Genomic DNA, 72,089 nt, shown 5'->3' on the forward strand with positions numbered 1-72,089 from the left:
ATTCATCACAGTAGTTAAAGTACAACTAAATTAACATTTGACAAATCCTCCCGCTCACCTGTTTAACTTAATGACCCTGTGAAATATCCAGGGGAGCAGATACTCAGTGTGCTCTCAGCCCGTTCAACACTACCACGTACAAGACCACAAATGCTGGATCTGCACAAACCATGGAATAGCATTTCCAACAGAGCAAGGATAATTTACATCCGCTGAGGATCTGGTTCAATTATTCTGACCAAAAATGATTTGCAGTTGGGAGCACAGAAATTCCCAGGATGGAATTAAGCCAAACTTCTCATTTCCAGCAGTTACTTGCAGAGCAGACTTTTAAAGGGAGTGATGTGAAACTCCACTGATAGACAGGTGGGATAATCTGCTTCTGACAGCAAATTTCATGCTATTCCTAGAAGATGGAGATTGGTTTAAATGCAGTGAGAGGGAACTCCCCCTCCTCCCTCAATTATAAGCAATCCAGCTGTTTTAATTAACCACCAAAGCATGCAATTGGTAACACTGGTTCTGGCTCCAGTCACTATTTGACAGTTCCACAGGCTCACTACAAATGACACGGAAGAATATATTTTTCTCTCAGCCTTTCAGTTGCATTGAATTTCTCCCATTCTGCAGAGGCACAAGGGAAGGGTGCACCTTAGAAAAGCCTTTACAGACAAACCCACACCTTCTGTTCTCTGAGAACAAAGAGGTTTTCAGAGGCACTTTGGAGAAGAGGTTTGCGTGCCTCAGCCTTTACCATTTCTGTTGCTCTTCTCAACCCTCTCTAGTTCTGCAATATCATTTTCACAAATACCACGTAAGATTCCCATCAAAGTGATACCATTGATTTCAAATGTTTTGTGAAATTGCCCTTGAATGTCTTTCTCACAGCCCTTTTCTACACCAATGTCTTGCTGCAGGTCTTTTTACTGCACCGAGCAGAGATTTTCCCTCCAGTAGATTTACAGTTAGGTCCTATAACTCAAACAGTAACATTATGGCATCCTTAAATACCACAGACTATTAAAGTTTTACATCAGCTCACACTTCAGCCTCACAACCTCCCAGTGTTTACATCTCTCTGAGGTCCCATCCATCTCTTCTTGACGTGGCTACCTGAGGACAGGGGGTGAAAAACAAAAACAACAACAAAACCCACCACCTTTCTCAGTGCTCTGGGAAGGATTACAAATTTAAAGTGATTAAAAATTGATTAGAAAACTGACTGAAACTGATAGAAATGCAAACCCCTTGGTGCAGAACTTTGTGGCTTCTCCTGGCCATGATGAGCATGAGATTGTTGTTCTCAGTCCTTTCATTAGCCCTTCCCTTTTGACAGCTCCTCAGAAGAGGTGGCCAGCAGACCTACACAACCAGAGAGACAAGGTCCCATTTAGCCCTCTCTGCTCCTGTTCCTTTTTCTTCTAAGCTCCAAACTTCAGTGCACTGGGTTCCTCTGTGCTTTGTGGCTTCCATAGCTTATGTTTTCTTTACATCCACAGCTGGGAAAATGTCGGCCCTTATCTCACTACTGCAATAGGAACTACCAGAAAGTCACTGTTATTTCCCTGCATCTTTTCCACTTCTGCAATCAATTGTGAACTTGCACAAAGTTCACACAAGGAGCAGCCCATCAGGAATTGCAGAGCACATGGAAGTCACATCTGGCACAGAAATTCTATGAGCTCAGAAGCGCTGGAGACAAGAAGAGCTATTGGGGTAAAGCACTGAGTTTAGCTAAGGACTCAGGTTTATTTTTCATGTCCCACTCCAGGCACTCATTTACGGTCACTGCTGGAGACAGGAATATTGAGGCAAATGAATCTCTGAACTTGCCCACTAGACCCATTTCTGTGTTAAACGGTGTTCTGCTTCCTTAAGTGATAAATTCAGGACAGATACATTTCACCGTGTTTTATAACATTTCTTAGCAAGCCAACATTATACTGGCAATTTTTGAGGAGCAACGCTACAGCTTCTTTTTTATAACAATACTGTCTTGAGGCGAGTTATTTCTGCCTATTAGCATCAACATGTATGTTGTTTCTTATTAACAAAGAAACGTAGGTCAGATCAGCCAGTTTTGGAAGCAAAGATATATATATTTATTTGTAATGAACCATATCCTGCTCAGTTAAATCTGTCTTTCCCTAATGCAAACTGTGAAATACTCATTTCTTAATAGCAGATTCAGCTCTATTCAATTCCAATGTAGTGCTATGCTTTTTTTCTTCTGCAAACATCATGGAAAGGAACTACAATGTTATATGGTAAAAACTTCGGGATGTTTGAAATATGAGAATATTATAATTGTCGTTTAGTATGCTAATGGGAACTTGGAAGAATTGAAGTAATTTGCCCATATATTACAAAATCCTCTGTGAGAGGGTAATATGGGAATTTGGAGATCATTATTAATTGGAAACACTGCACTGAATTTATTGGATATAACCATTAAGTGGAAACATTTATTGAGGTTGAATATAACATGAACTCCAAAAACTGGCTTTATCTTCTAACACTGTTTCTTAAAAACTATTTCAATCCTACATAAGAAAAAAATCCCAAAATACCATTACTCAAAGCCAGACTCTATTAGGTATTTTGAATCCTTCAAGGTGAAAGAGATGGAAATCAGAGCATCAATATTACTTGCTGAAATGTACTGTATATACTCACACATTACTAGGTGCATATTTAGACAGGAGGGAACGTCCTTCAGAACAGTTTCATCCAACCCTACCACATTCTCTTCCCACAAGCCCATAATGTGAAGCAGAGTGCCTAATCCCTCTGCATTAATGTCTAGAGCTTCTCAATTTATTAAGTGCCAGTACTTTAATTTAAGGGATGTTTTTAGAACCAATTTTGCTAAGCCACTGCAAGACACCATGCAGATAATCCTTTATTAGCTTAACCCAAATGTTGCATTTAGCTTCTGTCGATCAGGAAGGGGTTTAAGTAAAATGTCACTGGCCATTCTTAAAATGAAGCAAGTTTGCCTACAAAAAGTTAATTGGTGATATTGTCAAACTGATGTCCTCTGCCCTGTGGGCAAGCAGATCTTAGCTTGTGAGCCATTTGCTGAGCTCATATTTCAGTATTTTTCCTCAATATCCATTCACCACTTCATCTTGTGCTAACTGAGAGCCTCTCTTGGCCAACTCCAAACCCATTATCTCTTGCCACAGCTATTTATTGCCTGCTTACCAGTTGCAGAGTTTAAATACCAAAGAGGCTCTGGAAGCATCTTTCTGCTGTATAACATTTCTCTGCACTCTTCTAGGAAGTAAAATCTAATTCTTGTTACGTGGGTACATCAGCTTTATGTGAAATGCATCTTTGCCTGACACTCAATTCTGAGTCACCACTTGGTGAGCTGCCTTGATGATGGCACATTGTAGACAATCAGGCTCAGCAGATGTACAGGGCCTCTTATCTACATCACAGTTCTCCTATGGTCACAGCTAGCAAGAACACATACAATCCTGGTCCTGGAAGCAGAAGTAGGAGAGAAGTATTTTCAGGCTTTGCTGAGCTGAGATTCCCTAAAACATTCTGAAATGACCAACTGATCTCAAATAGCCTTAAAAGTGTGGAATATTCCTGCAGTGTTTGGATTGGTTCAATCCAAACTGGCTTGACTATTGACTGGCTTAAAAGAAACAAAAAAAAAGTAAGTTAGAAATGGAAAGCCTGCTATGTTCCAAAGAGGGGCAAGCAGTATTGCCTTCCTGTTTCAAAGGGGCAGAAATGCAAGGGAAGCTTTAAGTGCCAGTGTGCTTGGATGAGGCACAAAACCAAGCGGGTTCAGGAAGCCAAGGCATAGCTAATGTGCTGCGCCCCTGAGGTGGGAGGAAGAAGAGCATCCAGTTCCATTGCACCCACCTGACTTCTTTCCCCATTGCCTTGTTGCTGCAGGGACAACCGCAGGTTTTCTGCTTCTGTCCTTGATATTTCTGCTGTTTGCACTGATGTTGCAGTGGAAATAAGCTATTTCTGATCTTTCCTGGTAAGCCCCTAATCAATTAATGATGCAAAGCAAGCCCATCGCAATTTCTCATCTCCTCTTACCCAACATGGGCCAGCCCAAGGAGAGGAACAAGTAGAACCATGGTTGCTGGAAGAGCAGAATTAACCCCCTCCTTACAGGGTTTTCTGGGCTACACTTCTTGATTAGCATATTCCTGGGTTATTAGAGAAAATAAAAAGGATCCAGGCATAATTCAGATCCATGACCAATCAGTCAAAGCACATGGCTGCATGATTCTGAGCATGAAATGAACACACAGATGTATTCAGCAAGTGAGCCAACACACAGACAGACCCAACATTCTGGTGAAGACTGAACATTCAACCTTTTCTTTTTCAAGTTGGATTATCTCCACGTTAAAAGGGGAAACCATTTTCAGTGTAATCATGCACGGGTTCCTCTCCTTATTCAGAGAAACCAGAACAAAGACTATCTGCATTTCTCTTCTTGTCTAGGGATGCAAGATGCTTCCCTAAATTGCACTTCTGTCTCTGGAAAAAAAGCTTTTCTTTACAATCAATGTACAAAACAGGAATGCCAGAGCCAAAATTGCAGCTACTCAAGAGGGAGAAACTGAATGATGCGAGAAAGTATGAAATCCAGAAATGGTTCAGGAAGAACAGTCATGACTATACCTCCCAGAAATGAGTGCTGCCTTCTTACTTCTGGGTATGAATAAAATGAGCAATATTTTTCCTATAAACCACCAGGCATCAACACAGGTAAACGCATAAAACAACCCCAGACTTCGTAGGTACATAGGACCTCTGGGTAATTAACTGTGATATTTGCTACCCAAGCTAATGTCACATACTTGAATGCTTTTAAATGCTGCAATACCCACTTCTACTCTCATCCCTATTTAGCACTCTCCCATGCCTAAACACACAGCTCTCACCTCATCTCGTGCTTCAGATCACTGGAATGCATCTGCAAATTTAATGAGAAATTGAATCAACCCAAATTATCCTGAGAATTTTTCTGACAGACCCGCTGCTTACTCACGAGACACCCCAAGCACGCTCCAAAATGGAACAGCAATGGTGTTCTCACATCAGATGTTTGTTGAAGATTTTGCCTCTTGTACCTCAAGACCCTGATCAGCAGCTTTAACTAGAGGAATTGTAAAAGATGTTTCATATCTTAAGAGGATCAGAACTTGGTCTCGGTGTGTAATATGTGGCAAGAGCTGCAACTTCCACATGTCTGACTTGAATCATTCTCTGTTCTAATGTGTACACAACAGTTCCTGTTATGTCCACTGGCTCCCATTGAGAGAGCACCCTCTTGTCTCTCCAGGGTTTTCCTGCAAGCTTGAAGATGTCTGCAATCACTGAAGAGCAGTGTGGTCCTTTTTACCTCACAATGGCCCCAAAAGAGAAGAGAAAAGTCTGAAAACCCTGAAAACCAAGACCACCTGAGTGCAAAGAACTGAGTCTGAAGACTCAACCAAGATCAATTTCCATCCCAGTATAACACCCCAGACCCTGAAACAGGCTTCCTTTGTAAAAATGCTGTGTTCTGTCTCCAAAAAAAAACTATTTCTTTCTTTCATCACCGGGGGAAGAAAGAACGAGCTGACCAAGCTGGTTCTTTTCAAAGGATTTTGTTTCCTTTGTTTTATTGGTGATGTTACCATGAAACTCTTCTTGTTCTACTCAACACAGTGCAAGAGAAGCAAACGTAATTGAATTTGCTTACTTCGACACACAGGGTCAAACTCCTGCATGCAGTCAGCATATTCTTGCAGCAAGGTTTACTTGGCCTGAAAGTATTTAAAGACAAGTGCAAAAGAAGAATATTTTGAGTAGTTTTAAATACAGTGTTGTATATAGAAGGAAAGGTCTTCTTGGTAGGTATAGTTACCCTTGAAAGAGATTAAAAATTAGAAAATAACAAATAGATTGCAAATGTATTTTGATATTATAAGCTCTGTACTGCCTTTGAATAACGTGCTGAATGTATACAGGATATACAGCATAGGGGAAAAGTTTAAAGCAGTTCAACACAAACACTTTCTCTAGAGAACAAAACTCAGCCCCGTGGCTACACAAGGGCCATCTCACATAGACTGAGGACCCATCCAACCCACTCTACATGAAAACACACAGCTAAGCTGCTACGTGTGCTGGCCCACAAGGGAATTTCTGATGTCTTCAGCAGTTCCCAGTCTGTTCCCCCCTTGCAGATCTCATCAGAAAAAATCACCGTGCATTGGCTATGCAATGTTTCAGTTCAATGGCGCATTTGTTCCAAAAACCCTAAATTTGACCACCTGTAAATTGCTCTGCTGACACATCCCTGGTTCTCCTGGTAACAGTGTGCATCTTTCAAACTGGGACTGGCAAAACAGGAGAAAGGAAAATATCAAAAAGCAAACCTTCAAACTTGCCTGAGCCACAAAACACAAGCTGCTGACAGAGGTAACTGTTCAAAGGATGTAAAACCCAAGTCTCCATATGCAAAGACAAGGTGTGAAAAGCCCCGAGCAAAAACACAGCTCTGCCTCTGTCAGCAATTGCAAAGAGGCTCAGAGCTCTTGTAGGAAAGCCTTGGCCCCCCTGATAACACAGAACATTGTCCTCTCACTCAGGCGCATGCAGAGTTCTCTCCTTGTCAGCTTTGTGGGTACACTCAATAGCTGAAGTCAAATTCTCTGGCTCTCAGCACTCTGAAGGTTAAACCCCAGGCCAAATGTCTTACTTTCTAAACACATTTCACTCAACTCAGTAACCTTTCACAGCAAATAAGGTAGCAAAGGGTTCAACTGTCTGTCATGTCGTGGTCAATTAGAAAATGTGTCAGTACAGGGGAATGAACCAGCAGGTGAGGCTGTTTTAATACAGTACCCAAGACAGGAAATGCCCTGGGATTGAAAGGACACATAGGAAATGATGAGTGACCACAATACACCACAAAGGAAATCTATTTTCCAACACAGCTTTCCAAATTACAAAGCAGAGATGCAGGTCAGTTCTTCAGCTGACACAAACTGCTCTGATTCACAGCTCCAGTACTCACCAGAATATGCTGACTCCTCTTTTTCCTGGCTAGAAAGGTCTTGGATAGAGCATGACCAATGTCATTCACAGCCAGCCAACTAGACCTTCCTTTTTGCTGAGATGGAAGTGACTTGTGGTAAGGATATCAAGTAACCAGCTCCAGAAAAGTATGACTTACCAACCTGGTGAAGAGAGCACTCATCTTTCCCATCTTCTCCATGCTCCGCTCCGGAAAGCCAAACACAGAAAGCTTCCAGGATTATACAGCATCCTAAATGCCAGGTCAGTAGTCTGTATACCTGGAGATGAAACAAAGAGGCAGCGAAGATGACAATGCTGCTGGCAGAGTCTGTACAAATTCCAGGCCTTACATTAATACAGCCCCATCAGAACAAGGAGCTAAAGAAGAGAAAATTTAAGTACGAAGACTGGCAAGGGGGGGATGATTTCTAGCAAGACGGAGGGATGATTTACTTTGGAGCCTCAATCTCCAATTTAACTGTACAAGACCACAAAGGATGCAACTATGAGACACTCGCTAGAACTGAGAAGGGATATTCAAGCTACCTCTATTACAGAATCACAGAAATGCAGGAGTTGGAAGGGGCCTCAAGAGACCACAGAGTCCAATCCCCCTGCTAAAGCAGGTACCCTACAATATGTCACACAGCTGGCATCCAGACAAGACACATCCATAGAATGAAACTCCACAATCTCTCTGGACAGCCTGTTCCAGTTCTCCATCTTGACATATATGAAAGTTCTTTCGTATATGTTCTTTCAGTCCTTCTCTGCACAGCTTCTTCAGCAGGTCATCCCCTAACCTGTACTGATGCATGCAGTTACTCCTCCCCAGGTGCAAGCCTCTACACTTGCTCTTATATTAAGTTAGCTCAGATACTGGAAACAACACCACTGGGTTACCATGGCATTCCTCTCAGACAAGTGCTATTTCCCAGCAAGGCTATGTGACATAAACAAAATGCCACCTCAACATGCTGGAAATTCCCAAAGAGCCAGCTCAGTCAGACTGAGCTCTTGCCTGGCTGCTCAGCTCTGCACTGTACAAGCTCCTTTGATGGGATGGCTTCTCAGAGGCACCAGCACTGTGGTTGAGGGGATCCATCCCAACCTTACCTGGTTCTGCTCTACAAACCTCCTCAGGCAGCTGCAGCAAGATCACATAATCAAAACCAGAAACCCATTCCCAACTGTAACCAAAGAAAAAGATCCCTTTTATCATGTGGTGATCCACATCCACCTCAAAGCTTAAACTTCCAGAGCAGAGGAATGGAAATTCTAACTTTTCATGCTTTTTGGTAAGTATATATACTCATCCTTGCTGTTAGAAATACCTTTAACATGCACCTTACTCTGTTTGAGGTGCTCTACCTCACTGGACAGCTCTACAAGGACTCCTGCTTTGCATACAGTTATAAGTGAGCATAGACTGGAGTTTTCATGATGAATGTTACCACATCATTTAGTAAGAATGCTGGGACCTCACCAACAGGCCCTTGTCCATCAACACCCACTGGATGCTGTTGATGCAGCTTCCCTCTCTCACCAGCAACCACCTTGTTTGTGGGCTCTGTAACAGAAGATAGTCTGCAGATGAGGCACCCACGTAGCACATGGGTGGTCATTACTGAGGAGATCACATCACAGCAGAGTGGCTCATGTGAGGACAGGCTTTGAGGCCACACCAGAGACAAGCAGATGCCCTGGATGGGTCAGAACCACTGGATGGAGAAATGCTGTCTCACAAATGGGACCTAACCTCCATCAAGTTGATACAGGGTATAATGCATCACTGTCTCTCTGACATGGGCACCTACAAATGCCAAGAGCTGCCAGAAGGGTGAGACCTGTTCCAGTTTTGGGACATATTCTGCAAAGCAAAAGGGACAAACAGAATAGTCAGCTCAGATCTTCTTAAAGTAGGACTTTGCCTTTTATACTTCATATGTAAGACCCTTGTCCTATGCTCCTGAAATTACAAAGTGATGCACATAGACAAAGAATGCACTCTGAGAAGAAGAATATTTCAACAAACATTAAAACTAGACACAGTTTAGGTAGAAGTGGGGATGTCTTGCTATTTCTGAGATACAGTAAATATATGAGTATGAACTAAAGAGTCAAACCATTGAAAGTGCTACATCCAAAAACAAATTAGCATATGGATGGTTGCACTATCTATGGCAGTTAAAGTTAAGACCTTGATAAAAGTAAGACTCACACTTCAACATCTTATGAAAGTCTCAGTATAAGCAAAGCCACAAAGGGAAGTGAAATGCAGGCACTGAAGGGAAGGAACTGTGGATAGTAACTGACAGCTCAGTTAGAAGTGTGTTCAGCCACCAGGATTCAGCAATTTGGGAAACAGCAGAAGGTCAGCAGTGCACTGAGCCACCAGCACCAGGCAGATCACACTGAGTCACATGGGCGTAAAAACAAGTGCTTCCATCCTGCCTGCACAGCAGCACTGTGTGGCAGATGTCTGCACATAAGCAGCAGTGCTACCTGTGCCAGAAAGTCAGCAGTCAGCATCAACACTGACACCTTCTGACATGCAGACAGCAGTGAGCTAAAGCACAAGGATGGCACTGACACAGCACCGACACACATCCAGCAGTCTTGTGCAGGCACAGCAGCATGCAGAGCCTAGCCAAATCAGCAGGAAAGATGCTTTTCAACAGGTTATATGTTAGCAACCTCTGATCCAAGCAGATGGACTTCAGGATGTTGCTGCAATTCTATAATACCTTCCCCATGTCTCACGCTGGAAGTCAGGGACATCATTTGCTTGAGGGCTTTGACACAAAACTGGGCTGCCATGTCTCAGCTGCCATCCATCATCATTGCTGCAGAAGCTGCCCAGGTACGTGAGCTCAGCCCACAACTGTACAGGATGAAGGCACTTACATATTCTACACTGCAGGTAAGAGAGAAATAGCTTCTGGTATCTACTGCAGTTTGAGTCTGCAGATGGAAGTTGTAATGCTTTATTTTGCTGCAGCAACTAAATTCTATGTCTCAGGCCAAAGATACTGGTAATGGGAAGGGTTCAACTTGGGTGTTGATTTTGGTCAGCCAAGCTCTAACGTGAGCCAGATACCCACTGTGAACTCTTTGCAGACTAAATTTCTGCAGAGAAATAGAAACCAATAAACTGCCTGTATTGGTCTTGCACCGAAAAATGTAAAGCAGTCCCCTAGCATAGCCAGAGAGTACAGCGTAATAGGAGTGACCAAGAATGCACAGGCACAGGGAGTCAGCTGAAGAGCAATGTGCCAACACAGACTTATCTGGTCATACTATCTGTGGATTAAAAAAGTTTGATGCACACATTTGCAAAAACTGAGTGTCACATGTGTTATGTTTTATATTCCCTCAAACCACGGAAGCTGTATTTGGGGAAGATGAGTTTAAATTCACTGCAACACATTGTGCAAGGTTGGGTCTGAGCAGCTGAGTCAGGATATCTTTCTCCTGGGCTGAGGATAAAAAGCATTAATTTAAGGAGTCAACAAAAGGCCAAGTTAAAAGTATTAGCTTTGAGCCTAATCCACTGTCAGCATGATTAAAATAGCATGGATCTACAAGCAATTTCTTGCAGCAGATTCTTACTCAGGTTTCAGATGTACTCACTGCACGTGTTGTTATGCTGATCCCAATCTCCCCCTGCAAACAATTATTCTGAAGAATTCTCCTAATCAACAACTATTGTTTCTATCTGACATTCTTGCAGGACAGCATCCTGGATGCTCGTGGATACCATCACCAGATGGTAGAAGTATGTGAATGTCAACCCCATTGTATCGCTCTACCCATGAATTAGATCTTATCACAGGCGTTCACAGGCTCAGTATTTAGATGCTGTCATTTTCAGAAAGACTTCAATGATTTGATAGCAGCTTTAGCAACTTGACTCAGTGTCAAGACTCACCCTGAGTTCTCAACCCAATGCATTCAGTTGCCAAGAGCATTCAGGATGTTGTACAGAAACAAAACAAAACAGAACAAAAACGCCAGCAGTCCTGTATATGTTTTCCCCTTGGTTTGCAGATCAAAAGAAACAACCTTGCCTTTGAAAACTGAACGTAGACTTGGCCTTTTGAAATCCATCACCTTGGCAACCCAAGCCATGGACAACTGTAATTGCCCAATGCCTACCCTGCAGCGCAGACAGCACTGTCAGACCTCAGCATCACTGAAACCAAAAGTAAGCATGATGGGCAGCACCTTCAAAGAGCACACTCCTCTCATCTTGCAGAGCAATGCAGAAATACTCACACAGAAGGCTACATTCCCAGAGGTCTCACACAGGGGGCAGGATATATTGCAAGATAAGCAGTGCCCACACTCATGGGCTGTTTTGCAGGACTGCAGTGGGATTCATCTATACGAGTTTCCAGGGCTCACTGGTGTTTTCCAGATTCTCAGCACATAAGGAAAGGACCTGTAACTCTCTACATGTGCTCTTTGGAGAAGTTCTTAAGGATGAAGTATGCTTGCTGATAAGATGGAAATCAAAATATCTGGAGTGGTGAAAGAGAATGAGGCCTAACACAGAAGAAACAACAGCAATGTGAAAATTTGCAATCTGTCTGCTCTTCTCTTATGTAACAGACAGTATAGATGACTTTTTTCCCAGCTAAGCCTGATCTAGATATCACAAACATGGTTACTAATTACTGTGGCTTCTCTCTGTGCAGTGGGTAATGAGTTTCTCATTTCATACATAAAGTTTTTTCTCCAGGAAACTCAGTTTCCTTAGAAGAACCAAGGCAATTACAGACACTTTGGTTTGCTATTAGAGCAAAGCTCTGCAGCAGCTTGGAGATTCCATTTCAACAGTTTGTGGTGCTTTGAAATCAAACTAAATTCCTTCAGGCCAGGAGATACATCTTCTGTGATAATAATCCACATTAGAAAGAATCACAGAATCATAAAGGTTGGAAAAGATCGCTAAGATCCCCAGGTCCAACCTCAACCCATCCACATCATGCCCACTAAGCCATGTCTTTCAGTGCCACATCTACAAGTTCCTTGAACACTTCAAGAGACATACATACCTAAATAAATAGATAAATCCTGAGTTGTAGGTTAAAATCATTCACGTTGGCCAAAGGCATGCTTCATCAGTTCTTCTGGAGAATCTACCAATGTAATGTCCATGTTGCCACTTATTTTGCTAGTTGCTCCATGTCATATGTCTTCAGTGCCCTCCACACAGCCAGACAAATCCCTACAGAACAGCCATGTTCTTTCTTCTCTGTCCACTTTCATCCAGGTGGACTTGGGGATGCTGCAACTCATGGTGCAGGTCTTGGGATTCTCTTTGCTTCCCCGGGGCCAACATTTGGCCTCTCAGTCACTGGCTGGAGCAAAGTTTACACTCCTCCAAAAGATTCCTGCAGGGTAGCCACCATCTTTCTTTTTGCCCTAGCTGAATTACTTGCATCTCTGCTGTGTCTGCATTTTCCAGCACTCACAGGGCAGTTTCACTTGCCATTTTTCAGATGTAATGCAGTAGCAATAACCTCCTAACAGGACAGCAAGAAAAGTCTCCTGTAGCAGAGATGAAACACAATTTCTTGACAGATCATTGCCACTCAGGTGTGTGAAGCAGCAGTCAAAGCAAACTCTATTTAAAAGCCAACTGAATGTTCATGAATAATATTTCTGGCTGTTCATTGTGTTCTCCTCTGAGACCTCTCTCACAGCACTTTTCAGACAGAAGTCAAAGCATTTCTAATTTTTAACCTTGTTTGTTTCAAATCACTGTTGATACTCATTTTAATTTAATTAAGTTTTTTCTTTTGAACAAATGCAGTCCCAAAGGGCACAGCACTATGTGCAGACATTTGCAGGTAATCAGAACTGAACTTCATCTCTGTTCTGCTCATTTTCAAGCCTTTCAAAGATCAAAGGGTTATTTTTAACCGGGAGCTTTGTCATTATTAAAATGGCATTAATGACTAAAGATGGCTGTTTCCAAATGGTTGATTTTATATCATGGTTCTGTAATATCCTCATTGGAGGCAGTAGATGACTCAGAAAGCAGATGACTCTACAAGCGAAACCTCAAATTTACCTAGATGGACAGGAGAAAGCGATCTGCTGCTGCAGCAGGTGCCAATATCTATGGGCAGGCATTGTTTTGTTCTACCAAAACTTGCAGCCAGGAGCCACTGAGTACAGGCAGGGAGGAATCACAACACTCTTTAAGCAGACTCTCATCCCAAGTTCAGTTGGTAGCTAAGCAGCCAGCCACTCTTGTCCCAAAGGCAATAAGCTCACTATTGCTTTGCTTGTTTGCTTCAATGAAACTAAAAAAATAATTAGAAGATGAAGGGGCATCTGTAACCACAGCTCTGCTCTGCTCACACCATCCCCCAGGACAAATCTGAATTGTCAGGAGGAATTTTTCACAATGCCACATAGCTCCAAAAACAATCACTCATCAGTGTAGCTGCATTCTCACCCACATTCCTCCTGCAGTACCACAGTATCAGCTATTCACATCGCATCCTGACCCTAAACACGCAGACTGCTGACAGACTTTACTGAGGACATTCAGCACCACGAGCTATGGACAGCGCCTGAGAGCGCCATGCTTCTGAGCTTGGGTAGAAACACTACAGCTCTACTCAGAAACTTCTCGAGTCAGTGCCCCCCAACGGGGACTCACTCCTTTGTCACATGTGGGTTTTGTCTGCCCTGACACATATCCTCTACCCCTGTTGTCTGTATTATGCATCTGTTTATCTTCCGCTCGCATATTTATTCCCTCTTTCAAACACCATCGAGGAACTCGGATGGAGTTCTGATAAGGAACTTGCTGACGTGTGACTGCACAGATCGTCTCGAGGTAGTGATCAAGCACATCAGTCTGGCTTTTTCATCTGGGTACACTCACCCCTCCTCTTCTTTTAACAAAGCTACCCAGAAATTTTCAACTGAGAAAGTCTCTTCTTTTTATTTCCTCCAGACAGAAGCTGAAATTTTGCAGAAAGCATTTTCTTCCCTTTTAACTGAATATTTATTAAATCTTGTGTCAGCTTTTTTTTTTCAAAAATCATGGGCTGAGATAAGAGGAAATAACAGCTTCTCTTTTTCCAGCCTGTTCTTTTTTATGGTGCTGTGCACTGTGCGCACCCTGCAAGATGATGAATAAAATAAACAGATGTATCAGCTCCCTGCAAGCTGAGTATCGACCAAACGAAAGAGAAAATGAAACCTTCTGCTAAGATTTATTTGGGATAAACTACAGATTTCAGGAAAATAAGTACATTAAAGGTAGTGTTCATCCCTGTTGACTCTGTGCGAGTACAAAGCTTTTTTGTACAAGCAGCGTAGCCATGGATTTATTAAAGCCAATGTCCCATTAAGGATTACATGTCAGACAGTCAAAGAGGCAACAGTAACCTCCTCTATCTCGTCTCATGGCAAAAGAACAGGCTGAGGAGTATAAGGTTAGGCTCACTTTACAGGATGCAAGGCCTCAGTCTGTGATGATGAAGTGAGAGGCTTAGCTGACTCATCCATATTGGCCAGTGCAATTCCCTCCCGGAAAGTGCCTGGGAGGCCATGTAATCCATCCTGCCCAAGGCATCATGTCAGAACCATGAAAGAGCTTACGAAGCACCATGAGGAATTCTTTTTAAATTGTCAGGGAACTTTGTGCCCGAGTCTAACTTCCAGTATTTTATGGCCAACATTGCCTTTTTTACATGCAGCAGATGGGGAGTGCTCTGTAAACCACGGCAGCCACGAAGACTCAGATCTCAGCTTCTACAGCTATTAATCTTTGTGGGAAGAGCTGCCATTTCCCCAACATCATCCTCAGCCCTTCAGAGCTAGAGATGCAGATGAGATAACCACATGGATTGAGCTGACTTCCCAACCAGCGTGGGTCTGTGGCTCTGGGGCAGAAAAAATCATCCTGCACAATTTCTTATGCTGATGGAACCTGAGTAACTGAGAAAAACCTGTCAGCCGACTGTCTTTACAATTATGGGAGCAAATAGAAGACTACCAAGGGGCCATGCTTTACTCAATCTGTATTTGATACCTATCCTAAGGAATCACTCTTCAGAAATGGATGTTCTCCTCTACCACCTGGAGAAGGATGGAGACAACCAGCTTAGACTTAATGCTCAGTTTCTGCATATCTGCTGCAAGCTGAGAGTAATGACTCCCTTTGTGCCTATTCTTCGATGAGCTGCATGTGAAGAATTAAATATTTCAGCAAAAATCTTCCACTGACAAAATATTTAACTTTTTTGCCCTCCTTCATTCAACTACAGCACATTATGTAGGTCTCCAGCAAGCAAAACAGCAAAAATCTGGGGTTGGAAAATCACAGAACAGCTGAGGTAGGGGGCATTGACACTTCTGATGCGACAGTTTCTTCAAGGCACCAAAGCAGCCTGTAAAGCAGAGCAGCAAACTTGCCAGCTCTTGGTGATAGACTGCTTTTCAAAAAAAGCAGGTCTATTTTAATCAGAAGTTATTGGGCTCCGTGCAGGTAACATTGCTAATGACAGATGGCCAGCGAATAGAGGATATCAAATTGAATGTTGACATGACAGATCACTATCATGTTTTCTATTCCAGCCTGGGAGTACTTGTGTTGTTAAAGACGCATCTTCAGGATGCTGAGTTAATCAAAATCCCTATTTTTGCCTTGTTAGGACTCCTGCTTAGGCACTTCAAGAAAGACATGCTGCCTTGTGGGAGTGGGTTTAGCTTCAGTGAGAGAGTTTGCGGATCCACAGATTTTTATCTGGAGGAAAACTGAAGCAGATTAAGAGGTTGCATACACACAGACTTGGACTTGGTTATGGCTTACAAACACCCCATTAAAAACATATATTTAATAGAAAAACAAATAGCCTTGCTTTTAAAGTCACCCTGAAATCTAGCAATGGGGAACTGAGAACAAAGACATTCAAACCACAGAGATGATGTGCACTGTTAGCAGTGAGGTTAATCAAACACACAGGAAGATCATTCTCTACCCAAAGGGGCCATTTTTCCTGCAGACCTGCTGCATCAAAGCTCCAGATGGCAAAACCCCACCTGATCCCCAAGCCCTGAACAGACACCAGCCTGTCCAAGCTTCCCCACCACAGATCACAGGGGAACTGCTGCCTTTGGCAATAACACCAGGACACACTGCTGTACTCCATGGTCAGAACTCCCCAGAAACACTGAAGCAAGAGGAATACTAGGTTCAGTAACACCGAGCCAGATGAATTAGGTCCAGATCTGAACTTTCCAAGATTAGTTTCCAAAAAACATTTCCATACATTCTAACCCAAAGTTAACACGTATACACAACACTCATTATTCACAGCATATTTTATAGCTCCCAAATTTATAAGCAACTCACAGGCTGAAAGAAATTACATTCTGAGTAGGACAAGGGGCCTCAAAACCGATTTTAAGCCTGCTGATGCACTTCAAAAATAAGACTTCAGAAATACTTGGTTTAACAAATTGCTCTGGGGGAAAAGACACAATGCTTTCCTAATTTTCCAAGGGATTTGACTTTGTTTGGTTACATTTCCTCTTTGTAAGCACTGCAAAACACGGGGTGTTTTGTGAGCCCATGTTTTGCTGTAATTCACAAAACACAGGTGTAAATTAATGATGATCTAATGAACTAGACAAGGGAGAGACGCTCTGCTAGTGAATCACCTGCTAATGCTGTCTGCAGCTAGGGAAGAAAACCTGTTTGTTTATGTGCCTCACATTTCATTCTGCACCGAGTGGTATAATTTAAGAGATTTTATTTCAACTGTTTGCTTATCTCTAATTACCATATGCTGGGGTTGTGTATTATTTCAGCAACAAACCCTCTCAAACACCTAACCAGGAGCCATTTTGTCAGCAGGCTGTGGTACAGGCACGCTGCGTGCTCTCCTGTAATCACAGAGCAGCACATTGGAGTTTTTTGAAGGAAAAAAAAACAACCTTCTTCACATGCACCATCAGGTGATAACACCCCACAGTTCACTCCTCGTAGGGTCTCCAGCTTTAAGAAAGGAAACACAATGGGCACAAAAAGGAGGGTGAGTTCAGTAAGGCAGACCCTCAGGTACAAAGAGAATTCACAGAATCACATAAAGGCTTGGGTCAGAAGGGATCTCAAAGATCATCCAGCTCCAACCCCTGCCATGGGCTGTGTGCCCCCCAGCTCAGCTGCCCAGGGCCCATCCAGGCCTTGGGCACCCACCGCTCTGGGCAGTGCCTCACCACCCTCTGAGGAAAGAATCTCTGCTCTTTTTGTTTAAAGCCATTCCCATTTGTTCTATCAGGGTGTGTAAAAAGTCACTCTCCTCTTTGTAAGCTCCTTTAAGAGCTGGAAGGCCACTATGATGTCTCCCTGGGGCCTTGTCCTCTGCAGGCTGAACGCCCCCAGCTCTCAGCCTGTCTGCACAGGAGAGATGCTCCAACCTCCCGGTATCTCTGAGCCTGCAGCCTCTCAGGCAAGGGGAGCCCCTCTGCATGGGACAGGTATACCAGAGCAAGATAAGGGGTCTGAACCTTGCCCTGCAGTATCTGTTTTCTACTGCAGGTTTTAATCTGAGATAGATAAGAATCATTGCGCTCTTAGAAAACTAGACAAGTGCTGCAGGCAGACACCAACCAGAGGAGGAAAGGTAACTTGTTGCTGACTGCAACAACCCTAGATCACCCAAGAAGAGTGGGTCTGACCTGCACAAGTTTCTCTGCTTGTCAAATTAAGCCAGGAATATACTGCACAGAATTAAAAGGAAACAAACAAAAAAAGTAGGGAAAAGGAAGCAAAGCATGACAAGGGCACCTTCAAAAAGCCAACTGCTTTTTCTAAGCATGATGAATTATCACAGAAAACATTCTCAAAGTAATTGCGTGCTAAGATCAAAACCAGAGTAGCATGGTGGCACACTGGTAGGAGCAGAAGGGATCAAATTCCAACTCTAAGACACAGCCAGATCAAGTTTGCTCATTCAGCACACACGGATAATGTCAGCATCCAATACAGAATTGATTACTCCCATGGAAAATGCAGCAATCACCATTGCTTGGTTATGGATCAGCATCAATGTCTTCACTTACCATGAGCTGCATCCTCCCATGTCCCAGCTTGTACCTGGGAGCAGCGGTGGCTTCCACAGCCACTGCCTTCATTGCCCAGGCCACACAGTGCTCTGACCTTCCCACAGATGTAATTCGTTTGCTTTATAATGAAAAGACATCATTCTTCTTTCCAGGGAGTTCACACATTTTACTTCCAATACACCTAGCGCTGAAAAACAAATATTACAGCTGCTAGAAAGTGGGGTAAGGAAAGAGTCAACAGCAATTCATCTGATTTTCTTTCTGTAATAGTTTGAGTAACTTAATCTGTTATCATGTACAAAAACACAAAGAGACATCAAACTCCTCTCTGTTACCCCACTTCATTTTAGTTTATTGCACGCTTACCCATGCAGAAATCCAAACTTGTTAGTGCCGCGATCCACTGCAGCTCATTCTGCTTTGCTCCTACTTTCAGCCAATGCACAACAATTTGGAAACAGGCAGGTATTTCTTCCAGCAGCCTTCTTCTCAGCTGGGAACTGAATGTAGCACTTCACTTAAGACCCCACTTGCACAGCTGGAGTGCAATCAAAGAGCTGCTCTGCTTCCTCACATCTGCTGCCATCTCTCTCTCTGGTGGTGCCAGATGTACTCACAAAAGCTGACCCTGTTGTAAGCAAACACCACACATTAAAAGTAAAGATGTTTTTGGAAGCTAGGAAACCTTCCACCACCCAGCTGCACCAACAGTTCTTCTCAAGTCCCATTTCTTGATGTTCTCCTCCGTTTCTAACAACACAGGAACCACTATAAGGTGCGCTGAGGGTGGCACCTCATGCCAATGAAAGTGGAGCTTCATTTCCCAAGTGTCTGTCTGGGTCAGAGGAACATGGAACTGAACATGGTGTTTGTAAGTGGGGAAAAAAACACCTACAACCACCATAACTCAGGGACTGGAACTACTTTCCATTTACTTGTTTGTTATTAGTGAGGGTTTGGAGAGGACTTTAATGCAGTGGTTTCCTATACGATTCAGCTTTTTGCTTCCAGGCAGGTGGCAGCTGTCAGCCTATTCACAAGTACAGCTCCTGTGGATATTTTCCTGTCTTAAGCAACAAATAAAATATTTCTCCATTGGAAAGCAAATCTACCTGGGAAGAGCATCCAGTTCAGCCAGCTTTCAGGCCAGGCAGAGGGACCACCTATCTGAACTGCTTAATTGCAGACCTCAGATGATGCTTCAAGCTAGACATCAGCTGGGGCTTGGGAAACTACAGGCTGACTTTAGGAGTCTGCATACAAATGTGATGAAGACAACATATACTTGGTGGGAAAATAACGCTCAATGCATTAGTGAAAGTTCAAGACACAGAATTAGAGAGTGGTTTGGGTGGGAAGAAACCTTACAGATCATTTTGCTCCAAACCATCTGCAAAGACACTCAGCCAATAGTAAACTTGTTCAGGGAGGTAAAGACTCCAAAGTTTTGGGGATGGGAGTTGGAAAATCAAGCTGCTATTTCTCTCCTGGCCATCTCACACCCAGCCATATGTGTGCACTGCAGAGCACCATGCAGAGCTGTTCACTGAAGTCAATGGAACTAACCATGGGAGTGGGTCAGGGACACAGTGCAGTGGGGGAGGTCAGGCCCCTCAGTAATTTGCAGAGCTACTAACAAGGAGCCCTGCATCGCTGGGTGTCCCATCAGTCAGAAACATTCACATTATTTCCTGAAAGTCCTCTGGTCCCCAATGTTTTCTTTGCATCTTCTAAATTTCTGCCAACATTGGCTTTTGTTTTCTGCTCCTTAGCCAAAAGCCTGGTCCTTTTAAACTGATCAAGCACTAAGCAGAAAATCCCATGGAAGTGATTTACGAAGAATAGTTGGGATTTTCTTCTTAAAGTACATCCATATTTTTTCTGAAGTCCTACACAACAGATGGTGCCGCTTTACCTGGGCAGGACTTTGCTTTGCTCCAAAAACAAGTGATGCAGGGAACTGGAGAGCCTCATAGAGAGATCCCAGCAGGCACATTGTCCCTCCTCTGGCTGCTGTAATCCAGTTTGCTCCCCATATACTCCAAACAGAGCCTGACAAGTTTGCCAAACACTCTGGGCAATGACTTGCAGACCGTGCTGTTTCCAGACCTCTTCTTTCACTGCTTCTGAGGCATAGCCAGTTGCCAAAGCACTGGAAATTAGTCCCGCTCTTTTGCTGTGTAATATTTCTGAGCAGAAAAAAAAAACACAACAATTTACAGGCCTCAAACCACGGGTAAACAAATACTTCCAATTTAGAAAACACATCTTCAACATGCAGGTCACACAGGGCTCAAAAGCCTCAGCAAGAACACCCAGTGGCTGTGGAAGCACTCACAAATAATGGGGGGGGAAACAGCAGAACTTAATGCTATGCTTTTATTCCTGTAAACATTGCTGAATCCACGTTTCCATTATTCATGCAGTATGAGGTGACCAACTCACTAATGCTACATTAAGTAGGACACAGAGCAGGAATGTGCCCCTGCACTTATTGGAGTGACTTAAATATTTCAGGAACATGATGCTTTCGTGAAGCATCAGGCTGAGCCTGGTTAAAGCTGGCTTCTTCAAGGGCACATATGGACACACAGGGCACCCTCACAGCCACCCTTGGGAAGAAGACAGCTCACTTGTCCCCCTGCAGAATTAATCCTGGAGATGCATGTGTGAACATTAAACTGTCTTATTCATTTATTATCCTGGATGAAAAATTATTTTAATAGCCCTCATTATCCTATTCATTTATAATTCGGGCATGATCAGGAGTGAATAAGTGCTAAGCTTACCAAAATAGAACTCTGCACTTCCACTGTGCATGAAGGTAAGGAGTTGTCCCAGGAGCCTGACTCACAGAATCACAGAATGACCTGGATTGGAAGGGACCTCAAGGATCATGAAGCTCCAACCCCCTGCCTGGTAGGGCCACCAAACTTCCACAATTACTAGATCAGGTTGCCCAGGGCCCCGTCCAACCTGGCCTTGAACACCTCCAAGGACGGGGCATCCACAACCTCCCTGGGCAGCCTGTTCCAGGACCTCACCACTCTCCTAGTGAAGAACTTCCCTTTCACTCGCTCCGACCAAACACACGCACTCTGAATTTCTGCATCCGCCTGGTTGGTTTCATTGGTTTTGGTTCTTTCTCCTCCCCAAGGCAAGAAACAAACCAGGTTCAGATCTCTCCATGTGTAACAACCTCTCCTTTCAGTTAAAAGAAAATAACAGCAACGATCATTCTTTGAGCTTTCATCTCCAGTTGTGATGCGTGCAGAATGTAGCCCTGCAGAGAACGGAGCTGGGAAGATGAGGGGTCTTGTTTTGCTTAAACATCACCTGGCAATGAGTGGTGAGATTTCTTTCCTGTGGTTACTTTTTGTTTGAGTTTCCTATCACAAAAGTTCACCCCCCCCCCTCCTGGGAAAATTTACAAGGGAAAAAAGAAAAGGCTTTCAACGTTCTCCAGAGAAGAACAAAACCAAAGCAACAAATGGCATTTTTCAGGCAATTCTAATTGCAGGGTGTTATTCTCATTCTCATAATGCAGAAGGAAATTTGGTGTGGAATCATTCACATAAAAGGCTGTAAGTGAACCAAACAGCAGATATGCTGAGAACTGGGTCTTTGCAAGAGCAAACAGCAAAGCAAACAAGCTAGCATCTTCAAGCCCATTATAATACCCATAATAGTCCTTCCTATAACAGTGTAGTTATCTGTAGGGTAACAAAAGAAGTCTCAGAGTGGAGATGTTCGCCACTGGACCCAACATTTATCACTAAGAGCAGTCTCTGCTCCTGGATGGGTGATGTTTGGACTACCGAACCTCACAGCCGCTTTCTGTGTTTCCCAAAGCCAAGAGATTGCTCAGCTCCAGTCAGTGAGAGAGCATATGGAGAGACAAAAATAGAGAGCTCTAAAACTGGAAATTCACATAGAATACCAGGGGGAGACGGCAGGTTTCCATGATCCCATTTTAATTTTGCATGTCTGACAACTTTCAGCGTGAGCCAAATAAGAAAGGAAAAAGCTAAGAAGTAGGGCTGGGTCTCCAGCAGCCATGCAGGCAGACCGTTGTGATGTGAATAATACCAAGTGTGCCCTGACCCAAACTCAGCTTCTCCCAAATACGACCCAATGAAGAGTTTTAGTCTCTAAGATTCCAATCTGCTGCTTCCCTTTGATATGGAATTCACTGCTAAAAACTTAAGGAATGCGTTTATCTTTTCACAGTCTAATCCTTTGGGAGGCATAAAGCTGTCATAAAGACTGTGTGGGTTTTAAATGACACCTTAATGACTGTAGCAGAAGATAAGAATCAGTCCATTTCAAAAGACTTCCAACATTAAAAGAAAGATGGGGCTGAATTATTCAGCCTGCCTGCAGTGTTATTGGATAACTGATTGCAGGTTATCGAGTTTAAAAAATGCAGGTATTGCAATAATCATAATTAATCGCTGTACGGAACTTTAGTTTCAGCTCCTAGGGGCATTAAAACAGCTGATTACGTCTAATTCTTGTTTGTTAGCATGTTTTGGGGGCATTTCCTTTGAAATAACACCTATGAGTTTAGGGAACGTTAGCAGGATTCTTAAAGCGACTCAAGCTTTCTCTCCACACAGCTCATCTGCATTCATATTTTCCAAGCTCCCACTCAGATGTAAAAAGGACCTTGAAATAACTTAAGTAGCTTCTTCAAAGAACTGCTAACTCGTTACATCTTTTTAACAGTAACGAACAGCTTGTACTTTTTGTTGGGTACCAGGACAGGGGGGACATCATTTTTCAAGTGTTGCATTTTAAAATCAAAGCAGCAATTCAATATCACATCATGTCATTCTATTGCATCGTCACCTCACAAACATACAGATGCAGGGTGGCTGTTTCCATGATAAATATGGGAACAATTCCCTCTCTCTGTTTTTGGTGCTCATTATCTTTGGTGCTCAACATAGCGTTGCCACTGTGCCACCATCCCCCCTGCTGCTCACTGCTCCCCTCCAGGCAGGGATGAAGGCAATAGGGGGGAACCAGTCCAGCGTGACACTGCTGCATCCTCACCTGCTACTCCGTGCTCTAAGCCTGGTTTCTTCATACAAAAACCACTCCTACGAAAGCCCTGGAAAAGGGGAAATGTCAGACCTCCACACAGCACAATTAGAGCCTTTGTCTCCTGGAGACAAAACACATTCTGTATAATTAATTTAGGAAGAGGACTGATTACTCTCTGTCTCACTCCAGACACTTTGTTCTCAGGAGTGAAAGATGAGAGCTGAATTTGCACAGATACTTGATGACTGCTGTTTGGATTCGGATCTCTCTGCAAAAAAAGCAGTTAAACACTGACTACTCATTTCACACACCTGAACCCAGAATCGTTAAAAAGAGAAGAGAGAAAGAGGGAGCATCTCACCCATCTTCCATACACAGTTGCAAATTACTGAGCTGGAGGTCAGTCAGAGCCTCCTGCAGAGATGTTCTTGGATGAGAACATGAGAGATGGACTTGGGGATCTTGGAGGTCTTTTCCAACCTGAATGATTCCATTATTCTATCACGTTTTTCCTCCCTGCACAGATTGCCAGGTGAGCATCACAGCAAAATGCAGCCATGGATCAGCAAGTCCACTGGCAGGGCTGCCCCAGCAGCAAATCAGTTACAGTGATTCACTAAGTGATGCCTTATCCTATAACCTGGCCATGCTGTGGTGATGCAGCAGGCAGTGTAAGCCAGGACCTTCCACCCAGCCTGCTTCCTTGCTGCAAAATCAGCAATGAGATATCGAGGCATACCACCCAATCGGCAGCCAACTCCAGCACCAGCTCCTCTAGTCAGAAATTACCTCGCTATTTATTAATTTACCTTTGGCTGAAGATATCTCCAGCTATCAGAAGGTTATCTGAGTTACTCCAGACATCAGATGTTTGGCATTTGCTGCTACACTGCCACCTGTGTAGCTTTCTACCTGTGATAAACTGGCACTCAGTTGCTTCTGTAAGGAACCAGAACCACCTCAGGGCTTGCACTGCATTAGATGTAGATTTCAGTGACACCTCAGCACCAGCCTCACATTGCCCAGCTTTGCTAAGAGTTACCAAGAAATTATACTTAATTCTCATTAAGAACAGACGTGATGAACAGACCAATGAGAACAGTAAAGAATTCTGGGTGGGAGTTTGCCCTAAATGGGGAAAAAGAGCCTGGTTAGAAGCCCACAGAGAAATAGCTATAATCATCACAACCATCAGATCAGATTTAGGGGATTAATTCAAGCTTTTAGTTTCTTATACTGACAGGATCACATGATGCTGTGTCTACCTTCCACTACAAGTTAGAAGCTGGAAGAAAATAGCAAATAAAACTTAGAAGTTAGATAGAAAGAAAATATTCCTTGTGCTGTTCTATCAGATATGAATAGTATAGATGCATTTCCTTCTCGTTACAAATACAGTGGAATATTCATTGAGACTAAGAGACCATCCCAGAGGCTTTTGTATTGCTGACACCCAGCTAAGCATCTTAAAAATGCCCAGGACCCAAAAAGTCATTGACAAATCTTCTTTCCAGCAAGTTCCACATGAAAGGTAACTGTGCACAAAAAGACCTGCATACATTCTGTGTAGACAGAAGCGCTGAAGAAGGTAGAAAGGTGAACTGATGTAGAGGAAAACCTGCATTTTAGTCAATTTTATACCCACAATGGTTGGAGATGTTTCCCTTCACTTACAGTTCTTTGTTACATTTAAGTCAAACTAATGAAAGCTTTCTGGAATTTTCTGCTCTGACCTTATGTAAGGCTTCAAGTGCCAAAGAAGATGACATCGCTGCCCATAAAAGAAAACTAAGTATATTCATACAGTTTCTGAAGCAGCTTTTATTATCTGAGTTCCTTTTTATGCTGTATATATTAGAAAGTGTGTACACACAATGACTAGATCTTCAAATAACTTGTTTGTATAATATTAATAAAATTCTTCTATGCCAAATGTAAGCTGGAAAAATATGACAGCTTGTTCAAGAACCAGTCCACAAACATGATCATCCTTCTTACATCAGTGTCTCCTACAACAGTTTAGACTAAACACGATCAAAACCCAACACTTCAGACAGAGACAGAAGAAGGGGTTACTTCAGCCATTGGGAGAACCATGAAACAAACCTTCTCCATCCCATCCCAAATGGAAGACTTGAAACTACCTAAAGGAGCTGAGTAGCTTGAAAAACAAACAAGAAAGCCTCAGCGTGACCATTCTACATCTGCACAGTTTCTGGAACAGTGAGGATAAGGAAACATCCCCCAAGGAAAGCTTATTCCTTCCAGCTCTCATTTTCTTACAGTAGCGTAAACCTGAACTTTTGGAGGCAACCCACAGGAGACACACATAGCAGCTATCTGATACATTATCCAAACAGAAAAGATGGCTTAGTACGGCACAGCAAGGTCATTTGATGGCAGTACTCATTATTAATGTGAGGAGTCATTTAAGTGATTTAAGTGAAAAATTAATACTAAACTGGGAAATCAGTTATCTGGCAGCACTGTGAGCTACTTCCTCACCAGCCTTGGAAAGACAAGAGACACTTCTCCAGCAGTCATTAAAAAGAAAGGACGACGACTTCTTTATTGGCTCTTAAGTTACGAACTCTTTTAAGATTTAATTACATTTCAAAAGAGTGCTGCGAGACATAAAAGTGGGAGGGCTCTTTGGATTCATTTAAAACAGGATTTTGACGCCTAAGAAATTCTGATGAAATTAACTCAGCATCCCAGAAAATGAAATAAATAGCTTGAATGCTGACTTGAAGGATGTTCCAAGAAATCCCTGCCAAAAATAAAGAAAGAAATAAAGAACTGGGGGCAATTAGAAATGTGCTGCATGTGGATTAAAAGGACTTTCTGCTCCAGGTAGCTGAGAGGCTGGCAAGATAAATTCACAGAGATGTTGAGCAAGAAAAAAAGGATGACAGCAGCTAATTTCAAGCGTATCCAAGCATGGCAGCCTGGTGATTTTCTTCCTTTCAGGAAGTGAGGGAGAGAACAGAAGATATAATGCACCTGATCTGAGCAAACACACTTCCCTCCATTCTCAAGTTTCAGCTTTTATCACAGTTCACCCACATCGCTTACACACGCAGGCAACAATTAGGCCAGCAGCAAGCAAACAGCAACACGGCATCAAGGGGATAAAACTCTTCAAGTTCCTCCATCCCTACAGCTGTGGAGCAATGAAGCTGTCAAATCTCACCCAAATAGACTTGTATATGTCCCTAGGATCATTTTAATGGGCTGCTATAGTCCAAGCAGGGAACACTTCCAACTGCTGGAGATTATTTCCTGGGCAAGTTGTTTCAGAAACCACTTCATGATCCCCTAGAAAACTATCAAAGGATTCAAAAGAAACTCAAACACTGCAAGACTTTTTACATGGTCTGATAGTGATAGGACAAGGGGGAACATTTTTAAACTGAAAGAGGAGAGATTTAATTTAGATGTTAGGGGGAAATTCTTTACTTGGATGCCTTGGCACTTCTGCCCAGAGCTGTTTTTGCCCCATCCCTAGAGGTTCCCAAGGCCATGGATGGGGCCCTGGGCAGTCAGAGCTAGTGGGGAGCACCCAGCCCACGGCAGGGGTTGCGCTGGGGGGCTTTGAGATCCCTTCCAACAAATCTATTCTGTGATTCTATGACAGCACTAGAAACACTATGCTTGCTGGCTCTGCTCTTGGTTGCAAGAAGCAGCCACAGTTGCTCCTGGAAGCTCTCTGGCCACCCAAGGCCTACAAGCAGCTTGGGGTAGACCAGGGCTCCCAAATACTTTCCAGTGGAGTTTCCAGATAACATCACAATGTTCCAGTGATACAGAATGTCCTGCTGGAGAAAACAAGGGAGCCAATTTCGGGAAACAGAGGGCAATGGGGGGATTTCTTTCAGCTTTAGCATTCTTGATAGTCATTGATTTGTCTGCTTCAAGACAACTTGTGTGTCCTCTGGTAAGTAACTAGCTTAAGTGTTCCCCCCGGTTTCAGGAAGCTTTAGAGAAATTACCTGCCGCCAAACAGGATTCTCCAGCTCTTAAATGGAAACTTTTTCTCCCCTGTAAATTGGTTTTATCTTCAGCAATGTTTCACTAAGACAGGATTCACCAAGAACTTAGAGGAAAAGATGCCCCAAAGACAGACCTCCACTTAAAAGCATAATCTCTCTTAAAATTATACTTAGCGAGTCTTAGAGAAGGAGCCACAGACTGAAGCAAATGCTGCTTAATTCCTACCCATTGCTACTAACACTCTTTCCTTTCCCTACTGAGAACACAGAGTTCAAAGTCTTTGAGTTGGATTTTCCTCCACGCGTCCCCAAGCAACATGACAGACTGCAGCAGAGCAATGGTAGAAGTCCCAAGGACTTTTGGGATGCCCTGTATCTGGTCCCACCACAACAAAAAGGTCACTAAATAAGACTGCAAGGATATTTTTTCCTGTAGATGTTTCCAAATGGACTGGCAGTGATCTGGTAAATCAGCAGTTCTTCCCCTTGGTTCAACAGCTTACTCAATATGTGAAATAGGAGCCCTGAGGTGTCGTCTGAAACCAAAATAAAAAGTTAGGGAAAGGGACATAAAATACACAAACACTACGATTTCAAATGCAGTAGTTGGCTCAAGAACTTAGGTCTGTAATAAGGGCTTTCATTTGCTGGGAGGCTACTACAGTCTTGCCTGCTGATTTGGAAATGCGGGGTCACAGAGGCAGGAGTTTTGGGGCAGGTCTCACTCTCCTTTTTGTTTTATGAGGAGGGAGCTTCACTTGCATCAGATGCAGATGGACTAATCGGCCCAAGGTAGCGGCTCTCATCTAACGGCACCACCAAGACAAGGCTGAGGGCAACACCAATGTGGGTGCAGCTGCCAACACAACCATTCCTGGTGCTGAAGTGGTGTCTGAAGATGAAGTCAGCCATCCTTGGAGGACTTCTCTGGGATCTGACCACCAAATGCAATGCTGCATAATTCAGTTTGCTCACATGGGCAGACACTTCCTGGTGAAGCAATCATGAAGTATCTAACAATATTCTAATTTTCAGAGGAACTCCTCCAGTGTTTGAAAGTAAATACCTTTCCCCTTTGAAGTGTGCCCTATTTTTTATTGGCATGCACAGTGCCTGCTTTCACAGTTTCCCCTCATCTGGAAGTTTAACAGCTCACCTAAATGCAAGATAAAAGGTTTGGAAATTCAGAAATCGCTTTACAAAATGTTTCCTTTTATTCTGTAGTGAGGTTAGGGAATGGGAAGTTTTTGAACTGGTTGAGACATTAAAAGCAGCGCAGACAAACAAGGTAGAAGTCTGGACACTTTGCAAGGGTTCTTCCAACAGAAAACCCGGCTTCTAGGAATTTTCTTTGAGATCTGTCATCTCTACAGCAATGCAAGATGCTGCAGGTTCCAGGGACAGCAATCTCAGACAGAGCCCATCCACATGGGCATGGCATGCAGCCCTGGGCAGGAGCACAGAGCAGCCTTTTAATCTTGTCTGGACCACTGCCTTTGGTCCAGCAGGGCCCAAGGGAACCTTACATCTGCTTTTGCCCATCACCCAAAGCAGAATCTTTGGATCTTATACTGTAAGAATAAACAGCAGCTGAGCCCTAACAAACCTGGAAAGCACCATTCATCTTCCTGCCCACAGTCTGAGGGATAACGCTGGAAAATGCAAAAACAGACCCATAGAGATGACACCCAGAGTGCTGCAAGCGGCACAGAAAAGGGCATTTCAGCAGCTGGCAGGGCAGCACTGAGTGGGATAGTCAAGGGAGGATTTTAATCTCTGCTTGAAATGCCATGGGGGCATTTCATCTGTTCTCCAACAGCCTAACTAGGGATGTTTGCAATAGGAGCAATGAAAAGGCTGCTGACAGGAGCCAGGTGAGTGGGGAAGGAAGGAGGAACAGCAGGCACTGACCACATCCATCGTGACACCCCTGGACTGAGCAGGGCTGCTCTGTTACTCTTACAGCCAAGTAAATCACGTCACGTGTATGAACACAGCCATAACAGCAGATGAACGGAAAGCTAACCAGCAATGTCCAATTTTCCTTCTAAAAAAAACCCAATAAATCTATTCCTTCCACAAGGAAAACATTCTCTCCAAATCTGACACTGTCATATTTTTCCAGCACCTCGCTTAGGGAAACTGCTTTATATTCCTGGTAACAGTAAACCTGCACACCAGTAAGTACATAGAGCTACAATATTGTGTGCACACATTGAAGGGACGCTGTGGACTCTGTCTTCCTCATAAACATGTCGTTACAGCTTTTGCTGGATAATTTTTTTCTTAAGCTTCAATCACTGAAACCATATATATTTTGTAGGCACGTGAATTACTTTCGCAAGCAGGTGCCCATGTGGTTACAGTGCATCTAGAGCAAGAAACATGCAGAGCAGTTCCACATACTGAGTTTGGGTTGGAGGAGAAGAGTGCCTCAGTATAACCTACAGATACTGAAAAATACTTTTGCTGTCTAATTCAAAGTCCAAGAAGCTGTTGCTATATCTTTGAGGGCTCCTGACTCATTTTTTGGGTGTCCAAATCTGTTTTCAAAGAACACTACCAAGGCAGCCCCTAGGCCAGATTCTGCTATATCCAAGCAGAGCCCTTCAAGGGAAACATAGGTCCAGCACTAAGGAGAACAGATTTCCTGCTGTTGATGAGATGGGGCTCTGCTTCTGCCTCCTCAACACAGTCATAGGATGGGTTCATGGCACCAAGAAAAAACACCATCAGAAAGAGGGCATAAGGGTGAGGCAGAGCACTCCAGCCATCTCCTCCAGGGCAGCCATGTCTGTTCTTGCACAGCAAACAAGGATTTCTGCTCCTCTACCAAGGGTAAGGTGATCAGAAGGAAGAACAGCAAGGACAGTCACAGGCTCTTCACCTCTGTGCCTGTGTCAGCACCAAACCCATGGTTCACATGCTGCTTCTCAGCAGCTGGAAGAGATGGCCAAGTGCTGCTTATACGTGTGAGAAATTCCTCCAGGAACCATCACATTCCTCCTTCTGCAAGACGATAGCAGCTTGCAGTGGGATTCCTCCTCAACAGTGCCATCACCTCCTCTAGCATTCAAATACCTCGAGAGCAAGACCACTTCAACAATCCACTCCAGAAACACTGAAACACACACAGATGTGAGCAGACCCTTTGATATAACTGAAAAACAAAGGATCACTACCAAGCTCATGCTGAAGCACTGGCTGGACTCCAACACTGCTCAGCTCATTGCCCAAGAACACTTTAAGCTCCACGGACCACACAAATACAATATACTGATTGTTGGGATAAAAGAATGCTGATACTATTTAAAATGAAAAGTAAGTCATTTTTAGCATCCTCTAACTACTTTGTTGTGTTTCTTTTACATTTGTTAGTCACTGTTGTTGGGTTTTGTTGTTCATTTGTTTTCCCTTGCAAGCACAGTAGAACTGCTGAAAGTCTGAGAGGGATGAAGTTTGAGCAGTGCTATATGGAGCATCAGAGGTAGTGATCCATCAGGCTGCACCATGACATGCAGGGCTTTCTGTCACTGCTGTGTCTTTGCTGCCCTGTCATCACTCCTCAGTGCCAGGGAATGTAGCAAGATTTGGCTCCCAGAGGCATTCACCAGCATTCATCTCAAACGTGCCACTCAGTGAAATGGATGCTCTAGGGGGAGCTGGGAAGTCCCTACAATTTGTTTAAACAAAAATTGTCAGAGGTGACAGGAAGAAGAGCAGAAAGACAAAGGTTAGAGGTAAATATTCCAGAAGATTAATTGGTAAGAAAAGAAATAACCCCCACCTCAGACTTCAATTTGCTCATTCTAGCATTTAAAAATAAATACATTTGGGAAGGACTAAGAAAGGGACAATGATTCCAGAGAAGTGGGTTTTCCTCCCAGTTTTACCATGTACTGTTTTGAACAATCAAGTTAGGAGGAATGACGTGTCAGACTGCAGGAACCTCTGTTTGTAGAGGTGCAATGCTGGGTGCCAGTGTTCTTTCAGGTCTGCACCCTAAGATCCAAAGCCAGGTGGACCCATGGAAAAGCTGAACCTTCGAAGTGAGCATGAGTAGAAAAAAGGAGATCTGGGTTCCAGCTCTATGGCATCCACCTGGTTCATTACTGTGTTATAACGATAACACAAGCATTTCACAGTCACAGCTGACTTGTGAAGTAAGTCAGAATCAAACCAGAAAGTCAGAATGAGGCAATAAGGTAATGTTATATCTCAGTAATACACTCCTTAATTTCCTAACATTTAAATACTTTTTCCACTGATAAGCAGGAAAGAAGCTGAAGGGCCAAGCAGAGCACTTGGTCCTAGCCTTCTGCCAAGCTCCAGCAGTATTTATGAGCAATCCCAGCCACTATTATGCCATTTTCTCTACCTCTCTTGGGTTCTTTCTGGGATCCCTATCTCATTGTCTACAAACGTCAGAAAAAGAATAGGTTCTCATTTTCCTTTCCCTTTGTTCATTAAAAAGCAATTTCTGCACCACAGGGAACATGCGGGGTACAGCAGCCCTTTGTCCCCAGCACTGGGGAACCACCTGAGCCCACTACCAGGAGCAGAAGGCACAGCTTTCTCCCAATACACTTACATAAGGAGTGATTCCATTCCTGTTCAGGGAAGGGGAAACATATGTGAAGGGGAATGATGCAAATCCTGCACCAAGAGACACACATGCATGTGGGCAAGGACAGCTCCTGAGTGCTCTTTCTAGGAGGGAAGTCCCAAGAGTAGCAGAAACAATATCATCCCACCATGACTTGCACTGTCTTGCAAGACCATTTATCAGCCTTTTCAACAAGGCCATTTCTGGAAAGTCACCTATATGCATCCATCCTGCTTTGGGGAGATAAAGCAGTTCAGTAACACAGCCAACTTGACACTGTCAGAATCAATGCCAAAGGACTGTCACAGGTGTATTTCATTGCAAGAGCAGAGATGGTCCTGGGCAACAGGTTGGAAGCTGTAGCCAGTCCTTCAGCACCCAATGTCTGCCAAAGTGTTTTACGAGATGAAAACTGCTCATGGAAATATGCAAAAAGTGCAAGTAATATGCAGCAGTTTACTGAACTAAGATGAAGAAAATGAGACCTTTAAGGGCTTCATCCCTGTTTTATCACAGGCTGTAGTGAATCTAAAGAGAGTATGAAATAAATTACCAAATGTTGCTGGAGCGCTAACTGGCACATTGCACCGCTATTTCAACTTGCAAAGTCTTTTTTACAGAGTTTTTCACATCCTATCAAAGGATTATATCACAAATCAACATCTAAGATAACTGTAATCTTCCTATTTACCGTGCATTTATGCAGACATATGTGGACGCTTCCACTCCACCCGCAGTACTGTCAGCAGATGCACCTGCTTAACAGAACAGTGCTTTCCCAAATTCTGTGCAATGAAAGCTTCAGTGTTCTTTGATTACTGGTGAAAGACAATGAAGTTTTGAAAAATGAAAAGGAGCAATAAATTTTTCATAGAGATTCATAATGAGCTCTGCTCGATAGCTGTTAACATGGCCAATATGGCTCTTATTTTATTCAGCAGCCCTCTTCTAAGTTGTAAAACACCATGTGCAACAGCAATTGTGTGAACGCAAAGGCATTATGGAATGTACAGCAAAACCAGCCATCTTCTCACTTGCTCACAGCAAACACAGCATCTTAGTGTCAATGGACAGGCTCTCACCTACTGCCCATCCTCAGAGCTGGCCCTTACAGCTCTTCTTATTTGCCATAGATTAACACAAACTCAAAATGCGAACCACTTCTACAGGCCCACAGCTCTTCCTTTCCTTCACACTGCACATACACAGGTCAGGATCCCATCTCAAGGTGTTCTAGGATCAGAGAGGTTCAACTTTTGCCCAACACATGCAACAGGGAGGAGTTATTTTACCATCACCTTTCTGCCTCCTTGATGAATTTAATGCTCCCTACTGAAAATTACAAGGAAGATGCACCCACATATTCTCCTTCTCCTGCCTCAGGTACTTACACTGCAATTGTTTTAAAAGAACATAATAAAGACCTACAACCAGAGACCAATATAGGAAAAAAAAACAACTGTGACCAGATGGACTTCTGCAGCTTTACAGATGAATCAGGGTGCGCTCCATATGATGACAAATGGACAGTGCAGCCAAGTAACGACTTCTTTGTGGCTAGAATTCAAATGCTGGTTCTTTGAGGCTGTTTGAGTATGTTCTGCTCTTTGCTGGTTGATTCCTTCAATAAGAAGGGGGGAAAAAACACCAAACAACACAGATCTATGTAAAAAAGGAAACAACAAACAGAAGCAGAAAGAGGCATGCAGGTGGACAGGAACAAAATGCACTGTTTCTCCGTGTATCTTATGCAGCTTGATACACATGCATCACACACCAGTACCAGGAGACATAAAGCCTGCTTGAAAGGGAAGGGGAAAGCACCGGTAGCCTTACAGGGAGCCATTTGTGACTGAGATGGAGTTGGATCTGTATTCTCCCACTGGCTGCTAAAAGAGCAAGGTGCTAGTACTATATTTACATACAGGTTTCTTAAGGGAAACACACACACACATATATATATATATATATATATATATATATATATATATATTCACTGGTAGATTTCCTACTAATCTAAATACGGCCCTTTAAAAAGCATTGGCAAGGCAGCCAGGCAATTTAAGTATTTTATTATCTGGTTTGGGTACACAATTGCTTTTTTGCACACAGGGATGTAGGAGTGTAAATCTGCCACTTGGAGAAACGCAGAGCTCGATGTCTTATTTAAAACTATTGTATTATTAAGCAAAGATGTTACTCTTATGCAGCTTTTCACAAGTCTCTTAAAATGTTTCTGCAGACAAAGATGCTTCCTGTATACGCTTAGTTGTTCAATTGGTGCTACTTGAAGTCAACTGGAATTAGCCTCCTGTTTTACATCGCACCGTAACCACCAGGCAGCATCAACTCAATACCAAAGTCCCAAACCTATCCAAACCAAATGAAAGGCTGAGCTCTCACTGCCTATCTGAGCCAAACTAAAAAGACAAGGCAACATGTCAACAAAGGAAAACTTTCCCCCAGTGCTTCCATGGAAAGAAATTCAATAGCCGTTGAACTTGCCACCCAACTACAGTAATACAGCACGAGTAAGATAAAACAAGATTGGATTTTAACAAGTTGGAGTTGAGAGCTCAAACAAGTTCTTATGGTTTCTGCAAACAATAATCTTTGTGTGAAATTTACTGATTACAGATAATATACAATGTGAGCAAATTCTGCTTTTTCTTCCTGCCAGCAGCTTGACTTGGGTTTGATGGACAGCATCCAGGATCTCACACACACAGAATAGCCCAGGTTGGAAGGGATCTCAAGGATCACAAAGCTCCAAACCTCCCTCCGCAGGCAGGGCCACCAACCTCCACATTGATACCAGCCCAGGCTGCCCAGGGCCCCATCCAACCTGGCCTTGAACACCTCCAGGGATGGACGGGGCATCCACAGCCTCTCTGGGCAGCTGTTCCAGCACCTCCCCACTCTCACAGTAAAGAACTTCCCCCTGACATCAATCTAAATCTGCCCTCCTTCAATTTCAAACCATTTCCCCTTGTCCTCCTATTATCTACCCTTTCAAGGAGTTGACTCCCCTCCTGCTTATAGGCTGCTGAAAAGCTGCAATAAGGTCACCCTGAAGCCTTCTCTCCTGTCTAGAAGTGTATGGGCTCTAATCATTCTACACTGCACAACCAATGGAGCTGGATCAATCCTAACAAGGCCAGATCTACTTGGGACAAAGCAGAAGCATATTCAAATACTAGAAGTTTGGGAAGAAATAAAGCAGTTCTAGTGGAGTCAACCTCCTTTCAATGCAAAGCATGGCTCAGATATCTCCACTGAGCTGGCCCTAAAAATCCAGCATTTTGACTCATAAAAATAAAAAACATAGAAAAAGCAGCTGGCTAACTATAAAGCATTCGCCTTACCTTCATTAGCTAATATACAGCAAACAGCCACTGCGTCCTTGGCAGTAGGGAGAGCAAAACTCATCTCCTCTCTCTCCAGCCATCGGGAAGTTTGACGCCTGGGCTGAGCCTGTCACGTCAGCTCTCCTGAAAGCAGATGATGAGGGAGAGGTGAAATGAATCACTGCCTGCAGGCACCTGGCGAGGACTTATTTTGGGAGAGCGTGAGTCACTGGCTGTACCTCCAGGGAGAGCCTTAGAGGAGACCAAGCGCTTGCCGCCCATCGCTGATGTCAGCCAGGACAAATGACATCCATAGGGCCAGGAATAGCTCGTGGATATTGACGCAACAGCACGGGCTGGTGCACAGCACCGCACAACAGCCTCATGCTGGGCCTTTTGGTAGGGTTGCAAGCATGAAGCCAGGTTGTTAGCACCCAAGAATATATGGAAAATTGAGTTGTGATGAGAGAAGAGCTGTTGCAGTTGGTGCAATCATCAGAGTGGTGCCAGGAGTAGAGCATTAATGGTGCTCCCAGCAAAGCCAACGACATGGGGAAAAGCAGAGATCTTTCCACCCGCAATTAGTCATCATCCCCATTTGCAGCCACCAGTGAGGAGCTTCCCAGGCTGGGCTGACTGAGGACTGCTTTAAACCAAGCACTGAGTAATCTCAACAGCAGCAAGGAACTACCTGTCCCTTCTTACCTTCCCCTGCTGCAGCCCAGCTTGCTCCTCTTCTCCAGCTTGTCATGGTGACAAAAAAATCTTCACAATCTTCTCAGTGCTGATTAAGTTTAAGCAGTGGGACGCGTTCTAAAATAGACACAAACCCTTCGTTGACAGAAAACAAAAAGAAAACCCATGGATCAAGTTTTTACTTTCAAATCCCTGATCTGGTGACAAAACAAACAGAAATGTAGCAGTGCTCCCTTTGCACAGCCCTTGGAGAAATGGATTTCCCTTCACTTCCAGGACTGAGACACCCTTACTGCCATTGCAACCCTCTCCTTTGCAATGCAATCTATGCCTCACCAGCGAATCCCTTCTGATGTTGCTACATTCCCAGCAGTGCAAGGAGGCAGCAGCAGCTCACGTTTTAGCAGTCATTTTGCAGGCTCTTTCATTAAGCGCTTCTGTTGATGCTGCAAGAAGTAATCACACGCTATTACCAGGCCCAGTCACAACATGCAGCCACACACTTCTTTTTCCATCAACAAACTGATTTCATAGCAACAACAACATCTGCTCTTCAGTCTTTCAAACACAGGGACAATTACCATATATTTCTGAGCTTGTGACAGAGAAGAGGCAGAGGGGCCAGCCAGGCTGGGGACAATAGCATAAGAGAAAGGAGCCCACATGGCTCTTACCATCAAGAGAGATGCCACCTCCTTCCACAGAGGGATACAGAATCCTTCATGCCTCATTCCCAAGCGGTTGCATTTAGGCACAAGGAGCAGCACGGTGCTTGCAGGACCTGGATTCACCCCAAGCACAGTCAGCAGGCAGACGAGCACATTGCATGGCACTGCTGCCTGCACCCAGGTCCTGTGACCAGGAGGTTCTTGATGGCCTTGCAGTCACATTGTGCCCACCATCACCACCAGGGCCGCTGAACAACCACAGAGACATGGCACTGAAGGACACAGTGAGGATGTGTTGGGGATGGTGATGTTGGAGGTCTTTCCCAACCTTAATGATTCAGCGGTTCTAAAGCCACCCATATGCATTGCCTCAAGTGACAAAGCCAGGGAACCTCACACCATGCAATCCTGCTCGCTGTGGCTTGCACAGGTGGCACTGCCATCCCCCATTGCAAACTGAGCACATTTACACATAGGCAGCAAGTGAGGCTCTGCTGACATATGATGACTTGTTCAACTGCAGTTTAATAGCATGTCTGTCTGCTCACACATAGGGCTGCAATAGCTGCATGCTGCCTGTTCTACACATTCACGTTTGCAGACGCTTGTTAGCGCAGCAGGGAAGACAAGCTGGAGCATTTGCTTTCTTTTTCAGTCCCCAGAGCAGTCAGGGCTGTTGAAAACTTAGAAAAGCCTCACAAAGCCCCAGTTAATGATTTTCACTTCAATCACAAAGGACCACCAGAAAGGTACTCGAGCAAAAAGCCCTTATGATTACATATAATCTAATACAAATGGAGATTCCAGCTTTGCTTTGAAAGGCACTTCTCTATTAGGCAGCCCAAAAAAGCATGGGTTTGCTTGCACAGCCCATGTTGCAGCACATCTTCATGTTGCAGAACTTATTAAAGTATCAAGTCAAAAAAAAAAAAAAAAGAAAAATAAAGCAAGAGAAGGACAGAGGAGCCCGAAATACCTGTGCTTATTGCAACACCACCTCCCATCCTTTCATGCCCATCTCAGCACACCCAGCCACCAGCCTTGCCTCAAGCCTACCAACCCTCTCATAGTAACACCTGGGATTGACAGGAAGAAAAATCTTCTTTAAATCACTTTCCCAGGTCTGCAAATTCATACCCAAAACTCATACCAACCCCAGAACCTCCCTACATCAAGCAACATGACTGCACAGAAATCCCCCTTCCCTCCAAGGAGCAAAGTTTCACTCTTCCTACCTCCAAGCATTTCCTTACTCTACCAAAACAGCTGCAGGCTGCACAGACCCACCCACCTCATTAATTAAGTATCCAAGATAATTATGTCCCCATAGTTTCCTCCTGCGTAATCTACTCCCAATAGTATCTTTTAAAAGAGCACTGAATTTTCATGATCAGATCACTCTTTTATTCTTTATTTTTCTTATGCTTCCTCTCTCAGACAAGAAGAGAGAAAGCAAAGGAAAACTTCTTTATAGACTGAAGTCCATCTCTAATCCCCTCCCATCTCCTTGAGCATCCTCCCAGGAGCTGTCAGGCTCTAAGTCTGAGCTGAAATTTCTCCTAATGCTTCCACACATCCAGATTAGCCCATCTCTACCCCCTTACAATTCCAGCCATACCAGAGCAGTAGCCTAGGGAAGCCTCAAAAATCAGTGAGACACTTGCAGATCAGCTAAAGTGACCCTGCAAACACCCTGCAGAGTCCCTCCCTGCACAGAGTGATGTAGGTCCCATCAGTAGGACCCACAGTGCAAAGGATGCCAGAGCTTACAGCTTCCCTTCTTTATATGCAATATATTCCCCTTTTTCCCATTAACTGTGCCTCAGACTTTGTCTCCTCTCAACAAACTTCAAGTTTTAACAAAGACAACAATTTTCTCAGTCATTATTTTCTCTTCCTGGTTCTTCAGGGTTTTCCCTCTAGAGCTCCCCATTAAGCTAAATCCATGCATTCATGCAGTAAACAATCTGCTAACCAGGTCACTGCACATCATTCCTTAATTATTCCACAGCTCTGCTGCAGTCAGATTGATTCATTTTTCCTCCTATTATCCATATCCCCTGCTCCCCTTCTTAAGCAAGAAAGGAAAACCTCCCATGCTGCTGGTCACTCATTAATCACTCCTTCCCCATTGCTGCTCCTGCCCACAGCAAGGCCCATATGGCCTTGTAGCAGCAGAGAAGCAGGCTCTCATTCTTGCCCTCTATTTGATGCCCCTTTTCAGCCCCAGCTGGGAAGTCAAACTACTTCATCCTCACAGATGGTCCCATCAGGTTGGGCAGCCACCTGTTTTACTGGAAGAACTCTCAGATCCTCATGTGCCAGGGTGGGGGAATTGCCCACCACAGAATCATCTTTCAGGGTAGAAAGGAGCAAGGATTTGCAGGACTAGATGAGATTAGAGGTCTTTTCCAACCTTGAAGGTTCTATGATTCTACTTTGGTTTCTGCTGGTTTCACCACTCAGAGCACCCCAGGTCTGTAGTCTCATTAGTCATAACACTGCTCTGCCTCCTAAAATGTCGTGAAACCAGCCCCTGTAATCCACCGCAGAGCAAGCAGCTTACTGCCACTTGCTACTGCCCCTTGGCCTTAATATATAGCTGATAGCAGGTTCAGAGGTAGAGCATTCTCTAGCAGTTGGCTTTCTCCATCCTGTTTTACTGCACTGCTTATAAATGCTCATCTCTTATGCAGCAGGCAGGTCAGACTCTGGGTACCACACTTCTCTCCCCACCATCTGTAAGCCATAATTTCACCTTCCATTGCAGTCAGAGCTTCCTCTGTGCCTCAGCATTTCAGCACCTACAGGAGTAGAAGTGCTCTTGCTGGAGCTGCAGCCTGTCAGTCCCATGGTTCCATTTGCCTGACGTTCCTTTCTGCACTGCTCCTGCTGAGTAGCACATCTCAGAGCTCACTCCAATTTAGAAGTCACACCTGCCTGCCTTTCTGCCAGCACCAATACGCCATCAGCCTAAATTCTTTCCTTGTACAGATTATTTTTTGCATCTGAGCTTTGAGCTCCAAAGATGTGCTAAACATCCTCCTCCTTTAATTTCTTGGCCTTTCTGTGCTAAAGAGAAAGGTGCTGGTAGTATATTGTGCTTTCACTCCCAAAGCATTTGCACAGATTGTTTTATTGCAGCCCTGTCCTCCAGCCCACCACAATCACCAGGGTTCAATCTGATATCCTCCTTCCTAACTTTCTGCTAGAACGGTTGATTAAAATCCAAATTAAGTTTCTCCATAGGGTTAAAAGCTGGCATACTGCCTACATTCAGTAATGCTTTCTTTCCTATGGGCTCTTTTTCATTCCTGACACTTCGTATCAGTAGCAGAGCCTTCTCCTGGCTTGTTATTTCAGATGGGCTGGGACTGGAACATCTATCCTGCCAGGTGCCCTTGAGTACTCAATAAATTAAGTAGCAGATACACCTTCACATAGTCTGAACACGAGGGAACCACACTCTTATATTTTCTCTTGAAGTATTGTCTTCCTGCACTTGTAGAAATGACACCGCAGCATCAAATGACTACATTAGAAGTGCTGTGATTACTTCATTGGGAGAAACTACAGAGCCAGCCTCAAATAAAGACGTGTCATTTTGGCACACTCAGGTTATCAATCTAAGAGCATCAACTGTTAGCATGGGTACCACATCCCTGCAGTACTACGCCTCAGCAATGCTGCTAAGTGTTAGATGACCAAGGGTGTGTAAATGAAGAGCTCTGACTGCTTCCCTGCCCTCTGACTGCAATTTAAATACAACTTAGAATTCAGACCCTTGTGCAGACCCTACTCACATCCACACCAATTGTTTGCTATCCCTTGATGGTGAAGTGGCCAGCATCATAGCAGAAGAGGGTATCAAAATGCAGCCCATACACACTACATTGGTAAGTGTATTAGTAAGAAGAGTGTTTTAGAGCTGCTTTCTGTTCTGCTCTAACAGACTTTCTAAAAACACAGGCTGAGCAATTGATGCTGATACCGCACCAACCTACCCTGGGGCACTCACTGTTTTTGGTCTGTCACAGAATTATATACTTCATTCATAAGAGAGAAGCAGCAACAAACTTCTCAATATAATACAGTAAGTTTAAAAAAAGCTTAAACATAAAAAGCCAACAACTTAACAAGATTTAAAGCGGACAAGTACACTTGATTATTTATTGCATAGAGGGTAGGGTTAAATGCATTCAAACAGGAGATCCTCCTGTTGCATCATGAGGTTGAGTGGACCCCTTCCAAAACTCCTTGAACTGCAGAAGGAAGAAGCCTGAATGACGCTGAATCCCCCCTTACGCCCAAGACTTGGTCAATGGTTTACCCCTAAGGGATCAGATGTACTCTGCACAGGTGTAACCTCAAGAGGTGTCCCTGCTCAAGGGGAGATCTTGTCATGCAACCCACTGCTGTGCAGGAGAGCTCAAATGAAATTAGTGAACTGAATAAATAGCCATCTGCAGGTAGGCACACAGCACACACTACATGTTCATGGGCTGCTGACGGTACTCACTTTGGGGAAAAAACAGTTGGTATTTTCTCTCTGAAACCTCAGGTAACATCCATAACAACATCTGAAACTAGAGAGATAACTATATTGCATACACCTCTCAGTTACAGCAAGAAAGCTGAGCACACAGTCATAAGGTCAAAGAAACTGTATCTTCCATTCAGAATCAGTCACCATCCCAATTTATGATGAGGAGAAATTTTAAGGGATTTCCTGGACCAGATATTCAATTTAAAAGCATGTTCATAACCTCTGGATTTGTGATTGCAGAGAATAACATGTGAGCCAGTAATTAATGGGCATTTGTATTAATGCCTTATCTATTTCTTTTCTCTCATTTTTCCCTCAGAAGAAGTTTTCCCATATATACATATAAAGGTTTCAACAAGGCTTCTTTTCTCACACCATCCATCACAGATGTTTATTAAAAGGTACAGAAAATCTCAGAGGGATGAGAACAAAGCAGAGGAGCTTGCCTCAGGAAGCAGCAGATGAATGTTCTCAAAGCAACAAACCCCAACCACAACACAAAGGCTTAGAGCAAGATAAGATCCACAGGTAGTAAACCAAGCTGCCAGCATCATGTTTTACTCAGTGCTAAGGAGTATAAACAACCCATGCTTGTTCCCAGTGAAACCTTCTTGATGCTTCAGCCACTTGGCAAAATTACAAGCCATTCACAAAACATGAGTGTGTACTTCCAGCATATCTTGATACATCACTATAGATCCAGGGGACTGGAGAGTGCTCACATCATGTCTACATGAAGCAATGGCAAATAAGAGACCAGCAAGTCACAGGCTGCTGTCAAAACCCAGTTCTGGGCTCTCTGCTACAACAGATATGGCCATACTGGAGAGAGGCAACAACATGAAGGTACTGGAGCATCTCTCCTAAGAGTAATGGCTAAGAGAGTTGATGACATCCTGCCTGGAGAAGGCACAGAAGGGACCTGACTGATGTAATCAAATACCCAAAGGAAGGTGCAAAGAGGACAGAGCCAGGCTCAGTTTCAGTGGTGCCTAGTGCCAGAACAAGAGACAACAGGCACAAACTGAAGCAAAAGAGGTTCCTTCAGAACACCAGGAATCACTGTTGTTCTGCACAAGTGACAGAACTCTGGCACAGGGACCAGAAAGTTTGTGGAGTCTCCTCCTTGGAGATATTCAAACCCATCAGGACACCATCCTGGCCACATTACTGAGCATCTCTGCTGGGGCAGGAGCAGGGACAGATAGACCCAGAGGTCTCTGCCAGCCTCAGCCATTCTGTGATTGTGAACCCTAAGAAAAATAACAGAAATCATAGCAAGAGCCAACAAATAAACTAGATTTCCATGAATACAACATAAAGTAATGAAGCAAACTAAATATGCATTTAGCCAGAGAGCAGAGCAGGACTTTCAGCAACACTCTCATGGCAGAGAGCAACACAGACTCTGACTGTAGGATCTAGCAACACCAGGCTTGAACCTCCCCTCACTTAATTGCCTCACTGAGGCTACTGGTCTGCTCAGTGTTCTGTCCCCCAGCAGGGAAACGTTTCCCACTAACATTTTTTCCCCTCCAAAAACGATCCATTTGCAACAAATCATCACTTCCTCACAAACCCATTTGATCAGGAAGTTTGACACAGCTGTTACAACGAGTGAATGTATTATCTGCCAGATCGATATGGAAAGCTTTAGGCTACTCAGTTAGTGCCAAACTGAGCACACATTTCTTCAGACTTCCTTTTGAAAGGGCCGTTCCTTTTTTTTGCCCAGAACAATTAGAAAGCCTGGCTTGTTCAGAAGCAACAAGAGGCTGCACCGATAATTGCCTTTTGCAGAGAAGATGATATAACCTAACATGATGCACCACAGATGTTCCAGTCGTAGTACTAAAAATAAAGGTTTATAATCCAGGACAATCTAATAACTGCTGTGTCTAAATCACTGAAGGCATCTGCCCTCAGAAGCAAGCCCTGGTACTACATTAAGCGTTGTAGAGATTTACATCAAAGGGGACCATCTCTGCAACACTGCTCTTACTTGGACTTCATGTAGCACCCTCATGGCACAAATAATGATGAGTACTTTGGAGTTCTTTTATTTTAACATCTGTTCTTTAAGGAGCAGTTGGAATGCAGGCTGCTACAATGGGGTTTTAAAAGCATGGGACAAGGCTTCATGTTGGATATATGAGATATACCATTCACCGAGCACCAGCAGGCGAGGGGGTAAAAAATAGGAGCTCAGTGCTCATACTGCCTGAGTACTCCCATTGCTTTGGCTCGAATCTCACTCTAAAATACACAGCAGGAAAGCAGGACTCTTCTCCACAAACTGACCAAAGCACTGGAGTAAAAATTGAGATGAATTCAATACAGCATTGCTGTACTCTCAGTTACAAGCTTTTCATTGACATCAACACAACCAATTTACCTTCAGCCTCATCCTCTCCCAAGGCACATTGAGCAGCCCACAGCCATTTTAGGGAGAACGCTACCACAGCCTAAAGCAAGCCAACAAGCTGCAACCATACAGTGCCAGGCATGCTCTTCTGTGTTTTCACATCATTCCAGGAGACCCTCAGCTGCATACAAGACCCCTATTAGGGCTCACATTCCCTTTGCAGGGTACTGACAGCCAGATATATGCAGTTTATTTTCCTTAGGTTTCAAGATGAAGTATTTCTTATTTACATTAATAAGCCCCTTTAAGGAGAACATGTACAGTTTGCACGTTCCTTCTTAAACAGTGAATTCATCTCACTGCAAAGAAATTTGTGCCAACGAGAGGATTTACAGGAATGCAAAAGAGGGCAAGCTCCATGAGAAGGTACTGCTAGGATAAAGTACATAGGCTCTAATTCCATTTTAATTACTATAAAGATATCATTACTGAAGTTAAACAACTCACATGTCTGAGAAACCAACACAAGGTAGAAGGAAGACTCCAACACTGGAGGCAATAGAGTGATGGTGATGATATAGTGCTATTGTCAACACCACATTTTCTTTTGTTAACAGTATGAAATGTTTAATGATTAAAGGCTGCATTTTGCTGACAGTATGGGGAGAAGAGTTATTCTCAGTGAGCAGCTGCTGCTTTTTCACAGAGCGACTCTCCATTAGAAATAATACAACAGACTGGTATGGCCAGGAACAGCCTAATGTCTGAAGTTTGTGGACTGGCAAACACAGTCCTATGCTGCTGGTATTCCAATCACCAATAAACCAAATGGTCCATCTCCAGTTTTATGGGAACTGCAAGTTAAGCCAGGCTGGAAAAGAGCTAGGAGAAAAAAATACAATGGGTTGCACAGATTGTTTCATACCAGTGAAATCTGTAAATGTCATTTTCCCCCTCCTCTGTCACAAATTCCTTCCCCCCAAATCTCATCACGCTCAGCTTTAACTTACCTGTCTCCACATCATCGTGCCCCAAAAGCAATACATGTCACCCACTTAAAAATAAAAACAAAGAACATTATGTAATGGCGCCTATGCTAAGCAGAGGCCATAGCTAATAGCACATATCTTCATCTGGCATAATCTAGCATTTTAATGCCTTCTGTTGTAGTGAGCTGCTCTCCATGGAGCTGCCCTCCCAAAGGCACTTGAATTTCTACATTAGTTTCCACCTGACTAACTATGCGACACAGAGATGCTCATTGTTGGTGAGCAGGTTAATGGAGAAGCTCAGGGGACACAAGTTCCAGATCCTTTATATAACTGACTGCTCGCACCTGATAAACACAGACAACCCTGCCTTGTATTTTCTAGCAGTGCAAAGCAAAGTGTGATACAGGCAAAACAGCTGGCATCTAGATTTCTGTTTAAAAAAAAAACAAACAACCACACAAGAACACTGAACACCAGGACTTGACAGAAAATAATATGAATAAAGGGAATGGAGTAGAGGATAATACTCCTCACTGTATCAAACATCCAAGATTTCCGTTCTAAAAGGGCAGGGTAATGAGCCTTCAAGTATTACTTATCCCCCAGCAGTCCAGACTCTAACCTCAAACCCTAATATTACATTATTCCTGCAGTTATACTGATACCCATTTTTCTTCCCCACGAAGCTCTGCAAGTTGGAGAGCAGCATCTACCCATGCATCCTCAGAGGGTAGGAAGCCAATTAAGATCCCTTCCTAAGTGATCCAGGGGGACATCTGCTGGACACAGACCTCAATGATGTGGGAGCTCTCTGGACAGGCTTCTGTTGGTCTCTATTCTGACACTGATTTTCCCCGAGGTATTTTATACAAAATGTGAGAAGTTGAATTATTTCTTCTCAAATTCAGTAAAATTTAGTTGGAAACGTTCTGTAAAAGCTTTGATTCTGGGAAAACATCAATTCCAGGAAAACAATCAGAAGAAAGAGCACGGACTCTTGATAACATCTGGTCAGGGTTTTTGCTGTGTGCTAGGAATGCATTCAGTGAAATACAGAAGTCATCCAATGAAATACAGAAGTGCAAAGGCAGTCAGTCCCTCTATAAGACCTGTTAGCTACAGGAAGCTGCGACATGCTTGTAAAAAAGCAAAACACTCACACTCATGTCTTTGTCTCCTAGAAAGACAGTTCAACAGAACTTAGTCTTCAACGAAAGCATAGAGAGAGAGAACTTACCAGATATTGTATTTCAACACTGTTTGTGGACCAAACATCTTCTAGTATCTCACCCAGATGATAAGCCTACAGCTAGACTTCCTACTTCTGCCACCCAGCCCCGGTCCAATAGACCCATTCCAATTCACCCCCTTAACACTATTGTATAAATCTCTATTTCCCTGTTTCTACTGACTTCTGTGCATCTCTCAGCCTGTTCAGTGGAAGGCAGTTTAGATCTTAGATCTAACCCAGTGCAATTCCTTTAATACAAAGCATACTTTTTCCATCACGTGACCACTGAGTCCTCTGAAAACCCAGCAAATTAGTTCTTGAATTTCAGTTCAGTAATTGGTTTTCCCCCTACCTTTATACTTTATTAAGGCACCTTCAGGAGCCAACAGGTCCTTACCCTGAAGTCACTTACACAGATCAAGTCACATTAACCCCATTTTTTGATTGACCACATGGATTATGATTTTACATAAGGTTACAGTCAGTATTTTGTTTGGATTTATTTTCATATCCAAGGACTGTTCTATTAACAGTGATAACACCTGCTTTTCTTCTGGGCCTAATCCTGCCAGGACAACATTTAAAAGAGGATAATGTCTTTCTGAAACCATCTGAAAACATTATATCATTATATATACTCAACAGTTCAAGTCTGCTTGTAACCAAGGCTTTGCCACTCTTTATACTTCCTTCTATAGTGCTGAAGAGATGGTAAGCATGCAGTCAGAAAGAACTAATTTGGAGGGGGGGAAAAAAAAGAGGTTAGTCCTGTAACAGTGCTTTATCACTGAATCCTTAGAGCTGGAGGGAACCTCTGAATTCCATCTAGCCCAGCTCCTCTGCAACAAACAGCGTCTCCACAGCTCCATTAGGCGGCCCAGGGCCTGATCCAGTCTCACCTTGAAGGCTGGAAAAGCACTGAAAATAAAAGCAAGTGGTTCCTAGCCAAGTTAAACGTTCAGATTCCCTTTACGTTAACTGCAGAGGGCCGGGTGCCTAACCAGCAGATGTAGAGCCCTCAGACAGAGATCCTCGGCAAGGAGGAGCTTCTGTCAACCAAGAAAGACAAAAATTGGAAGAAATTGCTTTTTACTTGGTCTGATATGACTAACACAGGACTACATTTAGACATCTCTACCAAATAAAGACTCAAGGCAGAAATTCCCTGTACTTAGACATATAACTCATCAAATTTAGGTGCAGACAGCTCAGTTTTCCTTTCACAGAGGCAGAAGATTATGGTGAAAGCAGATTAGAGAAAAGGGGGAAATTTTCCTCAGTCAATCAAATAACAAGTTTTATGGCTTGAACTCATAAGCCTCAGACAACATTTGTGACAGGCTTCAGAGTTTCTTCAAACACACTTTCTCAGGTTTGCTTTTCTCCTATTGAGAAGTCCTGGTTTGCACATTGTCCTTATCTAGCAAAGCATCCAGCCCTGGAAGACTGGATGAAGATCCATTTGGACAGAGGCCATATTGCTCTAATGGAAGTCTGAAGGCATCCAAAGCCCACTGTAAACCTAAGTGCCAGATCTTGAGGCGGGTGACCAGCACAGAGTCAGATATACTTTGTTCTCCAAAATACATGCTCAAAACAGACGTGTAGACATCCACATATGCCAGACTGCAGCATGAAAGTTAAGATTGCAAAACAAATTTTAAAAGAGACCCAAAACAGCCAAAACAAGGAAACAAAAATACATCTTTGAAATGGAAGCGTTTCTGAGTTCCAGCACCAAATGTAGCATCACTTCCCAAAAAAGTCTCAGTTATTTCTTTAAATATACCCATGCAGCAGATCTGTTTACACTCCTTGAGACAGACGGTTTCTTTTTCAGAAGTGGAAATGAATACATCTGTTGAATGCAAATATAAAACACTTGCAGTTCTCCTGAGCAGTAACACCTCCACTTCGCTATGGGAACAGGCATTGGAACATGCGTGTCCTGCACACAGAGGGTGTTTGCATGTATATTTGCTGCATAAAAAAAATACCTCAGTGCTCCAATTAATTTATTTCCTCTGTGTGCAAAAAGCACTCATTTGAGATCAGTCTAACACGAGCAAAGAATGGACTTGAAATGTGTTAACTTGTTGCAGACATGGGAGAATAATGCATAATAGGTGTTTTATTTAACATCCAGAATCCAGCTATGGTTAAATCCACCTCTGAACAAAATTTGAGCACCCCACACTTAGTTGAAGCTCCCACTGACAGGTACCTGCCAGGAACTGCTGCTAAATTAATAAAGACAAGATTTATACAAAAAGCCCAGTATTAATTGAAGCACTCGGCATCTTGTTACTTCTGAGAGTATAATGGACTTGTGATCAGGCAATTTGTGAAGCATCCATTCCCTGGTGTTCCCAACTGATTGCTGTTAGCACCTCATCATGTGTTGCAGAGAATGAACAGTTGGTGCATCTTCACTGCAGGTAAAACACAGTCAGTAATTGTGGAACACCACGCTGTCATCCGCATTTCCTATGAATGAGAAACCTTTCAGTTCCTACAACAGAACTAAGTTCAAAAGAAATTAATCTCAGTTTAGGTACTGACTCCCTTCTGGCAGGGAATATTTGGATTGCCTTTAATCAAGCTGAATCAAAGCTGAGCAAGTACTATTCCTCCCATATAACACCTATCAATGCTGTTCTACTTCCACCTGGTTTATTAGCCACACAAGTAAGATTCAGTTGTCTGCAAATTTCAAGTCCTCCAGGACTTTTTACATTCATTTAAATGTCATTTCAGTCTTTCTTTGCTTGGAGGAGATTATCATAACCTGGATTTAACAGTTCAGTGTATCATAATCTCCTCTAACTAATTTTACTGACACTTGGCTTTGAAACCGGGTTCTCTCAAAGAAAAAGGCTCCAAACAAGACATTCTCTAAGATCCCTCACACAAAATCTCCTGCTGTATCATTATTCATCCCCACAAATTCATCTTGCATGAGAAGCACTGACTCAACTTGAGGCACGTTTACAGTGGTGTCTTTAAAAACTACCCATTCTACCTGCAAACATTTTGCCTTTTTAGCTGTTCCTCTCTTTCAAAAAGGGTCCTGTTTGTACATGTAATAACTACAAAACACTAAACTGGAAAGTGTTAGTGTCATTACAACAGAAGCATCACAGGGACACTTGAACCGGCTCCAATGCAGTCCTGGATGCAATGAGAACATTTCTAAAGTTATTAGAACTGCAATTAGCATCTCCAGAATCCAGTACAGCAGTCCATATTTTGCATCCAGACCAGCTTCCAACCCACCTGAACCACAGACTTTTACTCTAAAGAGAAAGACCCCTGTTTTAGGTCTTTAGCATCAAGCCAGAAGGCCACTGGTTTTATGAATCTGATTGTTACACAGAGTTTGATAATACCATCATCTAGCACTATGTTCCTGCTTCACATGAGCATGGGAACCCCAAGCCAGAGACCTCTGTGCCAAGAAAGGCCATTCATCATGGCCAGTGTTATTATTTCTCCCCTTCAGCAGCCAAGAGATGGTTAGCCTGGAGGTAGACATTTACATCAAGTTCCAACATCCTTAAGCTCTGGCACTTGAGACAGCTTAGGCCTAAGGCAGTATTTTGGCTCAGTGAGGGCTTTGCCCTTGCAAACTCTCAGTTCCCCAAGCTCAAGGTTATATGCTTTCACCTGGAGCCCAACCTGTCACATCTTCTCCCAGCAGTACAACTAGTTTGCAAACACTTCTCAAGCCAACACATCCAACAGTTGTACGTTGACATTTACCAAGAAACAGCACAACCACACAATGATCATCTATTCCAAGGTTGCCAATACTGCACAGACTTCACCTATTCGTAGGCTATAAGAGCAAAGCTCTTTGTTTTGGAGTAGTCTTAGAATCCCTTAGAAAGTAACCAACCATATAACAATAACACAGCTGTTAGACATAAGCAACAATACTTTTTGCCCAATATTCAATGGATTTGTCTACCATATGTTGCATTTTAGCGTAAAACAACCTCATGCTATTTTCACCACAGTTTAAACACTACTGATTTTGGTTAGAGAGTGAAGCGCGTTGTGCTCAGCACTGCAAGAATAATTGATTTCCTTGCTTTGTTAGTCAAACCAATGACACTCACCAAGGGGCAGAGTGAAACTTACTCCAGGTTAAATAAAACATTTTGCTTTGATGGTCCTTAAAAGCAGAGAAAATTTAGCGAGAGTTGCTTGAGCTGACAGTGTCACCCCAGTTCAAAACCCTCTTCTAGTTGATCAGTCTAAGAGAATTTTAGCCAAACTCTTCCTCCTACTTTCCTCCACACCTGTCCTTAAAAGCCAACCCTAGGAACATTCTGAACTGTTTCTACTGTTCCATTATTTCTCCCCTCTGCCGATGACTTATTTAATACTGCCTGGAGTCATGACCCGCATTGCTTCATACCCGGTGATTGCCTGTAGCCAGTCTCAGAATTGCTCATCCTCCCTTCTTCAGAGCCTCAGTAAATGGTTGTTCTGCTTCACAAATAAGCCAAAGAGCCAGCATTTCAACAGCTAACAGCTTACTCATGCAGAAATAGAAAGAATGCAGTTCAAAAACATGAACTATGGATTTGAAACAGGACTTTGTGAAAGCTGTAAGGATATCCAGGCCACTGGAGGATAACAGAGAACAAACCATAGTCATTCATGTCTTGAGAGTCATAGATGCAATTCAGAAAGCCTGTATTTCCTATAGGTCTTCATATGTATCTCTCAACATGCCTGCTCTAGCTCACCAGAGAGAAAACACTGACCAAAAGGCTTAAAGAATTCTACCTACAGGAATCTAAGGAGGAAGCTAAGGGCTGCGCCCAGAGCAACACAGGAAAGCACAACTCATGTCAACACACACACACCTTCTTATGTCCAGTCCACACGACTGCAGAGAATGGTCCAAATCAGTCCCTGATCCTCTACTGGTTGTTCATTCACACAGCCTTGGTGACTAAACCCAGAATCCAGATGAAAACCCAGAAGCAACCCAAAGCTGCCTCCAGATTCTTGGCCTCATTGACCCAGGGAGCCTTGGCCTTGAGGCTCCAGGTTGAGCAAACAGACACTGATGCCTCCCCCATTACCAGCATGGCAGCAAATCTGCCTCTATCCTTCACACATGCCCTTTTAATGAAAATAAACCCAAAAGTAATTTATAAGTAACAAACACCACACAAAGCCAGCACCCATGGTACTCCCACATCTGGAACCTATAAAAGCAAGGGATGCCCACTCAATACAACCAGATGGAAATCATGTTCAAATATTATAGCGACCCTTGAGGTTTGCAGCTCCCATGCAAGCTAGCAGGCTTAAAACTACTCATTAACTCTGAGGATGTCTAACATAACATGGATACACCAGGCAAGCTCACATTCAATTCTACATCACGGTCAATAGGAGAAGCAGGCACCATGGCATAAACTGAGCAAAAAGCAGCTGGGCATGATGAAATCTTGTCAGTGTAAACAATTAGGCTTCACTAACTTTAAGAAAAGGTAGGAGGAGTTAAAGAAACATAACATATCAGAATACCATTCATCTTGACTTGTTAAATATAAATTTTCAAGCACCCCAGAGCCAGGAAGAAATAAACACATTTAAAGACAAGACTGAGATTTAAGTACTTAACTGTTGAGCATGAAGTTCAACAATAGCAGAACCAGATTTAGAAATAACAGATAATAGCTTATATAAAAGTGAAAAAAAGTACATGCCTTAATTCTTTGTATGTGTATGGAATTACATTTGGATCCAAAGAGTCACACTGAGATACACAGAACTACCAAGGCTGGAAATGATCTACAAGATCATTCAGTCCAGCCATCCACCCATCACCAATAGTTCTCACTAATCCATGTCCCTCAACATAACGTCCAAATGTTCCATGAACACATCAAGGGTCGGTGAGACCACCACCTCCCTGAGCAGAACAAGAGCAACTCATCATGCTTCTCCAGTCACTGACATCAGCTCCACTACACAGTAGTATTTCAAGTCCTGCATTTAACACCATACTGAAGGAAGTAATAAAGGCACCAAACTTCAAGCTTTGTTTCTTGAGGAAGCAAAGGAAAGAACCGTGCAAAATTCTACATGGCTTCCCAAATACAGCACTTGTTTCGTATTTATACAAAGATGCCTCAGCCTGAATTAAGCCATGAATTAAGATCATTGTTAAACCCAGATAAAGAAATTATGTTTGGCTTAAAACATCGGTAATTTTTATGCAGATTTGGGGAAGTGCTCAAATATCTTTGCAAATAATCAAAGAATTAAGAGTGTTAGGTTGGAATTATTTATTGCAGAAGGTCCAGCAGCTGTTAAATGCTGTGCCAGAAAATAAGTATCAAAAATGAAATGAAAAAAAAGGAAAGAAACACTGGTAGGATCATTCTGTGCCCTCAGCCAAGCACAGCGATCGGCAGAATGTAGGATGTTCACATTCAGTTTAAATGTTAGGACTTCAAAATGAAGCCTAAGATATTCAAGAGTTCATATGGGTGGCATAGTTCACATTCCTGTCCAACACAAGCACTGGTGTTCTAAGATTTCAGGCATTAGACATGTTTTATTTGTAATTTAACTCATAAAAGCAACCTCCAGGGCTCTTGAGCACACACACATAGTGCTGCAGTGCAAACACAGCTTTATCCAGCCAATGACTCCCTGCAGTTCAAACAGGCAGATCAAGGTACAGGTTAGTTTTGGATACTGCAAGATTATCCTTCCATACAGAACGATTTATAAATTGGATGCAGAGTATAGGCTTCAGGAGCATCAGGATGGGTGTGTTTCATATCTCCTTTCCCCCTCTTTCACAAGGGCAGCAGTCAATATAAATATGCAGCTCAACAGGATTTAGACATCACCAGTTGCTCCTGTAGTCCCTAAGTTAGGAAGCAAATTTTGCCTAATCTTCATCACACACAGCACAAACAACATAAAAACCAGTCAGAACTGGGCTGTGCATGTGGACACAAGAAAGCCTCCTGGTGTCTGAAAAATGATTGACAGTGTTGAAATAGTCTTGATATTGAATCATTTAATGGTATGAAGAAAAATGCAACAAGCTCTAGTCATTGAGACTAGTCCTGGATGTGTTTTAATTATGGGCAAGGGTTGGAAACTGGTCTCGTCTTATATAGGTTATCAGCTGTGGGCAGCTGTTCCAGCACCTCACCACTCTCACAGTAAAGAAATCTCCCCTGATATCCAACCTAAATCTTCCTTCCTTCAACTTCAAACCATTTCCCCTTGTCCTGCTGTTATACCCTCTCAAAGAGTTGATTCTCTTTCTGTTTATAGGCTCCCTTTAGGTACTGACAGGCTGCAATGAGGTCACCCCTCAACCTTCTCTTCTCCAGGCTAAACAGCCCCTTCAAATAACTTAATTATTCAACCCCCTTATTAAGGAGAATTGGCAGGTTAGTGACTGAGTCTCTGGCTGCCAAACAGTGACCTGCAGCCCCCACCCCAAGGTGCCTCAGCCTCTGCTTGCAGTCAGGTGCTTTTTGCATATTGCATGATGCAATTACTTGAGATTCTTTGCTTTCAAACAAGCTTTCAGAGTTGTTACCTCCACAAAAACCCTGATCTCTCCCACAAGACCAGCCAATTAACAACCTGTGTATCTGGCACTTTTTTTCTGCGCTGCAGATTCTTGGTTTCTTTGGGCAAATCTGTCAGCAAAATTATGCAAGGGACTCTCATCTAGCAACAGGGGCCCCTCTAATGACAAAGCTCTGACACTTCAATGCATGCAAGTTCTTAACAGGCACCGTAACCAAGTGCCAACAGATATCCAAACACCTGGACTCAGCCAGTTGCTGCAGGAGAAGCCAAGTCCCAGTGACATCCATGCAGCTCCTACTGCCTATTGTGCTCCAAAGGCCTCCTCCTGTCCCCACAAACAGAGCACGCCTGGGCAGTAAGAAATACTAACAAGCTCCTGCCATGTCCATCAAAGAGCCAAGCAACATAACAAAATATGAGAACTGAAGTTATACTGGAATTGGTCTTCTCTCGTGCTAACTAGGCTAATCAGCCAGTAATCATTTCTCTATTAGCAATTGCATTCAGTTATGTAATAAACTAAATTAGAAGCTGACTGCATTGTGCGGACCAGCTCATTCTGAAGAGCTTCTAGATAATACCAAGGGAGGAGAGGGAAAAATACAAACAATGTTCCTTCACTGTGCCAATGCCATGCAAAAGCAATGAATGATTAAAAAAAAAGCTATCAAGTTATCTAAATCTGGGCTTAGACTTTATCAATACCATCAACAGACTTTGTCCCTTTGCTTTCCCTTCTGTATGTATATTTAGGCTCTTATTGTTAGGTGATTTCCTGATTGAATTCAAAAACCTCATGGAGCAGCATATTAGCATACTTTGAATATAAATGCAGGCTCTGTTACGGGATTCAATTTCTCTCTGAATTTTAATTCCAAAGCTGTTCTTTTCCACATTGTTCATATGAGTAATCAGAATTTTAATCATTTTCACGCACCTCAGAGATGGGACAGCAGAAAATACAGGCACAGAAGTGAGAATGATAGTTGAGTTCCAAGTTCCCCCCAAGACCATGTTAGGATCACAAGCAGCACTTTTCACACAGAATCATGCCACAAACAGGGATATAATGACCACAAGCCCAGATACAGCATAGTGAACAAGTCCCATAAGCACAGGCCAGCATTTCATCCCAGCTATACATTCAACATGCAGGGTGGGGAGTTACATCCCGAAGTCATTTACGTGGGTAAAGAGCTGAAGGAAAAAGATGGGATGATCAGAGAAGAGGGCTTGGGCAAAACTGAGTGCCTGGCACGAGAGGAATTATAGAACCATTCAGGTTCAAACAGACCTCCCAGATCATCAAGCCCAACCCCAGCCCATCCCCACCATACCCCAATAACCACCTCCCTCAGTGCCTCATCTTCATGGCTCTTGGAGTCCCCACCACAAACGGGGACTCCATCACCTCCATGGGCAGCCTGTGCTGGTAGAACAGGAATGAGGGCTGCCATGGATTCCTAATGAAGGACACAGCACAGGGCCTGTAGCAATCCTGCCACTGCTTCTAGACCCATGTGCTCAAGTAAGGGCTTTTCTGAGGAAAAAGTCATCTATGTTCTGTTTTATCTCCAGCTCAAGTTATCTCCCTTGAAAAAAATAGTAAAAATAAAAATAGTTAGTTGAGAATTTGTTGTTTCCAAACATCCATGAATGGGTATCTATGCATATTAACCTAGAAGAGGGAAAGAGGAAAGACTTCTGTCTCGCTGCTGTTCATCTCTTCATAGACGCAAGCTGATTAATGACCAGCTAATAAGCTCACTTTAACCAAAACTGACTCCTTTTATCTGGGAAATCCAAAGTGAATACAAATCAATTTCTTGGGCACAATGACAGCCTTTCATCACTCAACTTTCATCGTTCAGCAGAAGCATTATAAAGAAAGTAGAGTTAGAAAGAAAGTAGAAGGAAGCAATTCTGATTGTGTTTCCTTCAGGGTAAGAAAGTACAGCAGTAAATACATGCATTGCCTTTTCATTAACCCTGTATCCAAGGGGTACAGATTTCCCTGGGAAACTATTTCTAAGAAGCAAGTCTAGAAGATATGAGAGGAGCTCTTGTTTCCAGATCCAGATGGATTTTTTTGGAAGCCCTCCTTTATACTGTGAAAGTCTTTGCCTCCTAAGCATTATCTAACACATCAAGCACAATACTGATCGACAGTAGAGCCCGCCAGCCCAAAGCTTCCGATCCTACCCAAAACCTCAATATATTTCATGCCTATCAGTTTTAAATCTCATTAGGACCCCAGTTCTCCATGCTTAGAAACCAGGTTCCTGAGTTGAGTCACAACCTTAGCCTGAGAGAATCAAAACAGGTGAGTTATGAGCTACATTATTTATTACACATATTTAAATCAAAAACCCAGGCTCGTCACTTTGCTATCATTTCTCCTAGCTCCTGCACACAGAGGGTCTACAACGACATAACAGCAGCTGTTTGCACAGCCTGGGAGTTTTGAGTCATCTCAAAAAGTAAAAACCAACAGCTGAATTAAGCCTACTACCAGTAGCTGCCCCGGAGACTACCAACTCCTGTCCATAGTGTTGAGAAGCCACAGCACAGGGCCACAAACCAGGGCAGGACCGAAGGAAAGAGGTAATAGCAAATCACAAGCTTTTACTTAAGTCACATTTGATGACTCTAATAAGGAACCACAGTGTTGTCAAAGGAAGCGCTGAGCAAATGAGATGTATCAAGATTATATTTGCTCTGATAAGATAATATTTGCTCTGATAAGATAAACTTAAGAGTTTGCAATTTAAATAACTGGACAAGTGACATATGAAAACAGGTGCTTATAATGTAATAGGATGCATGTTTATAACCATATGAACTAACAGCCCTAGGAACAAAAAGTGTCTCAGATAGAACTACAACAACAGAAGTAGACAGGTTCCTTCATCTTTTAGGGATTCAACACTAAAACCAGCTCAGTAAGATACCAGTTCTTTTTTTCAGGATCATGCCTGTAGCCAGCTCAAGGCTTCTGCCTCAAAATGCATTTACTGAAGTCAGCTACTGAAAAGTAATGAAAAGCTCCTCAACAACTTCCCACCAGACTCCTCAGCACAGAATAGAACACTCAGTAGGAAAGTGAAGCCCAGTAAATAGAAAGCAAACCAGCAAGACAAGAAGTCCAATCCATAACATGGGGTACTAACCTTCCTCCAGTCCCAATTCCTCCTCCTATCAAAGAGCTCTGTCCCTGACTCACTTGCAGTAGTCCACCAGCACTGGCTTGGCACCAACTATTTAAGCAGTAGATCCTCATTACCATTATTGATTTCACCTGTACCAAGTAAGGAGTGGCAGTCAGGGTTGAGGCCTCTCCTGAAGCATGTTCCTATTGAAATATATCTATCTCTTTGTGGTGTTTGGCAGCACACAAATATGAGTTCTCTTCTCCAAACCACGATTTTGCTCTAAGGGCTGTACTATCAGCTCTATTTCCCAAAGGAAGATGAAAAATGAAAGATGGTTTTAGTAATAGTCTAGTGACCTTTTATAGTACCATGTCTCACTGTAGCTATACACTATTAGCAATATGGGTGGGCCCATACCTTCCTTTCTTCTCCCTACAACCTGTTGGGAACTGGCAAAATTCTTTTCTAGGGTACTACTGAGAAATGGAGGGGCAAAGGGAGGAGTTTGCTGAGGAGGTGAGCTCATTTAACAGCAGAGTGGTGCATTGCTTTAGCATCATAACCAAAATGCAGTACAAATGCTAAAAAAACCTCCAATTTCAGAAGCAGCCCCAGGGCAACTTGCATCAGAACTTGGTGGGAATCAGGTGTGCAGCTGCACTTCCTAACACAGGAATCACTTGTTTGGTTTTCTATTGAGTTAAAAGCTGCCTCCTGATTTTACACGATGCTATCTGGAAGACTGTATTTCATTTAAGCACATTCTCTTTCATCCATATGAATTTTCACTGCAGTTGCTATTTATTTTCTCCTAGCTCATCTTCTGCATTAACATCACCTTTGCCAGGTGGAATTGAAGCTGTAATTCAATCTGAGCTAGTTTCTAGGAAGGACTTGTGGCCTGGCATCTGCTGGGGCTTGAGAAATTGATTTCCTGGCTTGCAACAGGCACTACTTTGTCCTTATAAAATACTAAGCATCTTCTTATAAGATTTGAATGGCTGGTGTCACAGCAGATGCCGCTTGTCTGATAAACATAACCGCTCTTGGAGTTGGGCAGCACTTGCATTTGGACAGGAACCAATGAGTCACATTATTTGTTGATTTTCTGAGCTGAGGCCGTGTGCTTTGGAGGCAGAGTGTGAACAGGCAGAATGAGAATGGGTTTCTCTTCTGGTTAAGGGATGGAGGAAGAATGAGGAGGGAAAGGAGGGGGAAAAAAATCATCTGTTGACTCCTTTCAAAGAATTTTTATGAAGAATCCAGCTTGGGAAATGACTTTGAGGTGAAGGCTGCAAAATGCTTTACTTGGAGACTTGCAGATCCCCAGTGTTGTGCAGGTTCTATCCTCAACTCAACTGGTGCCATCAGGACAAGGCTCTTCAAAGGGAAGCATGGGCGACCCATCAGGTAAACCAGAGTTTCCCTTTGAAGATTCAGAATGTAAATATCTAAAGCCAATTAAGCTTCATGGATCAATTTCCCAAACTGCTGGATACACTGGCAGATATTGTTTGCCAGCTAAGCTTGAATGATGTGGTTTCCATTAACCAGATCTTCAGAAAAGGCTCTTATTGTAGGTAAGACAGCTTTTGCCACTTGAGTGGAATTTGTTTTAATATTCAGAGCAGAAGCTTATTTTTAAGAGCTTATAATGCTGCTGGAAAATGTGCTTTGGACAGCTACAGAATGAACGTCTCCTCTTCAGAGAGACGACTGGGGTTTGGTTGCTTAAAACTGAAAAAGTTGAGTTTACTCCATAATTTGAGCAACAACAAAGCGAATCGAGACAATAAAATTCCCTAATGAACAGCTCAAAAATGCTATGAGGTTTCAAGCAATGAAATACTGTGAATGTTCATCCTTTAATGAGATGTAACTTTTTTGAGGGTAGTACTTCCATAACAAGATAGGAAACAATCTAAGTTAAAAATGGTTTGAGAATATGACTGTACTTGGTAGCTTCTTGGGTAACATTAATTCTCCCACCTTTGGAGTTTACCAGATACGTGCATTTAAAGAACTTATCAATTTCCTTCTGCAAGGAAAGATATTTTTATCTTAACATTATATTTTCCATTCTGAAATCGGACTTTGAGTTATCTGCTCACAACTAAGGACATCAGGCTCTAAGGTCCTGCGGCATCCAGTATCATGAGGCTACATTTGTCCTAATGGATTCAGGATTTGAAAGCCATTGCATCAATTAGAGTTACCTGGAGCAGCTAACACAGAGCTTGCTCCTGCCAGCGTCCAAGTGATGCAGTAACAGTACAGCACAACCACACAATAAAGTATTTCAGGGTCTGCTTCTCTCAGTGTTAATGATTTGAAAGGCATTTCAGATTCCTGAGCTATGTATTTCTCAGTATTTCAGGAATATCTCTGAGTTATCAACGCCAGCTGAAATTTTCCTGGGTTTATATTTCTTGATCATGAAGTGCTCACTGAACTCTATCATTCAATCTGGTTTTCCTGGGTCCCTTGCTGTGCTTTCTAATATGGAGGATCCAGGAAAGAACACCCAAGAAACACGAGGCTGTACCCATGAAAGCCTGCAGGCTGATCGTTCCCAGCACAAACTCACCAGCAAACACCCTCATCAAATGCGACCAAACCAATGTGAATGTTAATTATTTCTGACAGCAAACATTTCCAGACCCCTTTTGTTTATCATTAATGACTTGCTGGTCATTAAACACAACTCTGGTGAATTCCTTATAGAGGAGGGAATGAAGGAGAAAGGTCAGGACTGAATGGCCAAGCAGACTGGAGGTCTCAGGCACCCCATCAAAGCGTACCGAGCAGAGGAAGCAGCGTGCAGCATGTAGAAGGAGGAACATCACACCTCATTCTTGACCCTCTCCAGCATTTTCAGGGTAGCTCATTATGGGCTGATTGAGGGATGGCCGTCTGCTCTCCTGGGTCAACTTGGTGGGGAGCTCTGCCATGCACTGCAATGAGCATGAGCCCATGTCAGCTTAAAAGACAGCACAGGACCCTGCAGTGATGAGCAGCAGCTGAGGGATGGCTGAGAGCACTGGACTTCTCTGAGCCCCCAGCAGCACAAGGATTTCTTCCTGGGGCTGAAGGCCTGCTAACCAAATGCCAGCGGGTCAGCAGGGACATTGAAAGGTCCCAGGGAGGAATGAAGAGGTTTTGATTAATTCAGCCTATTTCCTGGTCATTTCCTAACGCAGTAAATGGGCACATTAAAGTGCTTATCATGTACGTAATGTTATGAATCAACAGTTCAGACACTGTGTGAGTCACAGTGTAGAAACCACAGTCAAAAGAGGACATTGATATGGAAGCTAGAGATACATCACTAAACAATAAATAATAAATAATCAATGTTAATAATTTGCTGCCACATTTCACTTATAAAAAAAGAAGCATTTAAGAGGATATAATTTAGAGCACTTATTGAAAATGTCAGTCAGATTTTCCAGTTAATATTTGTACAATGAAAAGCATATTTCTTACGTGTTCTGTACAATGTGTTTATTTGCTTTTGATGGGGAAGCGATGTTTGCAAACACCAGAGTTAAAAGTAACTGAACAATGACTTCCCCAGCAGCTTTGTAAAGGCCGTCCAGGGACAGCACAAAGAAGCTCCAAGTAAAGGACAACCCCAGACAACAAGTGGGCCCATAATCAACCTGATTCACTTTGATAGCTCGGTAGAAGCAGACCCCAAAGAATTTCACTTGGTTTTATTTATTTATAAGCCACTGAAAGTGCAGTCATCATATTAGCTCTCGGTACACGAACACTGCACCACAAAAGATAACTTGCTGCCAAGTGCAATCTCCAATTAATAGCTCAAATATTAATTTAAGTCCATAATGCATGCACATATCATTTTAAACGTAGGGAAAGGAGCATGTATAATTGAAAATCTTTAGTAATTTTCCAAAGAGTCCAATATCAGCACAGTGCATTCATTTGTTAGGTGAGCTGTCTCTGGGAGGTGCAGCTCCCAGGATGAGCGATTGGGAACAGCTCTAACAGTAAAGGCATCTTTTTATCCCTTACATTACTTAAGAGTGCAAAACCTGCAGAGAGTGAGTGAGTGAGGCCACTTCTTGATGCTTGAACACAGATGGTAAAGAAAGGCCAAAGGGTTATCAGGGCTAATTAAATGACAAGGCAGTTCTGTATGCTCCACCGGCCACAGTGCTGAGGCAAGGGAATCCCAGCTTCCTTACAGACCTCAGAGCAAGGGAAATATTGCTGATACCAAGTGCCACTGGCAGTGGGTTTCAACAGGAGAAGGCGAAGTCAAGACTGGCAGAGCCTGCATGTCCAACAGGCCTCCCACAAACCATTGTTGGAAGGCCAGATGCTGTGCCCATCCTGTGCTGTGCCCACTGTGCCCCTCAGTTCTGCCCTTGTGAGGCCTCAGAGCTGCTCACAGCTGTGGGCACCCCATCCCTGAAGGTGCCCAAGGCCATAGATGGGTCCTGAGCAGCCTGGGATGGTATTAAATGTGGAGGTTGGTGGCCCTGCCTGTGGAAGGGGTTTGGAGCTTCATGATCCTTGAGGTCCCTTCCAACCCAAGCCATTCTATGATCCCACACTCCCCTTTTTCCTGCCACTTCTTTCTTTACATTAAAATCATAACTTTTAATGCATGAAACCGCATAAATGCAATTAAAACCACTAACCCTCAGAGCACAGGAGACGATTAAATTGTTTCTTTGCCATCCATTACTATAATGGGGTCTAAGCATGGCATTAAATTCAGCAAATAAAGCAGCAGCACAGGCAGTGCACTCAGCCGCAGACCCCAGCACGGCTACCTGCTCTGCTATTAATATTGAGGGGATTTAAGATTTAATCAGAGGCTGCAGCTACCTTTTTTCTTTATAATCTGTCCATGGAAATGAGCTCACATCGAATCAGTTCACATCTCAGGTTATTAGCTTCTTCCTTTCCTGCACATGGGAAGCTGCCACAACACCCATCATCAGTGCCAACCAAGGTGCATTTCTTAGCAGCAATGCAATGCAATGCAGCTAAACCCCCATGCCCATCACTGCAGTTTCCTGCCCACATCTCCACTGAAACCTTAGCATCACATAAAGGCAAAATGTGGCCAATACAGAAATGCAAAGACTTGAGCACAGGGATCTTTTTAATCTATTGCTTGAGGTGGTGAATCAACAACGGGCACGTAGCCATCCTGGATGACAAACATTTATTTGAGAATATCTCATTTGCCTATTGTACTACGGGCCAATAAAAAAAACAATTTAAGCATAAATCCAGAGACATAAACTCCGTTTTAATATCACTGCATTTTCTCAATATAAACAGACACTACAAGCAAATGACTTTAACATATCCTCCTGTTGATTAAAAAATGATTTATACTGAATTACACCTTCGGGGTTGATTGGATGATGTGCTTAATCCCACTCCCTGACCTCCTCCAACTAACAATAAGCAATCACCTCCATGATAACGCAGTTTTGTCCATGGATTCTGTATCAGTGCTGTATTTGGGAGCAATCACCAGGCTCGTGCTTCCCAAGGAGATCAATAATTTTAATTTTAACAAATGAAGACCAGAAGAAAGTTGTGTTAGAAATAACAAAGCACTTCCTATTGAGAACAGCATCGCGCAGAGTATTTCCCATGTGTATATTAAAATTCCACTGTAGTGACAAATAATCCATTATACCTTGTTCCTGTTGTCCACTGAGGGAAATATGTGAGAAGTCACTGGTTCAGTCAAGTGTGCCACAGCTGTAATTATTTTGTGCTGTAATTATTTGTAGCTCTGTTCTGTGCCAGTGTGACAGGTCCATGAGGAAGAGGCTGAGCCAAAACTCGAGCACAGCAAAGCTGAGCTTTCTTGACCATGACCAAAGCATTTGGGTGTGAGCCTTCATCAGCTTGGGCAGCACAGAGAGGGTCTCTAGTGGGATGCAAACCAAGAACTGGAAGCTTTGGATATAAATAGGGAAAACACAGCAAAAGTCAGCCCCGCTGTAATACAAGGACTCACAGACAAGCCATCAGCACCAGCTCCATCCCAGCACCTGCTCACATGGAGAGCAACCTCCACAAGTCACTCTGCCACCATAGAAAAACAGCATTACACAAAACTTCTAATCCTTCTTGAATAGTCAGTGTCAAGTTCTGGGTAGAAGCAAATTTCTCCAGTGCCATCATTTGGGCAGAGGAATGGGTTACCTTAGCAGAAGGTAAGGCTGGTTCTCACATTAGTATCACACAGAGCCCTGCATAGGTAACTCTTTTAAAAAGACATAGAAAAAATGCACCTGAGCTACAATCTGCCCATCAGACCATACCTCTGATGAATCCCACTTCTATTTCCAATTAACATTCCCAAAGTTATCTCATTAATGTATATATAAGCCATTTCCCGTGCATTTCCTACCAGCATTAAACATCAGGCCTTGTTTTAAAACATACTGCGTTACAGATAAACCGAAGTCTGCGTTACAAGATTGAAGAAATAATGAGAAACGAGTGCTTGATGGTTCGGAAATCATGTAAACATCATCACGTTTTTCTTTCTGGAATGGCGGTATGGGGGAGGAGTGAGCCACTGGAGTCAATGAGATCTTTAATTTAAAGAGTATTTTTATGATGCTTTCTGTTAATCTTCTAAAGCTGTTTGCAAAGTATAAGAATACGCGTGCTATAGGGAAGCCTTTATAGTATCAGTGATAAAATACTCTTATGTGGGTTTTTGCGATTTCAATTTAGTAAACCTTGGTCCTTATGAACAGAGCAATTACGACTATTATGATATTAAACTGGGAAAATATTCTGTTTAATGAACAGCGAAGAATTACAATGCATTGCCGCCCCTGGGAGCAGCAGTGTGCTCAGCTCACAGTGTGCACAGCTCTCACAGCCTCATCCATGCCAGATGTCCCACTTTTTTTTCCTCCAGAAGCAGCTTCCTGAACTCCAAGTGCAGCCCTGAGGTTTCTGCCCCAATGCAGCCCCCTCCTGTGAGCAGAAATAGGCTCCTCACCCATAGGAGAGTAGGGAAAAAAGTCAATTGTAGGGCTGTAGCACAGCCTCCTCCTGTCTGTTTTCAAAGCCCTGATCTGGTGTGGGACACCTAGCCCATGGTATGGGATGGTAAGCAAAGGAACTCATAAACCTAGTAAAGGAGCCCAGTGGGAAAGCTGCTTCTAAAAGCATTGGAAAATAGTATATAAAATAGATGATCTAATTCCAAAGTGCTGCAGGGACGTGTTGGTTTCTTTTAATGTTAAGTGTACTCAATAAATACCAAGAAACTTTTTTGGGAATTTATTGCCTTCTTAAGTGTCCTTCTCATCGTTAAGAAGGAAGCATAAGAGGACTACATATATATATATATATGTATATATATATATACGTATGTAGTCCTCTTATGCCAGCTGTGGGCACTGAGCTTTGCAAAGGCCTCAGCTGGGTCTGAACTTCTCCTGACCTGCCTGAAGCTTTCTCCTACTTGGTTTAGCTGCGGCAGCACTTCTTCTAATTGACCAGCTATCTGTGGCTCATTTGCTCTTCTTTTGTTTATCTGTGTGTGGTATCACGATAGCCGTGTATAGGCAGCAGTAACAAGCAATTACTCCAGGCAGAAGGCGATATTTATCACTAACACACTGATGTAGTGGGGACTGGGATGCAGCACGGGGATGTACCAGGGCCAGCTGATGAGAGATGAGCAAAGGGAGACTGAGGGCTGTGCACAGTTAACCACAGCCAGTTAAAGGAATGCACAGGCAGAGCTGGGAAGGGCTGGCTTGGGGTTAACCAAGTGTTTGCTCCTCTATTTTAGAGGCTCTGACATCTTAAAGGGAGTGGCCGCACTGGAGCCAACAACAAAACCTCAGGCCAAAATCCCTCTCTGAAACAGAACCATGTAGAACTTAGCAAAACAGACATCATCCTCAGAATTCTGGATATGAAAAAGATGGAGTGGGGAAAACAAACAGGGCACTGTCCAAGCAATGGTGAGGAAACCAAAAGAAGAGCCACAAAAGCCAAGGAATGAACAGGAATGATGGAGGGGGCTGCTGGGTTACAGGCACACCAGGCAGAAATTAGGTGGGAAACAGTATGGGATGACTGAGCAAACAGGAGCTTGTGCATTGTTCTGAGGGGGGAAGAGCCCTGCAGGACCAGCAGCCTGCTGGCAATACACACAGCCCAGTGTCCACCAACACCTATAACCCTTACAACATGATTCCTTTGGGGTTTGTGCACTGCTAAAAGATTTCCCAGGGGCTTCCAGGAAGACATTCCTGATAGATAAGGGTGTGAAAATGCTGTCTGCAAGTGCAAGCCTGAGCATTCTGCCATTCTTTGTCTGCCCACCCACCCAGCCCCATGGGTTTCATCCCACTCCATGGAGCCAGGGCTCAAGCCGCAGCCATGCTCAGGATGCTGGGTGCACACTCATGAAGATCAAGGCATCCTTTAGAGCTGTTAAAGTTCATGTTCTCTAAGCAGAGGACTATTTTTTAAATTCAATTACTCCTTAGCCTTCGTTTTTTCAGCTCTAATTAACATAACCAGGCTTTCTTCCCACTTAATCTCATTGCTAAAAAGACTGGTTATCTCAGAAAGGTGCCATTGGTGCTGGGATTCACCCAAATCCCCAATTATATTACTCTACACCTAGGTAAATTTGAACTTGATTATATTATATAAAAGCAGGATAATCCTTATTTTCCTTCTATGTTTACTTTGGGCTCCACCGTACTGATGGTATTTTCTCCTGAATTTATTCTGAATTAAGCCAGCAGATTCCTGTGACTGAAGGGAGTCAATGAATTTAAATCTGGGGTTTCTCTTCTGTGAATGGTAAATTGACTGTGGAGTCAAGTTTTGATGAAACTGAAGCTATTTTGAACTCGGGTCAAATTCATCAGAGAGCTCTGACTGCAAATTAGCCAAGGAAACATTTTTCATGTTGAAGCATTTTATTTAAATATTTTTCTCTTAAGTGAAACGTGTTTCAGCTGAGATTCGTTAAGTGAATGGGCTTTAAGTGAAGGATGGGAAGTTAAGATTATACATTAGTAAGAACACTTTTAAATGGCAGTCCTAACAGAACACTAAAGTAGCCTGCCAAGAAGGACCATTGCTGGAGATGTGTTAGATGTATGGGGCAGGACAGGCAGTCTGAAGTCTCCTCCTGCCCTTTTCCATCACCGTACCCATTTCTAGCAGTGAGATATCATTCACCCCATGTCCCAGTGCTCAGTTCTCCTTCTGTCAGGCTCCACAGTGAAAAAACATCCTGGTCCCCATACAACAAATCATAGAATGGCTTAGGTTGGAAGGGACTCCAAACCCCCACAGCCCCACCCTGGCCATGGGCTGGGTGCCCCCCAGCTCAGCTGCCCAGGGCCCATCCACAGCCTCGGGCACCTCCAGGGATGGGGCACCCACAGCTCTGGGAAGTGCCAGAGGACCCCACTGCTCTCATGGTGAAGAGTTTCCCCCCTCATATCTGCTCTAAATCTCCCTCTCCCAGGGATCCGTTCCAGCCCCACGGTGGCACCATCAATCCCAGTCAGCTCACCAACCAGTGCATGCCACCGACAACAGGGGCTGGGTGGTGACTGCAGGAGTTGGCCGCAGGGATGGGTGCTTCTTTGCAAACATTTGTAATAGCCCTGATGTGATATGGTGGGGCAGCAGCATGGTCCCATGGGGCCACACCACCATAAGGGATGAGGAGCCCAAGGATGGAGCTGGAGCTGCCCCGTGGGAGGAAGATGTTGTGCAGAGCAAACACAACAAGAATTCTTTTAGCCATCGCTTTTTTCAGATTAAAACTGCAGGTTCAGATGCATCAAAATGCTTTGAAAACACAACACTGCCTTCTCTGAAACTTCTGCCTGGGAGGAAAGGGCAAAAGGAAAAACAGCAATCATCTGGGGAAAAGGAAAACAATTTGGTTTCCTGCTTTTTGAATGAAATAACGTTGGGGTATTTGTTTTTGGTTGTTGGTTTGGGTTGGTTGTTGTTGTTTTTTTCATTTCAAACAAATGTGAGCTTTGTTATTCTTTAGATTTATTTTAAACAAATTGCCCTTGATTGCTGCTTGTTGTTTTAGCTCTCCTTACGAAGATGCCAAACATAAGAAGCACATTGCTCAGTCTCAGCTAAATTAGGTGTTCCATTTAACCCAGCCGGGGGGGAGCCCACAGGCTTTTTAAAAGCAGCTCTGTTTAGGCATTCAGCCCACGCAGCTCTGGGGAAACAAGGCTCAAGTTTGCTGGGGATGTGCATGGTCCCAGTTCATAACAGCACATTATCCTCCTTCCAGTTCATTATGCTCCTTCAGCTCCTTAATTAAAGTCAACCTTTGCCTTGACACCAGCCAGCAATTTGCTGTTGGCCAACTGAAACCTCTCCGTGGGGTCTTGGCAAAACAGTGACTTTGTTTTCCATTGGGATGGGTTGGCAATACAAGAAATCTCCATTTTTAAGAAGTGATTTTTATTCTCATTCTGGTTGAGAATGTTCAGGGCGAGGGTGAGGGTTTCACTGAACCTAAAATACGTGTAGGGTTCTGCCTTTGGGACCAAAAAAAGAAAGAAAAACAAAACCCACAAAAACACAAGAAACACTCAAGGAAAATACAGCCAGCAAACACTCCACAGCAGGCAACCTTCAATACGGAGCATGAGCACAACAGGGCAGCTGCAACTGAAATGCAGAGGTGAATGTGGAGTGAGCATCCTTTTTAGGCCGCAAGTCACAACTGGGCTCAGCCCTTTACAAGCAGCTGCTCCATGAAATGGAGCTCAGAGGGTCGTTAAACACTCAGAGGGTGGTGATGCACTGGAGCGGGTTGCCCAAGGAGGCTGTGGATGCCCCATCCCTGCAGGCATTCAAGGCCAGGCTGGATGTGGCTCTGGGCAGCCTGGGCTGCTGGTTGGTGACCCTGCACACAGCAGGGGGTTGGAGCTGGATGAGCACTGTGGGAACTTTGCAACCCAGGACATTTTATGATTCTATGCTTCTATGAAAATAACGTGGGAAACAGTTTGCCACCCACATCCCCCACATACCTTGTTTGATCTGATCCGCATCCCGCTTGCTCTGCAGAAGGCAGCGCTCCACAAGCAGTGGGGTGGCATCACTTTAAACCTCACCACTTCATCCCCTGTTGGCTCAAACACATCAGGGAACGTTTAACCCTCTTTTGACTAACACAACACAATCCCATCCCATCAGTTCTTAATTCAGTTTTGAGAGGCATGCCCATTAAGGCAGAGGCTGGGTGGCTGAGTGCATCCTGCCCATGGTGAGCATTGCACAGACAAGATGAGAGCTGGAAGAGCTGTCTGTCCTTCCTCAGCTTCTATTCTTGGAAATCTTCATTTAATAATTTTACTCTAGGGGAGTAAAATAAGGAAAAGCAGTTGTGGGGAAGGAATATGGCTTCCAGCTCTGTCCTGGCAACAGCAACTCTCCAAAACTCCATGTATCCCTCTGTTTGAATATATCAGAGTATTTTCCCATTAGAGAGCTTTGGGCTTTCAGCCTGATTTCAGATACACTGGAAAATAAGCCCTGTTCATCCATTTCACCCCTGCCAGTCTCCACCACTGAGCTGCTGCAGGGAATACCCAGTCTGAAGTCACTGCTAGGGCTCCCCATAGGAGGGTAACTCCATCACAAGCATCAAAGCAGAGGAGAGGAGCACTCCTGCAGTCATATAACTCTGTATATCTTTTCCTCACCAAAACAAAACTAGCAGCACAGAGTGAGAATATATATATATTATATATTATATAATATATATATTATATATTATATATTATTATATATATATATTATATTATTATATTTAATATATTTAATATTATTAATATATTAAGTTATATATTAAAATTATATATTAATATAATATTAATGTAATAATTAATATTATTATATTATATTAATATTATATATTATATATTATTATATATATATTATATATATGCCTGGATATATAAGGTGTTTACACAGAGCAGTTCTTTTAATTAAAAGGGACTGCTTGCTTTAAGCACATTATTTTGATAGGTTTGCTCAAGGTGTGGGGCGCTGCTTTTCTAACTGTAGAGAAACACTGCATGTTCCCATTGCATTGGTGGAAAATAAATTGATTTCATTTGTTCTTCTCTTAAATGAAACATAATTAAAGAGTGGGAATGTTCCCAGTCAAGGAGTGGGGGAAAAAATGTCCAATTAAAAAACAATCCACTTTATTAAGTTAAAATTCAATTTCAGGTTTTCATTACACACAGCTGTACTGAAGTACAATGCTGATAGCTTACATCTGCCCTGACATGTTTGGATGCTGCATTGCTTTTATTGATGTAAATTCCTTAGATTTTGGAATAAAAAGGGCAGGCTTTGAAATGTAATATTGTCGCCTAATCCATTCTGCTCTGTAACCTCTATCAGCAATTAATGACCTGAAATACAAAGTGATGAGCCTATAATAAATTACACCCTATGACGATGCTTTCATTATGGAGAACACTACATATATTTACTGCAGACCTTTTATGTTTGTTGCTAGCTGGCATTTCATCAAATTAAGTTTAAACAGCACATGGGGCTGTATGGTACACTGATTTCTTTAGGTCTTAAATCATTAAAGTTTTGTGTGTGCAAGCTGTGCATTTCTCTCTAAAACACAAAGCAGGACTTATCCTTTTATCTATCATCACTCCACCAAGCACCAAAGGGACGCTACAACCAGGGCTTGGTCAGTGGATAAAGAAAGGCAGCTTCCAAAGTCATCTCATCCCTAAGGCAGGGCAATGTTGGAAGTGGCCAATGGAAGTGCCACTTCATTTCTGCTGACACCAAAGCACATGGGGAGAGGAGCTCATAGGAGACAAATGTGGCCACATGTGGTGCTGAATGGGATGGGTTTCTCCCTCATAGAGCTTCTATATTATCTTAATCCCACACTCTACTCCAAGAAGATACAGAAGATTAATTCCTTGCTAAGGGGCAGTTTAACACTGGTCTAAGTGGCTGTATCTTGGCTGAACTCTGATGCCAAATATGATGAATTCGACTGGCTATGAAAAGATCCAGAGGAATTTTTGGAAGACAAAGTAGGAGCGGAAAAAAAACCCCTTCCAATGTTATTCTGTATTTTTTTTACAGGTGGAAGTCTCCCCTCCAACCTTACAGGAGCATGCAGGTCGCTTCATACCACAGCTGAAGGGTAAAAGAAGGGACTGAGGAGTGACATAATGCTAAAGTGTGATTATTTTGCATTAATCTTGGCAAGAAGAGATGTTGGGTTCTGGTTTCCAGCTCTCCACTCTCTTCCAACAGAAAATTCAACACAAAACTACTTTGTCTGCCCCAAATCAGCCCGCACCAAAGACAGAAACCATTGGGCTTTCCCCAACTACAAAACACTAATTGTGTGCTGACTACAGGATGTGGAAAGCCACCAAAGAGGCATGAAATGAGAGCAAAAACACAGATATGAGCATCAAATGCAGCTTTCAATTCGAGAAATAATTCAGCCAAGAAAAACCTGCTCAGTTTGTCCATGAGAGATGTGCTGGGATGGGATAAAAAGGAAACTCTCCAAGCTTTCCCAAGGGAAGTTCTTGTGGATCATACCAAGGGGAAAACTAAGCAAAACAGCTGTGAGAACATTAAGCTGATGGGGGAAAAGCCCACTTCTGGCAGAGATTTATTAGATTAAGGAACAGGTTCCTAAAGGAGGTAATCACAGCACCATTGTTTGGGATATTTTAAGCTCTGCTGTGGGACAAAGAAGCAGCATTGGGAAATGCAGAGCTGAAGAAAGTAGGTAGGGAGAAGTCTGTTTAATTAATTCTGCCCCTTTCAGCAGTGAAAGCCCACAAGCAGCCTGTAGCATCGTCACACAAATTCATTATTAAGATGCATTAGAAGAACATTTCTTCCAACTCCACTGCTTCATGGGTTGGCTGTGAGTATCCTAAAGAGAAGTCTTGTCTGACCAGATCTCTGGCACCAACCGTAATAAGCAGAGAAGGAGTTCTCAGCTCTCATCCTTGGAGCTGGTTGCCTATGGCCTTGCAAGGCCACCTCAGCAGCATCCATCACTGCCAATTCATTCCCATATTTTGCAGGCTCTCCCACACAGCAGCCCCAAACTCATTCCTTCCTCCATCCCATAGGAAGCTACTAATGAATTTGCCCCCAGACTCACTGCAAAGCCAAAAACTCATGCGTTGGGTTCACTGCTTCCTGACAGCAGTGCCTTTTTGGGAAGAGCTTTTCACATTAATGATTTAGTCAGCTTCACTAAATGCATCACCTTCTTGACATCGGTAGCATTAGCAATTCATTGCACTTCATTTTATGCTCTGTAGGGTGAGAGAATACTGTTGTAAATTGAATTAATGCTTGGTTTTCCTTTGAAATAGTAATACCAAATAAATAATTTAGTCCATGCACAGAGGGGGATGGAGAAGACAATGGGAAGAAACTGAAGTCAACTCTAATACATGTTACCAAAAGAGGTGAACACTTCAGCATTCCCAACTGTGAAAATGTTTTGTGGGCTTAATTCCATGGAAATTAAAACTTGTGTCCACAGTAGAAATGTTGTGTTAAAGATATAAAAAGTTTATGCTGTTAAAGCAATGTACCATTTAGCCTTCAGTCACAGCATTGGGAAGACAGGAATATTGCTGTGCAGTGGACTGGAGAGAAGTTGAATTAGTTCAGTCAATTAAGTCATGATTAATTTATGTTAGATCTTGTTCTCTTGAGTCTATAAAAACAAAGACTTTAGTTAACTGGCAACATTTAGTTTAATAAAAGTAAAGTCTTTAATGATGATTTCAGGAGGGGGAAAAAAAACCACTGCTGACAAAATCAATGGACAGCAAGAATCCTGTTTAATTTGTGTCAATGCAAGTTAAAGTAACTTCAGGGATTGATACAAAAGGGATGCTCACTTCAGATGGGGGACCAGATTCTCCAGATCTTGATTAGCACAGCTACCCAGCAGCTCCACCACTACGTGTGACACATCCCAAATGCACAGAGCTCCCACATATGCTTTCCTTCCACTGTTCCCCTGCCTTTCCCATTAGTTGCCTGTTCCCTGTGTTTCAGGCTGCAAAGAATGAGTTGCAGCACTTGGAAAATCACAGCAATGCAATCCAGGTTGTGAGTACCATAACGATTCCTCTCTGTAACAAAGCTATGGGCGTTCTGTGCATTTAATTGCTCTGAACACCAGGAAGAGTGTCTGGGATCCAGGGATTCTCCGATGGTTGCTGAACCATGCAGATGAAGAGAAGCACGTAAGCATGGAAATGCATAATCTCACCAACTTCCAATGGTCCAGAAAATCAAGCATCTCTTTTTGCATGGGATATGCAAGCACATGGCAAACTGGTCCATGAAGTTGAAAAAGTTCCCAACACAACACGGGGCCCAAAGAAACAAAGCAGGTTTAAGTGGCAAATTCTTGGCTGAAGGATCAGGAGAACAGCACAGCGTGCAGCAAGCTTTGGCTGCTTAACAAGAACTCAAAGGCAAACACAGGCGGGAGCTAAAATGGGAGCTGCTGGAGAGAGGGAAACCTGCCAGAGCAGAGCAAGACAGTAATGGAGTCACCGAGCTCACAAGGTCACATCACTGAGATGAGCTGGAGGCTGTAGGGGAATTGTGTGATATCCC

General features: G+C 43.2%; 2 long non-coding RNA genes across 2 annotated transcripts; both read right to left on the reverse strand.

Moving 5' to 3' along the window:
- Window positions 1–4,613: 4,613 nt before the first annotated feature.
- On the reverse strand, window positions 4,614–18,921 carry LOC107315476. Its single transcript, XR_001555930.2, has 3 exons — window positions 18,520–18,921; window positions 18,151–18,340; window positions 4,614–7,331 (listed from the first exon to the last, which is right to left on the reverse strand). It is a non-coding gene; the product is annotated as an uncharacterized LOC107315476 (long non-coding RNA).
- Window positions 18,922–19,474: 553 nt separating this feature from the next.
- LOC107315477 lies at window positions 19,475–56,463 on the reverse strand. Its single transcript, XR_001555931.1, has 4 exons — window positions 56,406–56,463; window positions 35,853–35,960; window positions 35,166–35,291; window positions 19,475–20,342 (listed from the first exon to the last, which is right to left on the reverse strand). It is a non-coding gene; the product is annotated as an uncharacterized LOC107315477 (long non-coding RNA).
- Between the last annotated feature and the right edge of the window lie 15,626 nt (window positions 56,464–72,089).

The sequence above is a fragment of the Coturnix japonica genome, chromosome 5 (assembly GCF_001577835.2).
Source record: "Coturnix japonica isolate 7356 chromosome 5, Coturnix japonica 2.1, whole genome shotgun sequence".
In the NCBI taxonomy this organism is placed as follows: Eukaryota; Metazoa; Chordata; class Aves; order Galliformes; family Phasianidae; genus Coturnix; species Coturnix japonica.